Source organism: Macaca mulatta, chromosome 14 (assembly GCF_049350105.2).
Source record: "Macaca mulatta isolate MMU2019108-1 chromosome 14, T2T-MMU8v2.0, whole genome shotgun sequence".
Lineage (NCBI taxonomy): Eukaryota > Metazoa > Chordata > Mammalia > Primates > Cercopithecidae > Macaca > Macaca mulatta.
The window spans coordinates 1,054,136-1,118,657 of record NC_133419.1 but is presented as its reverse complement, the minus strand read 5'-3'; the positions used below and the strand labels follow the sequence as shown (position 1 = coordinate 1,118,657).

General features: G+C 58.3%; 1 protein-coding gene across 1 annotated transcript; it reads right to left on the bottom strand.

The window, feature by feature from the left end:
• Nucleotides 1–4,332: 4,332 nt before the first annotated feature.
• MUC5AC (mucin 5AC, oligomeric mucus/gel-forming) lies at nt 4,333–48,057 on the bottom strand. Its single transcript, XM_077961643.1, is given in 51 exon segments — nt 4,333–4,550; nt 4,553–4,784; nt 4,786–5,032; nt 5,550–5,664; nt 5,755–5,830; nt 6,034–6,153; nt 6,349–6,447; nt 6,538–6,660; nt 7,231–7,268; nt 7,540–7,641; nt 7,903–8,074; nt 8,612–8,643; nt 8,798–8,901; nt 9,044–9,131; nt 9,497–9,675; nt 10,484–10,721; nt 11,084–11,267; nt 11,398–11,648; nt 12,091–12,265; nt 12,780–12,979; nt 13,242–25,982; nt 26,678–26,866; nt 26,955–26,998; nt 27,619–27,781; nt 28,001–28,129; nt 28,583–28,739; nt 29,173–29,412; nt 31,611–31,790; nt 31,900–32,013; nt 32,178–32,316; nt 32,579–32,730; nt 32,998–33,098; nt 34,717–34,769; nt 34,849–35,104; nt 35,381–35,507; nt 37,510–37,604; nt 38,896–39,060; nt 39,143–39,280; nt 39,369–39,438; nt 39,934–40,044; nt 41,091–41,229; nt 41,430–41,547; nt 41,989–42,114; nt 42,202–42,415; nt 42,529–42,638; nt 43,472–43,562; nt 43,874–43,988; nt 44,362–44,623; nt 44,962–45,021; nt 45,883–45,960; nt 47,902–48,057. Coding segments are annotated over 51 exon segments (19,584 nt in total). The 5' UTR covers nt 47,975–48,057; the 3' UTR covers nt 4,333–4,491.
• Between the last annotated feature and the right edge of the window lie 16,465 nt (nt 48,058–64,522).

Sequence of the window (64,522 nt, the reverse complement as noted above, 5' to 3'; positions counted from 1 at the left end):
GTCACCCTGCTGCCCGGAGCTCAGAGCTGCTGCCTGGGATGCCCCAGGACGTGGCCGACCGCAGGGACCCACCCTGCTGCCCGGAGCTCAGAGCTGCTGCCTGGGACGCCCCAGGACATGGCCGACCACGGGTATCCGGTTCCCGAGGAGCCCTGTGTGCCGCCATGCTGGGGAGAGCTGGGAGGAGGCTGAGAGCACGGCCTACCCTCCGTGGTCACGGGCCCCTGAGCCCTGCCTCTCTGTCCATCTTGCTCCTCATGGCCGGGAGCCTCCCAGGTCCCCTCACCTGGGCAGAAGCCGGCCCCAGTATGGGCCCGGATATGGACCCCTGGACACATGGTGGGACACCACTTCTCCATCAGCCTGGGGGAAGTTTTGGCTCCTGGAGGGGGGCCCAGAGTCATGAGCATCCAGCCTTCACATGACGCCTCCGCTAAGGCCATACTCCAGGTGGCCTCCTGGCACAGGAGCATGGGGGGCGGGGCAGGGGCCACCCAGGCCAGCCCTGGCCTCTTCCCGCTTACGTCCAGGAGTGGGGAGCAAGGGCAGGCTGGCAGCTGCCAAGGTGTTGGGGGCCACGCCCAGCTCTGTGGCTCTTTCCGGAATGGTGACTTGCATAACCAGGGCCAGGGGCTGTGGCGACCGGGGCGGGGGGTGCGGCAGGGAGGCGACTGCTTTCTCCCAGGGACCTGCTATCCGGTTACCTCCGGCCACTCTGTCGTGTTCCAGGCAGGGAGGGCCAGGCGGGAAGCCGTGGGGCCAAGCTAACCCCAGGAGGTGGAGAATTAGTCAGCAGTGCCTACCCCACCCTGAGAGGAATTGGCAGCTTTCTAGGATACCTGATCCACCCTGGGCACAGTGGTGCTGGTTAGGGTGCCCTGCAGCTGTGAGGTCAGGGGGTCAGCTGAGCGCTGGATCCGATGGTTCTTGGAGCGGGAGCTCCCGGGCTGTGCTTCCTGCCTGGCCGCCAAGGGGATACGGGTCGAGGCTGGGGAGCCCCCTCTACCCCACCTGCTCACCCCAGGAGTCAGGCTTGGAGGCAGCCCCACTGCCCAGCTGTCTGGGAGCACACACTGGGCCAGGGCAGGTGGGTAGCTGGGGAACTGGACCTGGGGGGTCCTGGGCACCCCAGCCCCGAGACCTTTCAGAGTAACCCCCAGATGTGAGCCGAGGCTGGAGCCACGGAGGCCTCACTGCCTGCCATTGGGTCAAAAATCCTGGTGCAGGGACTGGGCCGGCCTTGCCCTCCGACCTCCCAGTACCTGCAGACGTGGCCCACGGGCAGGAGGGACTCTGGGACCCACCCGGCCTCTTCCCAGGGCCAGGCACAAAGTGGTGGGAGGGGCCGCGGCCCTCTGGCCCAGCCCAAGCCCTTCAGGCCGCCATGTGCCTGTAAGCCATGAGGGGTGTCCTCAGCCTCCCAGGGCCATGGGCCGGCCTTGAGGGATGTGGGCCGAGTCCCGGGACCCCCCTGGCTCTGCAGTGCCTGGAGCCTGGGCCTGAGCCGGCAGGTGCCGGGGCCGACTGTGCTGCCACCTCGTGGCGACTGTGGGGAGCACAACTGCACGCCTGAGAATGGAAGGTGGGTCGGTTCCCCAGACCCCACCCCGCCGCCGGGCCTGGAGCCTGAAACCGAGGCAGGGACAGGTTGGAGCAATGGGCGCGGCCGAAGTCCAAGGGGGCTGGGAAAAGCGCCTACCCAGACACGGACGCGAGGCCGGGCCCCTACGTCCACCTTGCTGATGGTGAACCCCCTGCCAGCCCCTCAGCCACTCCACACCACGCCCAGGGTGCACAAGTCCCTGAGGCCCTCTCTCGCCCAGAGGGACACTGAGGCCACCTGAAGCCATGGGAGGCCCAGGGAGGACCCTGAGCCCAGAAAGTCACCGCCTCCGCTCTGGGCGCAGCTTCCCACCTACCTGTCCCACCATCAGGCGTGGAGGGCTCCAGACGTTCCTGGGCCTTCCTGTGTGCGCCACAGGCCTAGCCAGGGCTGACCACAGCCCTCCCTTTCTTTCCGCCGCCCTGTGCTGGCCCTGTCTAGGCAGTGGGCTCCCCAGCCCCGCTAGGCTCAGCCTGGGCTCTTCCAGACCCCTCTGCCCACTCCTGGGATGTGGAGCCAGTGCTGCCCGCTCTCCTGGCGCGGCTGTGTGGCCGAGGCAGGGCCCAGTCAGTGTCCTGGGGGATCTGCGGGCTCCCTGGAGCCCTCCAAGGAGAGAATGCTGGGCATCAGGAACATGGAGGCTCCGGGGAGGGGTGGCGGTGGTCAGAAAGAACTAAGAGAGAGACAAGCTTCCAGGGCCCAGCCCACCCTCTGCAGAGCGTCCGGCACCCTCTGTGGGGTTGCTGACCTCCCGCTTGCCTGCAGATACACTCAGGAGTGTGCACACCCCAAGCTCAGCCCCAGTGATGGCACGTCTAGGAACTGCGCAGAGATGGAACCCCCCATCCCAGAATGCCTCCATCAGCAGGGGCAGCCTTCCCGTGTCAGAGGCCCTCGCCTGGGCCATGAGGTGCCCTGGATGCCCGGGCTGGCCCCATTCCCTGCTGACTCCCTCCCTTATGCATTCATTCATCACTCATTCACTCACTCATTCATTCGCTCACTGATTCACTCATTAACTCACTCATTCACTCATTAACTCACTAATTCCCTTATTCACTCACTAATTCACTCACTCCCTTTCACTCATTCACTCACTCATTCACTCCTTCATTCATTCACTTATTCATTCACTCACTCATTCACTCATTCATTCACTCACTCATTCACTCACTCATTCACTCATTCATTCACTCATTCACTCATTCATTCACTAATTCCCTTATTCACTCACTAATTCACTCACTCCCTCATTCACTCACTAATTCACTCACTCCCTCATTCACTCACTCATTCACTCACTCATTCACTCCTTCATTCACTCATTCACACACTCATTCATTCACTCACTCACTTATTCACTCATTCATTCACTCATTAACTCATTCACTCATTCATTCACTAATTCTCTTATTCACTCACTAATTCACTCACTCCCTCATTTGCTCACTCATTCATTCACTCATTCACTCACTCACTTATTCACTCATTCATTCACTCATTCACTCCCTCATTCACCCCTCATTCATTCACTCATTCACTCACTCACTCATTCACTCACTCATTCTCTCATTCACTCATTCATTCGCTCATTCATTTACTCATTCACTCACTCATGCACTCACTTATTTACTCATTCACTCATTTGCTCACTCATTCACTCATTCACTCACTCATTCACTCATCATTCACTCATTTGCTCACTCATTTGCTCGCTCACTCATTCACTCATTCATTCACTCATTTGCTCACTCACTCATTCAGTCACTCATTCACTCATTCACTCACTCCTTCACTCATTCATTCATTCACTCAGTCATTCACTCATTTGCTCACTCATCCACTCATTCACTTATTCATTCGCTCATTCACTCATTTGCTTACTCATTTGCTCATTCACTCATTCACTCATTTACTTACTCACTTATTCACTTACTCATTCACTCACTCATTTTCTCACTCATTCATTCAGTCTCTCACTCATTCACTCACATATTCATTCACTCACATTCACTCACATTCACTCATTCACTTACTCATTCACTCACTCATTCACTCACTCATTCACTCATTTGCTCACTCATTCACTCACTCATTTGCTCACTTGTTCACTCATTCATTCATTCACTTATTCACTCAGTCTCTCATTCATTCACATATTCGTTCACTCACATTCACTCACATTCACTCACTCATCCACTTATTCATTCACTCACTCATTTGCTCACTCATTCACTTACTCATTTGCTCACGCATTCACTCACTCATTCACTCATTCACTTTCTCATTCACTAACTCATTCATTCACTCATTCACTCAGTCACTCATTCAGTCACATATTCATTCACATTCACTCACTCACATTCACTCACATGCACTCACTCATTCACTCACACATTCACTCACTTATTCACTCACTCATTTATTCACTCATTCATTCTCTCATTCTCATTCACTCACTCTCTGTGTTCTGACAGATGCATCCTGGACTCTAGACTGCAGCCAAGCCCTCAATGACCTCTGCAGAGTGGTGGTCTCTTCTTGGGGCAGATCCAAGCTCTGGCCTCTCCTCTCTGAGCAGATGGACACTGTCCCACCCAGCCCACAGAGGCAGCAGGGCTGCCCAGTGCTGGGTGGTTGGCCTGAGGTGTGCACCCCCTGGAGCCCAGGTCTATCCCCACCTGTTCCTGGGTTTTATGAACAAGCTCAAAAAATGTACAGTCCACAAATTGCAAAATGCTCAAGTGTATTTATGCAACAGATTGGCCATGTCCTGAGGAGGGGAGTGCAGGCTGAGGGCTGAGGTAGGAGTGAGGCTTTTCCTCCTGCAGCCACTGGGCAGCCTATCACCACATCCAAGCATCATTGCTGAGACCCTCAGGTGATACTCAAGTCCCGAGAACAGCAGACTGGACACATGGCCAGAGGAGCCCCACCAGCCCTGGGCTGGTCCTGAGAGGTGGCTGCAGGCGGGGCGGGTAAGGGCCCCTCCTCCAGGCAGTGGGTGACCCACAGCCCACACCCTCCACAAGAAAGCGGGCGTGGACAGTGTGTTCAAAGCTGTTGCCGCCTGGATGAGGGCACAAGTTCCACTGGCCTTGGAAGCCGAACTCGGAGGACATATGGGAGGTTCTCCTTGGGGGTCAGGAGGGCGGCGGTGCTGGTCAGTGGACGGGGGACACCCGGGTGCCTCTCTCCCAGCTCCCACTCCCCGCCTCCTGGCTCTGGTCGGGTCCCATCTCCTCCGAGTGCTGGGTGTCGCCCGGCGCGGGGCACCGCCGGCCCATGCAGCCGCACTGTTCCACCTCGGTGAAGCTGAAGGTCCGGCTGGAGCCGTCGGCGCAGTGCAGGGTCACATTCCTCAGCGAGGTCCGCAGCTCCTGGCAGCACTGGCACCTGTGCTCCACCATGTTGCCCTCGAACGAGTACCTGTGGGCAGGGACTGCTCAGCACCTCCTGCTGAAGCTGGCACCGTGCGGAGCTCTGGGCGGTCCCACCAGCTGCTGTGCCAGGACCATCCCAGCCTCGTGCTGCAAGCTGGCACTGTGCGGAGCTCCGGGCGGCCCCATCGTGTTCCCTACTCCTGGAGGTGTGCTGCCAGTGTCTGACAACCAGCTCTCATTTGCCAGTTCCCCAGGCGCCAACAGTCCACCAGGGCCGACTCCAGCTCCGTGCTGATGGGAGGGAGGGAGACTCGGGGCAGCTGCAGCAAGTTACCGACGGAGCTCAGTAAACAGAGGCGCGTGATGCCGACACAGGCTCTGGGACTGTGGTCGCCCCAGCCCCACCCTCGCCATCTCAGGACCCTTTTCCCACCTCACCCTCAGAGCCCTTTCCCTGGCCCCTCATGGTCCTGCCCCTCATCTCTCTGGTACCCAGAGCCCCGGGGGCCTCGACTGCACCCCACAGTCAATTGCGTCTCCCTGCCCACTGCCCAGGCACGTACATGGAAGAGCTGTCCCCACAGTTCCCCCGGCAGTAAGCCAGGCGCACGGGCTCCGAGGAGTTGCAGCCCTGCTGCTGGATGATCTGGCTCCTATGGTACACAGCACAGGTCGACTCTGGGGAGGAACACAGGGTTTAGGACCAGCCCAGCTGCTCCTGGACTTCTGAGGGTGGAGCCCACCCTGCCCAGCAGGCTCGGCACTTACGGTTCTGGTACTGGGGTGGGAGCGGGGGCGGCGGGCAGAAGCGACAGCAGCCGTCCTTGCTCATGCGGGCCTCGTCCTGTGCCAACAGAAGGGTGCCCTCAGTGTCGAGGCGCTCGGCGGCCCCCGCAGAAGTGGGGGACAGGGACATGGGGCCAGGCTCGGGAGTGGACAGCCCCAAGCAGGAGAGAGTGTCTGCTGGCGCTGCAGCGATGATCACAGCCCCCCAAACCCATCTGGGGCTGAAGCCGCCTTGGCTGGGGCAGGGGTCCTGGACCTCACCAGAGAACAGCTGAGCGGGGGGCACGCCTTCTTCGTGGTGACCACCACGAGCCCGTCCAAGTGCTTCTCACACTCATAGGTGACACAGTGGTTCCCGGGGTCTGACCAGGTCTCGCCGGGCTGGAGGGAGGCCAGGCCCTGGGGTGAGTGACCCTCCCTCCATCTGTCTGTCTATCTGCACCCCAGCCTGTGGGCTTCCAGAGGGTCCCCAGCCTCTGCCAGACACATGCCTGGCTCCGGGGGGTAACGACAGGTCTCCAAATGCCTCAGTACTCCCAGACCCTGCCCTTCTTCTTTGTGGCAGCCGCTACTCACATAGAAGAGGTGGGCGGAGCTCCCGCTGGTGTTGGTGACACAGGCGACCTGCACACAAGTGCCACAGCACTGCCCGCTCTGCTCCTGGTACTCAAAGCCCTGTGGGAGGGATGGGCATGTGGCCGGAGTCCAGAGGACCACTGCCCTCCAGGGGCCGGGAGGGGGTAGGGGCAGGGCAGGGGCACTCACCACAGGGCAGTGTGAGTTGCAGATCTGGGTCTCACAACTGACCACAAACGTGTCCGACAGGGGGCCGCCAGGCAGCTCACACCTGCAGGTTTCGCACAGGCTGGAGGAGACCACGGCGCCGGGCTGGGAAGAGCCAGGGCAGCAGACACTCTGCTGAGGGCCCATGAGCTTGGGCCCTGAGGAGACCCGCCCCCTGCCTCCTCACTGGTTTGCTGCCCCCACCTTCCCAGACATCCGCCTCCAGGCCGCTTCCTATCAGGCTGACTTGCACCCCTGGGGTGACTCTTGGTGGCACCTCCTGGTACAGAGGCCACAGCCCAGGGTCCCCATCCCTAGGGCAGAGCCCCACGTTGCACCCCCATGGATGGGGGCCACATGCTCAGCCGGCTCAGGACAGAGCCATGGGATCCAAGGCTGGCTGTGCTGTGGTGCCAGGAGAGGCAAAGACCCCCGGAGCCCCCGGAGCCCCCCGGAGCCCCGGGAGCCAGGCATCCCAGGGTGTAGACGTCCACACTTCCGGGGCCTGGGACCGACCTCAGGCCTCAGCCACACTTAATAGTGGACTGTGTCCGCAGAGACTAAAGTCCCTGGCCCCAGCGGGGGTTGGCAGGTGCTCCGAAGTCTACCTGGGCCCTAGGGTCAGCAGGAAGCTCCGTCCCTGTGGCTGCGGGGTCTGGGCTCTGCGGCTCTTACCTGGTACAAGGTCCCGTTGATGCTGCACTCTGTCCAGTCTGCCCAGGAGAAGACAAGCAGCTGCACCCCCTGCCACCCGTCCTCCCCTCACCCTCGGCATGCCCGCCCCTGCAGCCTCCTGGGCGCCTCATTCCCAGGCTCGCCACTGGGGTTTGTCCAGCCTTGTCCCTGTGGAAGGCTCAGTCCGGAGCCACAGACTGGCAGTGGACAAGCCGCAGCGGCATCTGGTTATCTGGTTATGGCCCCCCAAAATCCCGGGTGGAGACCCCAGCCCACGGCCCACGACAAGGTCTGGTCCAGGATACTCACTGCACTTTTGGACCGGGCAGCAGTCCCCCTCCTCGTAGGTCGGGATCGCACGGGCACCCTCGGGACAGTCCACGGGTGCAGGGCAGTGGCTGGTGTTGCAGGCTGCGGGGGCGGAGGGAGGCAATTGGGAGTCTGTCCCCTGCCCCCACCCAAAGGCCCACCCCCGGGGTCTCCAGGATTGCGGACTGCCCAGACAGCCCGCTGGGGGGTCTCCAGATGAGGCTGTTGCAGGAGCGGAGAAGGGGGCACCCTCATAGGCACTGCCCCCAGGTGCGTGCCCCAAGGCAGCAGCAAAGGCCGGGCCGAGTGGGCTCCGGGTCACCTGCCTGCCACGCCGTGCCCCCCACCCAGCAAAGGGCTTACCGCAGTTGTACTGGGGGCAGCACTGGCCGGCCTGTGGGGCTGCAGGCACAGGCACGAAGCCGGGCAGGGGGCAGGCAGGGGGCAGCGGGCAGAGCTTGGGTTGGCAGCTCAGCGTCCACGTGGCCGCCTCACACGTGCACTCCTGGCAGTCCCTGCCGACGGTGTGGCCCACCTGTGAGGAAGAGGCCTGAGGTCCAGCATCCACAGTGGCTCCACCCAGGGGCGCAGCAGCCAGGCCGGCTCATGCAGTGTGGAGGCCGTGCGGCCTGCAGCTGAGGACCCCGCAGGAGTAGAGCTTCTAAAGTGCAGGGTGGGCCAAGCATGGGCAGGAAGCTCTGCAAGGTGGGCAGGCTGTGGGGTGATTGGCCTGTGCCCCCCACCTCACACTGCCTCAGTCTCGGCCGGGCAGAAGGGGGTCCCAAGGAAGGGAAGAGTATGGCCAGCCTTGGGGCCGGCACCCACACAGCAACACCAGGACAGAGGCCCCGGCACGGTCCCCAGTGCGGACAGAGTGGGTACCTGGGAAGGGAGATCCCCAAGTCTTTCGGGGAGCCTGGTCCTCCCACGGCCCTTTCCCTGGGCCTCTGGCACAGAGAGGACACCCCGTCCCCTGAGCCCCCTCTGACCATTTCTGGGGCTAGTGTTTCCAGAGCCTCCCTCCTCAGGCTCTTGGACGCCAGTGCCCTCTCGGGCCACACCTCCCGCTCACCTTCACCGGCTCTCCGTGGGGCCCCAGACACCCTGGAAGGAGAGAGATCTGAGGTCACGGGGGGTCAGCCGCCACGACAGGGGCCAGGGGCAGGGTCCCGCGTTGGGGCCGGGCGGACCCCAGGACCTGGCCGACAGTCACAGGCCCAGTCCTGCCACCCCACCAGCCCCAGCCTGGGGCACGTACTGGGGCAGCCCGTGGGCACGCAGACTTGGGCGCTGGTGCTGAAGAGGGTCATGCCCTCCGGACAGAAGCAGCCTTCGGTGATGGGGCCGGCCTCCGGCAGGGCCCTGTGGAGAGCATAGGGTTGGTGGATGTCGTTTTTCCCTCCAGGTGGGAAGGGCCCCAGCCTGGGAGTGGGAGATGCAGCAGGAGGCTGGGGTCCGGGTGGCTGCAGTGGCCCACGGCAGGGCCAGGAGGGACGGCGCCTACCCGAGGCTGGCGCTGTCGTTGCCGTAGCAGTAGGAGGGGTTGCTCGGGCCGCACGGCTGGTACACCTTGTCGGCTGGGCAGGTGAATTCTGCGGGGAGGGGAAGCCACACCTGAGAGGGAGGGAGGAAGGGAGGGAGGGAGGGAGGGAGGGAGGGAGGGCACCCACCCCGAACAACGCGGGCCGCTGGGCACCAACATCTTCTCCAGAGCTGCCCGCAGCCACCCGTGGGTCTGGGCCTGGCCACGGCCTGCCACACCCTAGGGCCCCACCACGGGCTCCCCGATGTGGACGCCCTCCTTTCTCTCCAGGGAACCGGGAGCACTCTGTCCTGGGGCTGACCCCTCCTCCTCCAGGTCCCACCCTGACTGCCCGAGCCCACCCTGAGGGTCTGCCTGGCGTACCTGTGCCCCTCACAAGCGACTTGGGACCCTGAGGACAGTGGGGGCACTCACGGCACATGTGGTTGGTCCGGCCTCTCCAGTCGATGCAGATGTCTTGGGACGCGCAGAGCGCCGCGTACAGCTCCAGGCTGGAGCACACCGTGTCCAGGTCGGTGTTGTGGCACTGGTCGAAAGTGCAGCCCTCATAGAATGGCAGTGGGGGGATCACGGCGTGGCACGGCTCAAAGACCCTGTAGGAGGGATGCGTGGAGTGCTGGGTGCAGCCTCTCCGGCCACCTGCTGTTCCATGTCAGGCTCCCAGGCTTCAGGGCAGTCCCCAGGCGAGGTGAGTCCCTGAGCAGCCGCTGGTGTGCGGCCGCCCTCCTGTCTGTGCCCGGAAAGCCTCGTTCCACATATTCTGTGGGCTTGGGGGCTGGGGTTGGGGTTCCGGATGGCATCATACACTTATTTCTGCAAGTTCTTCTTCCTGGGCCCCCCACTGCCGCCCTGCAAACCTGGGAGCTGCCTGGGGGTGGTGACCGATGCCCCCGTCCATACGCCTAAGCCAGCAGGGAGCCTCAGAGACCGCTTGGCCCAGCCAGCCCTTGGCAGCATTCCAGCCATGACCACCCCTCCCTGGCACCCACCCCTCCCAGTACTTGCCCCCCTCCCCAGCACCCACCCCTCCCCAGCACCCTCTCCTCCCCAGCACCCACCCCTCCCCAGCACCCACTCCTCCCCAGCACCCACCCCTCCCCAGCACCCACCCCTCCCCGGCACCCGCCCCTCCCCGGCACCCGCCCCTCCCCGGCACCCGCCCCTCCCCGGCACCCACTCCTCCCCGGCACCCGCCCCTCCCCGGCACCCGCCCCTCCCCGGCACCCACTCCTCCCCGGCACCCACTCCTCCCCAGCACCTGCCCCTCCTTGGCCTGTGGCACCAGCAGCTCTTGTTTCCTCTCAGGAGGCCCCTGAAAACGTACCTCTTCCCCGCCAGCCCTTGGAAGGGTGGGGTTGGGGCGGCCACGCTGACCCTCCCTCCCTTGCACCCAAGTCTCACTTGCTCAGAATCAGCCGGCAGATGGACGATGGCGGGCACGGAGCAGGCGGGGTGGTAGGCCCGAACGTGGTGGACCCAACTGTCGTGGGCCCGACCGTGGTGGGCAGCGGGCGAGGCCCGTGGCAGGCTGGCTGGTTGGGGATGCTGACGTTCCAGAGGCCAGACATCTCAGAGCAGGAAGCGACCACCGTGCCCCCAGGCGTGCGGCACTCATCCTTCAGGTCGTTGGTGCAAGTGCCTGGACAGATGCGGTGGGGGTCAGGCTGCTGGACAGCAGAGCCAGGCGGCCCCAGTCCACATGGGGCTCAGCACCCCCAGCTGGGGGACAGGACCCTGGCATCTCAGGGTCACACCTTGGTGGACCGCAGTGGACCCTGCCTGTGCCTCACTGTCCCCCAAGAACAACCCTGGGGCAGTCCCCATGGCACCGGGGAGCTGCAGGTACGGGCAGGTGTAGGCCTCATGCGTGTGGCCTGCGCTCGGCAGAGCAGCCAGAAAGCAGAGACACCAGCACGCGCAGCACGTGGCGGCCTCGCCCCCTGCCCAGTACCCCCTGCCCCCGTGAATGCCAGACGATGCCTGGGAGCCCTGTGGCCTCACCGCACTGGCCCTCGGTGTTGTTGGCAAACTTGCTGAAGGGCACCTCCACCGAGAAGATGAGGCCGGAGAACATGACCTGGACGCCCAGTGCCGGGATGGTCGCGTACATCTTGATGCCGATGCGCGAGACCACGATGCCGTTTTTCCGGAAGCCGGGGCTGACTACCTTGTTGTTGAAGATGATCTGGACGCGGGGCGCAGTCGACGGGAAGATAGAAGGTGGGCGGGCGGGCGGGCGGTCAGCCACTGCTCAGGCTCTAGCCAGGAAAGCCACGTCCCCCACCCTCTACCCAGCACACCGGGCGCACCCCCACCTCATTGGTCATCGCCCCGTGGACTGACTTGCGGGTCAGCACCACGCGGTCCTGCTGGTACTCCAGGATGATGGACTTCGGGCAGGAAAGCCCATCCTCCGCGCCACAGAAGTCGTTGTCCACCAGCACGCGGAAGTGGCCGTACACGGGCACGATCTGCTGCACCAGCACGTACGTGCAGTTGTCCAGGAAGGTGTAGTAGGTGCCGTCAAAGGTGATGTAGTGGGGATCACCCCAGCCGCTGCACACACCTGCCAGGCCCCAGGGGCAGCCTTATGGGATGGTGGCACCATGGCCCCGGGGTTTTCTCACAACAGGTCACATCTGTCCCTGACCCCCCACCGTCTCCCCTCACAGGGCGCACGAGACCCTCCACATCATCAGAACACACGTGACCAGCGACTGCACAGAACTCCATCCAGCGGACGCTTGACAAGGCTGGAGCAAGGCAGGGACAGACCCCTCCACCTTCTCCAGCCAGGCTGCTCCGAGGCTCACAGGGATTCACTCCGCACCCCTAAGTGGGGAGGCTCGGCCCCGTGCATCCCCACCTCGATGATGGGAAATCCTTCCTGCTGTCCCACCTGATTCCTTTCTGCTTCAGCCAAGCCCCCTCCTCTGCCCCACCCCTTTCCACCTGGGTGGGGAGTGGCTGCCCCGGCTGCCCCGGCTCCCGCCCGGTGCTCCACTCACACTGGCACTGGTAGTGATAGCAGCAGCCGTCCTGGTCGGCCACCTTCAGGGCCGGGTAGCCATTGGCACAGGTGGGTTTCTCCACCCTTGGGCACGTTCGCGGGCGCAGGGAGATGATGTTGTTGCCCTCACAGGTGGCCTCGGAGCAGTTGGGCGTGGCCCAGGTCTCACCTTTCTGCAGAAGCACAGAGAGCTGCAGGTCCGGCCTCTCCCGCTCTCCAGGGCACCCCTTGGTTCTTGAGGTCACAGTCCCGAGAGTCCCATGTGGGGACAGGGGAGGGTGGCTGTGCCCCAGTCTCCTTCCTGCCCCTTCCTCAGCACCCACCCCAGACACCGAGCTGGCCCGGGGCAGGGGTCTCTGGTGTGAGAGTTGCTCCTCCCTGGCTCTGCCACACTTCCTGGCTGTGCAGCCGCGGCCACAGCCTCATCCCGCTGCTCTGGCCCTGGCTGGCCTCAGCACAGCCTCAGCCTTGGGCCCCACACACCCAGTGCCTAGAAATCACGTGTCTGGGAAGTCCAGGGGGATCAGAGACCCTGGGCTATAGCACAGCCCTCTCCTGATGGCCAGGCTGCCTCCACTAGGGCCAGTGACCTTCTCAAGACCTTGCAGCTGAAGCCTAATTGCAAAGACATTCAAGTTCCCTGCAGTGGCCCCTGAGCCTTCAGAAGGGTGAGAAGCAGGGGGTTACCTTTCTGGGGGGAACTGCATTTGGGCATCCCAGCTCAGTGACGGGCTCAGAGGTGGATGTCCAAGGGGACGTGGCTGGGGCAGGAGGCAGCGTGGTGGATGGACAGTCACTGCCAACTCCTCTGACCACTTGGCAGTCCTGGCTGCACAGGGCATAATAGCAGTGGCCGGCAAGGTCTCTGTGGCGGTATATGGTGGATCCTACAGGAGGAAGGGACACGATAGCCTTTAGTGGAGCCCTGCTCAAAGAAGAGGCACAAACCCCTCTGTGGGCCAGAGGGGCACTATCTACCACCTGTGTAATGGGAACAAACTTCAGAGAATGCCAGCAGCCACTCTGTGACAATGAGCCTGTGCCACAAAGAGCAGAGACTCCTCTCATCTCCATCACAGCTTGGCATTCCTGGATGAAAAACTGACCAGGGTGAGCTCAGAAACAATTGCACCAGAAACACTCACGAACCCATGGGGTAGAGCCGGCCAGTTACGTTGCAGAAGCAGGTTGGGGTGGAGTAAGCCACAGAGCTGGAGGCCACAGAGCTGGATGCCACGGAGCTGGATGCCACAGAGGTGGATGCCACGGAGGTAGACAGGGAAGGATACAGGGTATTGGTAGAAGTCCCATATGGGGTCACAGCAGTCACTGGGCAGCCTTTGGGGATCTCGCAGCAGAGCACGCGCACCTCGTAGTTGAGGCACATCTTGAAGGGTCCCTGCTGGTCCTGGTTCCGGCACACCAGGCCCTCTTCGCGGCTGCACTGCACCACCTGGCCCAGGTGTTCAATGCTCACCTCCGGGTGGCTTGCGGCTCGGCACTGGAGCCTGGTGATCTCCTCAGGTTGGCGGCAGATTTTTTCCCCACTCCTGATGATGTTGTTGTAGGTTTCCTCATCTCCGCCGTGGGGTCCGGGGGACGGGAAGTCCACGTCGAACCACTTGGTCCAGGTGCACTGGGGATGACAGTCACTGGTAACTGGTTGAGGGTGGGTTGTCTTGGATACAGAAACATGGCTTGTGCTGGTCTTTGAAACAGAGGTTGTGCTGGTGGTGGGAACAGGGCTGGGAATAGTTCCAGGACTGGAGGGTGTGCTGGTTGTAGGAGCAGAGGTTGTGCTGGTTGTAAGAGCAGAGGTTGTGCTGATTATAGGAGCGGAGGTTGTGCTGCTCTGTGCAGTGGAGGTTGTGCTGCTTGTAGGGGCAGAGGTTGTGCTGGTTGTAGGAGCAGAGGTTGTGCTGGTTGTAGGAGCCGAGGTTGTGCTGCTTGTAGGGGCAGAGGTTGTGCTGGTTGTAGGAGCAGAGGTTGTGCTGGTTGTAGGAGCGGAGGTTGTGCTGGTTGTAGGAGCCGAGGTTGTGCTGCTTGTAGGGGCAGAAGTAGTGCTGCTTGTAGGGGCAGAGGTTGTGCTGGTTGTAGGAGCGGAGGTTGTGCTGCTTGTAGGAGCCAAGGTTGTGCTGCTTGTAGGGGCAGAAGTAGTGCTGGTTATAGGAGCTGAGGATGTGGTGGTTGTAGGAGCCGAGGTAGTGGTGGTTGTAGGAACAGAGGTTGTGCTGGTTGTAGGGGTAAAGGTTCTGCTGGTTGTAGGAGCAGAGGTTGTGCTGATTGTAGGGGCAGAGGTTGTGCTGCTTGCAGTGGCAGAGGATGTGCTGGTCTGTGGAGTGGAGGTTGTGCTGGTTGTAGGGGAAGAAGTTGTGCTGGTTGTAGGAGCTGAGGATGTGCTCATTGTAGGAGCTGAGGTTGTGCTGGTTGTAGGAGCAGAGATAGTGCTGGTGGTAGGAACAGGGCTGGGAGTAGTTCCAGGACCAGAGGTTGTGCTGGTTGTAGAAGCAGAGGTTGTACTGGTAGTAGGAACAGGGCTGGGAGTAGTTTCAGGACCAGAGGTTGTGCTGGTTGTAGCAGCAGAGGTTTTGCTGCTTGTAGGGGCAGAGGTTGTGCTGGTTGTAGGGGCAGAGGTTGTGCTAATGGTGAAAACAGAGCTTTGGGTACTTCCAGGACCAGAAGTTGTGCTGGTTGTAGGAACAGAGGTTATGCTGGTATGTGGAGTGGAGGTTGTGCTGCTTGTAAGGGCAGAGGTTGGGCTAGTTGTAATAGCAGAGGTTGTGCTGGTTGTAGGAGCAGAGGTCGTGCTGGTGGTGGGAACAGGGCTGGGAGTCGTTCCAGGACCAGAGGTTGTGCTGTTTGTAGTGGCAGAGGTTGTGCTGGTTGTAGGAGCAGAGTTTGTGCTGGTGGTGGGAACAGGGCTGGGAGTCGTTCCAGGACCAGAGGTTGTGCTGCTGGTAGAAGCAGAAGTTGTGCTGGTGGTAGGAAGAGGGCTGGGAGTAGTTTCAGGACCAGAGGATGTGCTGGTAGTAGAAGCAGAGGTTGTGCTGGTGGTAGGCACAGGGCTGGGAGTAGTTCCAGGACCAAAGGTTCTGCTGGTTGTAGAAGCAGAGGTTTTGCTGGTTGTAGGAGCAGAGGTTGTGCTGGTGGTGGGAACAGGGCTGGGAGTAGTTTCAGGAGCAGAGGTTGTGCTGGTTGCAGCAGCTGAGGTTGTGCTGCTTGTAGGGGCAGAGGTTGTTCTGGTTGTAGGGGCAGAGATTGTGCTGGTGGTGGGAACAGGGCTTTGGGTAGTTCCAGGACCAGAAGTTGTACTGGTTGTACGAGGTGAGATTGTTCTGACTCTAGGGGCAGAGATTGTGCTGGTTGCAGTAGCAGAGATTGTGCTGGTTGGAGGAGCAGAGGTTGTGCTGGTTGGAGGAGCAGAGGTTGTGCTGGTGGTAAGAACTGGGCTGGGAGTAGTTCCAGGACCAGAGGTTGTGCTGGTTGTAGAAGCAGAGGTTGTACTGGTAGTAGGAACAGGGCTGGGAGTAGTTTCAGGAGCAGAGGTTGTGCTGGTTGCAGCAGCTGAGGTTGTGCTGCTTGTAGGGGCAGAGGTTGTTCTGGTTGTAGGGGCAGAGATTGTGCTGGTGGTGGGAACAGGGCTTTGGGTAGTTCCAGGACCAGAAGTTGTACTGGTTGTATGAGGTGAGATTGTTCTGACTCTAGGGGCAGAGATTGTGCTGGTTGCAGTAGCAGAGGTTGTGCTGGTTGGAGGAGCAGAGGTTGTGCTGGTTGGAGGAGCAGAGGTTGTGCTGGTGGTAAGAACTGGGCTGGGAGTAGTTCCAGGACCAGAGGTTGTGCTGGTTGTAGAAGCAGAGGTTGTACTGGTAGTAGGAACAGGGCTGGGAGTAGTTTCAGGACCAGAGGTTGTGCTGGTTGTAGCAGCAGAGGTTTTGCTGCTTGTAGGGGCAGAGGTTGTGCTGGTTGTAGGGGCAGAGGTTGTGCTAATGGTGAAAACAGAGCTTTGGGTACTTCCAGGACCAGAAGTTGTGCTGGTTGTAGGAACAGAGGTTATGCTGGTATGTGGAGTGGAGGTTGTGCTGCTTGTAAGGGCAGAGGTTGGGCTAGTTGTAATAGCAGAGGTTGTGCTGGTTGTAGGAGCAGAGGTCATGCTGGTGGTGGGAACAGGGCTGGGAGTCGTTCCAGGACCAGAGGTTGTGCTGTTTGTAGTGGCAGAGGTTGTGCTGGTTGTAGGAGCAGAGTTTGTGCTGGTGGTGGGAACAGGGCTGGGAGTCGTTCCAGGACCAGAGGTTGTGCTGCTGGTAGAAGCAGAAGTTGTGCTGGTGGTAGGAAGAGGGCTGGGAGTAGTTTCAGGACCAGAGGATGTGCTGGTAGTAGAAGCAGAGGTTGTGCTGGTGGTAGGCACAGGGCTGGGAGTAGTTCCAGGACCAAAGGTTCTGCTGGTTATAGAAGCAGACGTTTTGCTGGTTGTAGGAGCAGAGGTTGTGCTGGTGGCGGGAACAGGGCTGGGAGTAGTTTCAGGAGTAGAGGTTGTGCTGGTTGCAGCAGCTGAGGTTGTGCTGCTTGTAGGGGCAGAGGTTGTTCTGGTTGTAGGGGCAGAGATTGTGCTGGTGGTGGGAACAGGGCTTTGGGTAGTTCCAGGACCAGAAGTTGTACTGGTTGTACGAGGTGAGATTGTTCTGACTCTAGGGGCAGAGATTGTGCTGGTTGCAGTAGCAGAGGTTGTGCTGGTTGGAGGAGCAGAGGTTGTGCTGGTTGGAGGAGCAGAGGTTGTGCTGGTGGTAAGAACTGGGCTGGGAGTAGTTCCAGGACCAGAGGTTGTGCTGGTTGTAGAAGCAGAGGTTGTACTGGTAGTAGGAACAGGGCTGGGAGTAGTTTCAGGAGCAGAGGTTGTGCTGGTTGCAGCAGCTGAGGTTGTGCTGCTTGTAGGGGCAGAAGTTGTTCTGGTTGTAGGGGCAGAGATTGTGCTGGTGGTGGGAACAGGGCTTTGGGTAGTTCCAGGACCAGAAGTTGTACTGGTTGTACGAGGTGAGATTGTTCTGACTCTAGGGGCAGAGATTGTGCTGGTTGCAGTAGCAGAGGTTGTGCTGGTTGGAGGAGCAGAGGTTGTGCTGGTTGGAGGAGCAGAGGTTGTGCTGGTGGTAAGAACTGGGCTGGGAGTAGTTCCAGGACCAGAGGTTGTGCTGGTTGTAGAAGCAGAGGTTGTACTGGTAGTAGGAACAGGGCTGGGAGTAGTTTCAGGACCAGAGGTTGTGCTGGTTGTAGCAGCAGAGGTTTTGCTGCTTGTAGGGGCAGAGGTTGTGCTGGTTGTAGGGGCAGAAGTTGTGCTAATGGTAAAAACAGAGCTTTGGGTACTTCCAGGACCAGAACTTGTGCTGGTTGTAGGAACAGAGATTATGCTGGTCTGTGGAGTGGAGGTTGTGCTGCTTGTAGGGGCAGAGGTTGGGCTAGTTGTAATAGCAGAGGTTGTGCTGGTTGTAGGAACAGAGGTCGTGCTGGTGGTGGGAACAGGGCTGGGAGTCGTTCCAGGACCAGAGGTTGTGCTGGTTGTAGTGGCAGAGGTTGTGCTGGTTGTAGGAGCAGAGTTTGTGCTGGTGGTGGGAACAGGGCTGGGAGTCGTTCCAGGACCAGAGGTTGTGCTGCTGGTAGAAGCAGAAGTTGTGCTGGTGGTAGGAAGAGGGCTGGGAGTAGTTTCAGGACCAGAGGATGTGCTGGTAGTAGAAGCAGAGATTGTGCTGCTGGTAGGCACAGGGCTGGGAGTAGTTCCAGGACCAAAGGTTCTGCTGGTTGTAGAAGCAGAGGTTTTGCTGGTTGTAGGAACAGAGGTTGTGCTGGTGGTAGGAACAGGGTTGGGAGTAGTTTCAGGACCAGAGATTGTGCTGGTTGCAGTGGCTGAGGTTGTGCTGCTTGTAGGGGCAGAGGTTGTTCTGGTTGTAGGGGCAGAGATTGTGCTGGTGGTGGGAACAGGGCCTTGGGTAGTTCCAGGACCAGAAGTTGTACTGGTTGTACGAGGTGAGATTGTTCTGACTCTAGGGGCAGAGATTGTGCTGGTTGTAGTAGCAGAGATTGTGCTGGTTGGAGGAGCAGAGGTTGTGCTGGTTGGAGGAGCAGAGGTTGTGCTGGTGGTAGGAGCAGAGGTTGTGCTGGTGGTGGGAACAGGGTTGGGAATAGTTCCAGGACTGGAGGTTGTGCTGGTTGGAGGAGCAGAGGTTGTGCTGGTGGTAGGAACTGGGCTGGGAGTAGTTCCAGGACCAGAGGTTGTGCTGGTTGTAGAAGCAGAGGTTGTACTGGTAGTAGGAACAGGGCTGGGAGTAGTTTCAGGACCAGAGGTTGTGCTGGTTGTAGCAGCAGAGGTTTTGCTGCTTGTAGGGGCAGAGGTTGTGCTGGTTGTAGGGGCAGAGGTTGTGCTAATGGTGAAAACAGAGCTTTGGGTACTTCCAGGACCAGAAGTTGTGCTGGTTGTAGGAACAGAGATTATGCTGGTCTGTGGAGTGGAGGTTGTGCTGCTTGTACGGGAAGAGGTTGGGCTAGTTGTAATAGCAGAGGTTGTGCTGGTTGTAGGAGCAGAGGTCATGCTGGTGGTGGGAACAGGGCTGGGAGTCGTTCCAGGACCAGAGGTTGTGCTGGTTTTAGTGGCAGAGGTTGTGCTGGTTGTAGGAGCAGAGTTTGTGCTGGTGGTGGGAACAGGGCTGGGAGTCGTTCCAGGACCAGAGGTTGTGCTGCTGGTAGAAGCAGAAGTTGTGCTGGTGGTAGGAAGAGGGCTGGGAGTAGTTTCAGGACCAGAGGATGTGCTGGTAGTAGAAGCAGAGGTTGTGCTGCTGGTAGGCACAGGGCTGGGAGTAGTTCCAGGACCAAAGGTTCTGCTGGTTGTAGAAGCAGAGGTTTTGCTGGTTGTAGGAGCAGAGGTTGTGCTGGTGGTGGGAACAGGGCTGGGAGTAGTTTCAGGAGCAGAGGTTGTGCTGGTTGCAGCAGCTGAGGTTGTGCTGCTTGTAGGGGCAGAGGTTGTTCTGGTTGTAGGGGCAGAGATTGTGCTGGTGGTGGGAACAGGGCTTTGGGTAGTTCCAGGACCAGAAGTTGTACTGGTTGTACGAGGTGAGATTGTTCTGACTCTAGGGGCAGAGATTGTGCTGGTTGTAGTAGCAGAGGTTGTGCTGGTTGGAGGAGCAGAGGTTTTGTTGGTGGTAGGAACAGGGCTTGGGGTAGTTCCAGGACCGGAGGTTGTGCTGGTTGTAGAAGCAGGGGTTGTGCTGGTAGTAGGAGCAGAGGTCGTGCTGGTGGTGGGAACAGGGCTGGGAATAGTTCCAGGACTGGAGGTTGTGCTGGTCATAGGAGCAGAGCTGGTGCTGGTTGTAGGAGCAGAGATTGTGCTGGTGGTGGGAACAGGGCTGGGAATAGTTCCAGGACTGGAGGTTGTGCTGGTCGTAGGAGCAGAGCTGGTGCTGGTTGTAGGAGCAGAGGTTGTGCTGGTGGTAGGAACTGGGCTGGGAGTAGTTCCAGGACCAGAGGTTGTGCTGGTTGTAGAAGCAGAGGTTTTGCTGAAGGTAGGAACAGGGCTGGGAGTCGTTTCAGGACCAGAGGTTGTGCTGGTTGTAGCAGTAGATGTTGTGCTGCTTGTAGGGGCAGAGGTTGCTCTGCTTGTAGGAGCAGAGGTTGTGCTGGTGGTGGGAACAGGGCTGGGAGTACTTCTAGGAATAGAGGTTCTGCTGGTTGTAGGAGCAGAACTGGTGCTAGTTGTAGGAGGTGAGCTGGTGCTGGTTCTAGGAGCAGAGGTTGTTCTGGTGGTAGGAACTGGGCTGGAAGTATTTCCGGGACCCGAGGTTGTGCTAGTTGTAGAAGCAGAGGTTGTGCTGGTGGTAAGAACAGGGCTGGGAGTAGTTTCAGGACCAGAGGTTGTGCTGGTTGTAGCGGCAGATGTTGTGCTACTTGTAGGGGCAGAGGTTGTTCTGGTTGTAGGAGCAGAAGTTGTGCTGGTGGTGGGAACAAGGCTGGGAGTAGTTCCAGGACTAGAGGTTGTGCTGGTTGTAGGAGCAGAACTAGTGCTGGTTGTAGGAGCAGAGCTGGTGGTGCTGGTTGTAGGAGCAGAGGTTGTGCTGGAGGTAGGAACAGGGCTGGGAGTAGTTTCAGGACCCGAGGTTGTGCTGGTTATAGCGACAGAGGTTGTGCTGCTTGTAGGGGCAGAAGTTGTTCTGGTTGTAGGAGCAGAAGTTGTGCTGGTGGTGGGAACAGGGCTGGGAGTAGTTCCAGGACCGGGGGTTGTGCTGCTTGTAGGGGCAGAGGTTGCACTGGTGGTAGGAACAGGGCTGGGAGTAGTTCCAGCACCAGAGGTTGTGCTAGTTGTAGAAGCAGAGGTTGTTCTGGTTGTAGGAGCAGAGGTTGCGCTCGTGGTGGGAACAGGGCTGGGAATAGTGCCAGGACTAGAGGTTGTGCTGGTTGTAGGAGCAGAACTGGTGCTGGTTGTAGGAGCAGAGCTGGTGGTGCTGGTTGTAGGAGCAGAGCTGATGGTGCTGGTGGTAGGAACAGGGCTGGCAGTAGTTCCAGGACCAGAGGTTGTGCTGGTTGTAGAAGCAGAGGTTGTGCTGGTGGTAGGAACAGGGCTGGGAGTAGTTTCAGGACCAGAGGTTGTGCTGGTTATAGCGGCAGAGGTTGTGCTGCTTGTAGGGGTAGAGGTTGTTCTGGTTGTAGGCACAGAGGTTATGCTGGTGGTGGGAAGAGGGCTGGGAGTAGTTCCAGGACTAGAGGTTGTAGGAGCAGAACTGGTGCTGGTTGTAGGAGCAGAGCTGGTGGTGCTGATTGTAGGAACAGAGCTGGTGGTGGTGGTGGTGGGAACAGGGCTGGGAGTAGTTCCAGGACTAGAGGTTGTGCTGGTTGTAGTAGCAGAGGTTGTGCTGGTGGTAGGAATAGGGCTGTGAGTAGTTTCAGGACCAGAGGTTGTACTGGTTGTAGAAGCGGAGGTTGTGCTTGTTGTAGGAATAGGGCTGGGAGTATTTTCAGGACCAGAGGTTGTGCTGGTTATAGTGGCAGAGGTTGTGCTGCTTGTAGGGGCAGAGGTTGTGCTGGTTGTAGGAACAGAAGTTGTGCTGGTGGTGGGAACAGGGCTGGGAGTAGTTCCAGGACTGGAGGTTGTGCTGGTTGTAGGAGCAGAGCTGGTGCTGGTTGTAGGAGCAGAGATTGTGCTAGTGGTAGGAACAGGGCTGGGAGTAGTTCCAGGAATAGAGGTTGTGCTGGTTGTAGGAGCAGAGGTGGTGCTGGTTGTAGGAGCAGAGGTTGTGCTAGTGGTAGGAACAGGGCTGGGAGGAGTTCCAGGAATAGAGGTTGTGCTGGTTGTAGGAGCAGAGCTGGTGCTGGTTGTAGGAGCAGAGGTTGTGCTGGTGGTAGGAACAGGGCTGGGAGGAGTTCCAGCACCAGAGGTTGTGCTGGTTGTAGAAGCAGAGGTTTTTCTGGTTGTAGGAGCAGAGGTTGTGCTGATGGTGGGAACAGGGCTGGGAGTACTTCCAGGACTAGAGGTTGTGCTGGTTGTAGGAGCAGAGGTTGTGCTGGTGGTAGGAACAGGGCTGGGAGTAGTCTCAGGACCAGAGGTTGTGCTGATTGTAGTGGCAGAGGTTGTGCTGCTTGTAGGGGCAGAGGTTGTTCTGGTTGTAGGAGCAGAGGTTGTGCTGATGGTGGGAACAGGGCTGGGAGTAGTTCCAGGAATAGAGGTTGTGCTGGTTGTAGGAGCAGAACTGGTGCTGGTTGGAGGAGCAGAGGTTGTGCTGGTGGTAGGAAGAGGGCTGGGAGTAGTCTCAGGACCAGAGGTTGTGCTGGTAGTAGAAGCAGAGGTTGTGCTGGTGGTAGGAACAGGGCTGGGAGTAGTCTCAGGACCAGAGGTTGTGCTGGTTATAGTGGCAGAGGTGGTGCTCCTTGTATGGGCAGAGGTTGTGCTGGTTGTAGGAGCAGAAGTTGTGCTGGTGATGGGAACAAGGCTGGGAGAACTTCCAGGACTAGAGGTTGTGCTGGTTGTAGGAGCAGAACTGGTGCTGGTTGTAGGAGCAGAGCTGGTGCTGGTTGTAGGAGCAGAGGTTGTGCTGGTGGTAGGAACTGGGCTGGGAGTAGTTCCAGGACTAGAGGTTGTGCTGGTTGTAGAAGCAGAGGTTTTGCTGGTTGTAGGAGCAGAGGTTGTGCTGGTGGTAGGAACAGGGCTGGGAGTAGTCTCAGGACCAGAGGTTGTGCTGGTTGTAGCAGCAGAGGTTGTGCTAATTGTAGAAGCAGAGGTTTTTCTGGTTGTAGGAGCAGAGTTTGTGCTGGTGGTGGGAACAGGGCTTGGAGTAGTTCCAGGACTAGAGGTTGTGCTGGTTGTAGGAGCAGAACTGGTGCTGGTTGTAGGAGCAGAGCTGGTGGTGCTGGTGGTGGGAACAGGGCTGGGAGTAGTTCCAGGACTAGAGGTTGTGCTGGTTGTAGAAGTAGAGGTTGTGCTGGTGGTAGGAATAGGGCTGTGAGTAGTTTCAGGACCAGAGGTTGTGCTGGTTGTAGAAGCAGAGGTTGTGCTGGTTGTAGGAATAGGGCTGGGAGCAGTTTCAGGACCAGAGGTTGTGCTGGTTATAGCGGCAGAGGTTGTGCTGCTTGTAAGGGCAGAGGTTGTTCTGGTTGTAGGAGCAGTAGTTGTGCTGATGGTGGGAACAGGGCTGGGAATAGTTGCAGGACCAGAGGTTGTGCTGCTTCTAGGAGCAGAGCTGGTGCTGGTTGTAGGAGCAGAGGTTGTGCTGGTGGTAGGAACAGGGCTGGAAGGAGTTCCAGCACCAGAGGTTGTGCTGGTTGTAGAAGCAGAGGTTTTTCTGGTTGTAGGACCAGAGGTTATGCTGGTGGTGAGAACAGGGCTGAGAGTAGTTCCAGGACTAGAGGTTGTGCTGGTTGTAGGAGCAGAGGTTGTGCTGGTGGTAGGAACAGGGCTGGCAGTAGTCTCAGGACCAGAGGCTATGCTGGTTGTAGCGGCAGAGGTTGTGCTGCTTGTAGGGGCAGAGGTTGTTCTGGTTGTAGGAGCAGAGGTTGTGCTGATTGTGGGAACAGGGCTGAGAGTAGTTCCAGGACTAGAGGTTGTGCTGGTTGTAGGAGCAGAACTGGTGCTGGTTGTAGGAGCAGAGCTGGTGCTGGTTGTAGGAGCAGAGGTTGTGCTGGTGGTTGGAACTGGGCTGGGAGTAGTTCCAGGACCAGAGGTTGTGCTGGTTGTAGAAGCAGAGGTTGTGCTGGTAGTAGGAACAGGGCTGGGAGCAGTTTCAGGACCAGAAGTTGTGCTGCTTGTAAGGGCAGAGGTTGTTCTGGTTGTAGGAGCAGTAGTTGTGCTGGTGGTGGGAACAGGGCTGGGAATAGTTGCAGGACCAGAGGTTGTGCTGCCTGTAGGAACAGAGCTGGTGCTGGTTGTAGGAGCAGAGATTGTGCTGGTGGTAAGAACAGGGGTGGGAGTATTTCCAGGACCAATGGTTGTGCTGGTTGTAGAGGCAGAAGTTGTGCTGGTTATAGGAGTTGAGATTGTGCTGGTTGTAGGGGCAGAGGTTGTGCTAGTTGTAGGAGCAGAGGTTGTTGTAGTCTGTCGAGTGAAAGTTGTGCTTTTTGTAGGAGCAGAGGTTGTTGTGGGTGGAGGAGCAGAGGTCGTGCTGGTTGTAGGAGCAGAAGTCGTGCTGGTTATAGGGGCAGAGGTTGTTCTGGTCTTTCGAATGCACTTGGTGCTTTTTGTAGGAGCAGATGTTCTGGGTGTATGAGCAGAGGTCATGCTGGTTGTAGGAGCAGAGGTCGTGCTGGTTTTAGGGGTAGAGGTTGTGCTGGTCTTTCGAGTGCAGGTTGTGCTTTTTGTAGGAGCAGATGTTCTGGGTGTAGGAGCAGAGGTCGTGCTGGTTTTAGGGGTAGAGGTTGTGCTGGTCTTCCGAGTGTAGGTTGTACTTTTTGTAGGAGCAGAGATTGCTCTGGGTATAGGAGCAGAGGTCGTGCTGGTTGTAGAGGCAGAGGTCTTGCTGGTTGTAGGGGCAGAGGTTGTGCTGGTCTTTCGAGTGCAGGTTGTGCTTTTTGTCGGAGCAGAGGTTGTTCTGGGTGTAGGAGCAGAGGTTGTGTTGGTTGTAGGGGCAGAATTTGTGCTGGTTGTAGGAGCCGAGGATGTGCTAGTTGTAGGAGCTGAGGTTGTGCTGGTTGTCAGAGCAGAGATTGTTCTGGGTGTAGAAGCAGAGGTCATGCTGGTTGTAGGGGTAGAGATTGTACTGGTCTGTGGAGTGGAGGTTGTGCTAATTGTCACCAAAGTGGTTGTCCTGGGTTTCTGCCAAGAGGAGGTGCTCTGAGTTGGACTGGTGGCTCTCCCACTTGGGGTGCTAGGAGCTGTGACAGGTGTGGACATCACAGGGCAGCCTTTGGGGGTCTCACAGCAGAGCACGCGCACCTCGTAGTTGAGGCACATCTTGAAGGGTCCCTGCTGGTCCTGGTTCCGGCACACCAGGCCCTCTTCGCGGCTGCACTGCACCACCTGGCCCAGGTGTTCGATGCTCACCTCCGGGTGGCTTGTGGCTCGGCACTGGAGCCTGGTGATCTCCTCAGGTTGGCGGCAGATTTTTTCCCCACTTCTGATGATGTTGTTGTAGGTTTCCTCATCTCCGCCGTGGGGTCCAGGGGACGGGAAGTCCACGTCGAACCACTTGGTCCAGGTGCACTGGGGATGACAATCTCTGGTGACCGATCTGTTGTGGGTGTCCTGTGTGACGCTGGTTGCTGTGGACCCGCCCCTGGAGGTGGCTGTGGGTTGCTCCGTGGAGGCCGAGGGCACGTGTGTGGTGAAGGTGGTCTGGGTCTGAGCTCCAGCTGGGTGTGGAGTCGGCCGTGTCGTTGTGATGGTCTTCAGCGTTCCGGTGCCGTCTCTGCACTTGTTCACCGTCTTGCAACACTGGATGCGGATCTCGTAGTTGTAGCAGATGGGTGGGAGCTGATTCTTGTTCAGGCAAATCAGCCCCTCCGTGCGGCTACAGATGACGTCCTGCCCCAGGTCTGCCAGCGGCGTGTTGGGGAAGCCCACTGCCCGGCACTCCACGCTTCGAGGATTTTCACAGAATTTGTACCCTTCGTCTCTCAAATTTTGAAAAGTGTCAAAATCTCCGCCATTTATTCCGGGATCAGGGTAGCTGCCGTCAATCCACTCGGTCCAGGTGCAAAGCTCGTGTACACAGGAGGGTGTGATGGACTCGGTGTGGCTGGGCTTGCTGGAGACCACAGAGGTCCCCGGGGCCGTGGTCGACACGGACGATGTTGATGTTGCTGGCACTGGCGGAGGGCTGGGAGTTGAGAAAGTTCTTTTGACAGATGTAGCGGTACCTGGGGCAGGTGTTTTCCTGGATGTAGAGAGAGACACGGGGCCAGGTGTGCTGCTGGGGACTGAGGAGGCTGAGGCCCGGGTTTCAGTGGTCTTGGAGGTTGTTGGAGGAGTGGTCTGGGTTGAACTGCTAGAGGTGGAGCAGGCTAGGGGCGTGCAACACAGGACCCTGATCTGGTAGTTGTAGCAGAGCCCCGATGCCTGCTCCCTGTTACGACAGGTCAGCCCCATGTCCGGGCTGCACTGCACACGCTGCCCCAGGGCTCGGAGCGGCACTCGGGGGGCGTCCTCGGCTCGGCACTCCACCGACCTGGGTGATTCGCACACCAGGTACCCATGGGCGCGGAGGTTCTTCAGCGTGTCAAAGTCACCGCTGTCCATGCCCTGTCCAGGGCGGCTAACGTCCATCCAAGGTGACCACAGACACTCTTCCCCACAGACCGGCGGCAGCGAGGCAGAGGCTGTGGGCGGCCTCGTCCTGGGAGAAGTGCCTGCTGTGGTGGGCCAGGCGCTGCTTGGAGGGCCTGTGTGCGCGCTGCTCGGGACAGGGCTGGAGGCGTGCGTGGAGCTCACGACTGTGGGCAGAAGATAAGGCAGCTGAGCACGAGGGGCTGGCACTGGGGGCTGCCCCCACCCCTCCCTGCGGCCCTGTCAGCGATCCGAGGCTGCACCAGCAGGCCTGTCTGCTTGTCCCCACCCACGGTCCCTGCTCAGAACCCACATGAGTGGCACAGCTGCTGAAGAGCCAGGCCAACTGACTGAGTTTTAGGGAAGTGGCTCCCAGGCCATGCCCTGAGCGGCGTCCACACATCTGTGCCCCAGAACACCAGAGTTCCAGAGCTTTCTACTCTCAGAGAAGCTCAGTTGATGCCTTGGGGCCCTGAGACATCCCCCAGGAGAGAGCAAGGACACGGGGGTACCTGAACCCTGAGCAGTGTGAGGCAAGTGATAGCCGTGCATCCCCAGGGCCAGGCTGGGCTTCCAGACCCCCGACACTCCCATGAGGCCAGGCCCGGGGGCTGCTGAGGGCAGGACTTGGACGCCAGGCCTGCCGGGGTGACTTGGAGGCTGGGCCCTCCCCACTGCAGATGGCTGGCGGGAAAACAGCAGGTCATCCCTAAGCCCAATACCCTGCTCCTCGGTCCCTTCCTGATCCTCAGGGGCTGCCGCCCATGCCCAGAGCTGCTGTGACCTCAGCGTCCAGCAAGGGCAGCTGTGCCGGGCAGTGGGAGGGGCTCACCCTGGGGCTCCTCGGCCGCATTTGCCTTACCGAGTGGGGGCGTGGAGAAGGAGAAGGTGGTTGGGGGGACGGGGGTGGTGGGGCTGCAGGGGTAGACCCTCCTCTCAATGGTGCCGTTGGCCCCACAGCGGGCAGAGATGCAGCCACCCGTGCCGTCCGTCGTGTGGTAGATGACGTCCCCTGGGTGGAAGCTCTGTCCGTCGTAGGTGCAGACACAGGCTGTGGGAACAGAGGGGCCGGGCCCGTCAGAGGCTGGGCGCAGGCAGAGATCCCCGGATCCCAGCCCCAGGGGCTGCCGGCCGCTCACCCTCAGCTTCGTAGGTACACTCCACGCCGCGCTCAGTGCATAGGCTGGAGACAAGGAAGAAGGGCAGGCTGGTGCATGGGGGCGGCTGCGTGCCTTCCACGGGCATCCCATGCTACCAAGGGCAGGGAGCAGCTCCAACAGGGGTGAAGTTCCCTGGGCACCGCACTGCACCCCCGGACTGGGGAACAGGGAGGCCAGCCCCACCCGGGCCCCAGCAGTTGTCCCTCCAGGGTCAGCCCAAGGTCCCTCCCTTGTGGGGCCCCTCCAGTCAGGGGCCAGGGGAGGTGGGTGCTAGAGTGGAGCCATTACTCCCCAGGGGTGATTTTAACGGGCGTCCTTCCCGTGGGGACCCTCGGGCTCCATCTTGGCCCAGCTTCCCGCTGCCGCCCCCTGAGCCCCTCGAGCCTGCTCCCCAGAGGCTGTGCTGGTTTTCTGCCCAAAGGAGCCCTACACCCAGCCCTGCCTCTGGGACTCAGGACACGGGGGTGCTGGCCCCTGAGAAGCTTATGTCACAGTCGCCTGGGCCAGGATGGGACCCACAGCTTCAACTCCAGTAACGGGAGAGTCCCCAGCCCTGCTGCCCCCAGCCGCACCCAGAGCCCAGGCCGTGGCCACATCTCCCTGCGTGCTGCAGGCTCCCCATTCCTCCTGCCAAAGGACTCACCAGGAGTGGCAGTTCTTGTCTGAGGGCACCACTGCGCCTGGCCGGTAGGACTTCCCATGGACGTGGCACGGTGGTGGCGGAGGTGGGGTTGGGCAGGTGGCCACACACTGCATCTTGTCCTCATCAAAGATGGGAGCCTCTGGTGGGCACTTGGGGTAGCAGCCTGTGGGCCAGAGAGGCCAGAGTCACAACCAGACCCAGCGTCAGGCGCCTCGCCCTGGAGGGCTCCGCCCAGCCCCCAAGCAGTGGGCCTCGCTGACAGCACCGGAATGTGCTGGAAGCTGGGGCCACAGAGGCTCCTCGAGGGACCAGGAGAAGGGACCAGGAGAAGGCCACAGGCGGCGGAGCGCAGGCCAGCACCTCCCAGCCAGCCCCAGCCCACCTTCCAGGCCCCGGACGTCCTGCAGGCAGTCTCCGCGCGGGTTCCGGCAGGTCCGCAGGCAGGGCGCCCCGCAGGGCTGGTAGTGCCACTCGCACTGGCCTTCCGGGTTGTAGTAGTCACAGAACAGAGCTGCAGGGAGGAAGGAAGGGCTCGGTGGGGCCCCAGGCGCTCACTCGGGGAGGCCCCGCACCCTGGGGCTGCTCTAAAGCCGCTTCCCTCCCCTGCGCCTCTCAGCCATCGCAAGATGGAGACGGGGAGAGGGGGCCAGATCGGCACCCCCCAGTTATCAGGGTACCACGGAGGCTGCCAGCAGAGTGGGGGTCTCCAGCCGGAACAGCTCCAGCAGTGCCTGTTCCTGGCAAGGCTCCATGTGGGCTAGAGCTGGGCAACTCTGCTGACCCCTCTGCCCAGAACGTTCTACCACACCAGCGACCCCTCCGTCAGCCACACCCTCCTCTCTGGGCCCAGGTGTTACTGTTTCTTTGGAAACCTTCCCCGTCTCCCCACCCATCAGTGGTGAGGGTGGTGGGGCACACCCTGCTGGCACTTCCTGTTCTGCCCCGGGCGCCCGCTCGCACTCACGGCAGATGCTCGGGGTCCGCCAGGACACACACAGGCCTGCTTCATGGCAGGCCTGGGCATAGGCGGCCACAGCCGTGCAGAAACACTCGCAGTCACCCCCTGAGTCGCAGGCACATGCGTCGTTCACACAGGCCTCGTAGTACCTGGCTGGCTCCACCTGAGGGAGACGGGGCTTCAGGTTCCAGGGACCCCCCGACCCTCCCCGCAGGCTCTTGGGGACCGGGCCCACACTGACATATTGACCGGGACCGAGTTCCAGTGGAGCTCAGGGAGGGCGAATGTCCATCCCCAAGTGGCCAGCTGGGCCCATCTGGATATCCACAGGGCCCGGGGCTTCCTTGGCAGCCCTCGGGGTTAACACCCCCCAGGGCCCCGAAACCACAGCTGACAGGTGTCAGAGCTGGACGCCCAGCCCCTCTAGGGGAGTCCACACCAGCGCCAGCGCCAGCGCCAGTGCCAGCGTCAGCCCCAGCAGCCCACACCCTTGGTTGGCAGCTGTCCCCCAGCCCCCATTCCCTTCGCCCTTCTGGGGCCTCCTTGGGTCTCCATGACCCCCTTGGGCCCTGAGAAACGCCCCCCAGCCAGCATACGTGTGCGTGGCAGGCGGCAAAGGTGGGGCCGTGGAGGATGCTGCACTGCTTCTGGGCCCAGGACTTGCGGAAGGGGTTGGCCGTGCAGGGGTCCTTGGCCGCCAGGGCATCCGGGCAGGACGGGGAGAGCTTCCAGCTGTTCCCGAACTCCAGCACGTCCCCCACCACAGACTGGCTCCGTGTGGCAAAGTCGTTGGCGGCAATGTCGTCGAAGTTCCCGCACAGGCCGCAGACCCTGCTCTGCAGAGGCGCCGGGAGAGGTGGAGGTGGTGCAGCAAACCCAGAAGGCCAGGGCCCCCCTGCCCCTCGGCCGCCTCCTCCCACCCAGGGCCCCCCTGCCCCTCGGCCGCCTCCTCCCACCCAGGGCCCCCCTGCCCCTCGGCCGCCTCCTCCCACCAAGGGCCCCCCTGCACCTCGGCCGCCTCCTCCCACCCAGGGACCCCTGCCCCTCGGCCGCCTCCTCCCACCCAGGGACCCCGGCCCCTCGGCCGCCTCCTCCCACCCAGGGACCCCTGCCCCTCGGCCGCCTCCTCCCACCAAGGGCCCCCCTGCACCTCGGCCGCCTCCTCCCACCCAGGGACCCCTGCCCCTCGGCCGCCTCCTCCCACCAAGGGCCCCCCTGCACCTCGGCCGCCTCCTCCCACCCAGGGACCCCTGCCCCTCGGCCGCCTCCTCCCACCCAGGGCCCCCCTGCACCTCGGCCGCCTCCTCCCACCCAGGGCCCCCCTGCCCCTCGGCCGCCTCCTCCCACCCAGGGCCCCCTGCCCTGCAGCCGCCACCTCCCACCCAGGCGGCTGACAGCGACCACAGGCACTGCTTCCTCTTTCCCACCTCCAACTACACCTGGGGAGGCCCCGGGCAGTGCAGCTGAGCACTGAGGGCCGGGGCCAGACACAAGCCCCTCCTGGAGAAAAAGGAGCTGATGTGGCCTCGAAGGACCTGCCTAAGTCCTGATCCCGGTGCCTGTGCATGGCACCTCACTGGGAGATGGGATCTTGCAGGTTGAGGTAATGACTGGGTCCTGAATCCAATGCCTGGTGTCCTTATAAAAGCAAAACTTAGACCCAGTCACAGGGAGGAGGCCGCATGAAGACAGGGGCGGTGATCCGAGCGGTGTGGCCACAGTCGAGGAGTGCTGGGGTCCCCAGCAGATGCAAGGGGCCAAAAGGAGCCCCCCAGAGCCTTCTGAAAGAACTCGGCCCAGTGGATGCCCTGCTGGACTTCCAGTGTCCAGGCTGCGGGCAAATCCGCCAGGGTGCGGGCCTTTGCTCTGGCCTCAGAACACGGACACCCAGCCAAGGAATCTCCTGACCTGCTGCCCTTGCCAAGGCTCCGTCCCCCCGACTTCCCACCCCCTTTCCATCTCTGTGTTTCTGCGTCTCTGTGCCTCTCGTCTCTGCCCACCTGTTCCATGCACCCCACCTTCGGGTTCCCACCTCCGGGTTCCCACCTCTGGGTTCCCACCTCCGGGTTCCCACCTCCGGGTTCCCACCTCCGGGTTCCCACCTTCGGGTTCCCACCTCCATGTTCCCACCTCCGGGTTTCCACCTCCGGGTTCCCACCTTCGGGTTCCCACCTCCATGTTCCCACCTCCGGGTTCCCACCTCCGGGTTCCCACCTCCGGGTTCCCACCCCCGGGTTTCCACCTCCAGGTTCCCACCTCCGGGTTCCCACCCCCGGGTTTCCACCTCCGGGTTCCCACCTCCGGGTTCCCACCTCCGGGTTTCCACCTCCATGTTCCCACCTCCGGGTTCCCACCCCCGGGTTTCCACCTCCAGGTTCCCACCTCCGGGTTCCCACCCCCGGGTTTCCACCTCCATGTTCCCACCTCCGGGTTCCCACCCCCGGGTTCCCACCTCCGGGTTCCCACCTCCGGGTTCCCACCCCCGGGTTTCCACCTCCGGGTTCCCACCCCCGGGTTTCCACCTCCGGGTTCCCACCTCCGGGTTTCCACCTCCAGGTTCCCACCTCCGGGTTCCCACCTCCGGGTTTCCACCTCCATGTTCCCACCTCCGGGTTCCCACCCCCGGGTTTCCACCTCCGGGTTCCCACCTCCGGGTTCCCACCTCCGGGTTCCCACCCCCGGGTTTCCACCTCCGGGTTTCCACCTCCATGTTCCCACCTCCGGGTTCCCACCTCCGGGTTTCCACCCCCGGGTTCCCACCTCCGGGTTCCCACCTCCGGGTTCCCACCTCCGGGTTCCCACCCCCGGGTTTCCACCTCCAGGTTCCCACCTCCGGGTTCCCACCTCCGGGTTCCCACCTCCGGGTTCCCACCCCCGGGTTTCCACCTCCGGGTTTCCACCTCCATGTTCCCACCTCCGGGTTCCCACCCCCGGGTTCCCACCTCCGGGTTCCCACCTCCGGGTTCCCACCTCCGGGTTCCCACCTCCGGGTTTCCAGCTGGCCCTGGCCTGGATGAGGGGCGTAGAATCTCACCTTGAACTCGGGGCTGAGGTTGATGAAGATGCTGGTCTTCTTGTCCCACAGCAGAACCAGGCCGATGTCGGTGTCCACCACCAGGTAGATGCCCATCTGCCGGATGGTGTATGGCACCTCCTGGCTCTCGTTCGTCCCAGTCACCTCCACCTTCCCGTGGCTCAGCTTCAGCTCGGAGCCCTGCACGGCAAGGGGTCGCTCAGGGCCCCCAGCGAGAACCCCAGCCCACCTGGCCAGGCGCTGCCAGGGGAGCCTCCCGGAGGGCATGCAACCGCCCGGCCTCACTCACCCCCAGGAAGATCTTGATGGCCTTGGAGCAGGTGGTCCCCGTGGTGCCACAGGGGACGTTCTCAGTGACAACACGGAAGGAGTCCTGCACGCTGCCTTTCCCGCCACAGTGGCTCTGGGGAAACAGAGGCCATCAAGGACCAGGCCGGCCCCGCCCTCCTTTCCGCAAGGAGGATGGGGCCGAGACAACCTGTGTGCACCCTGGGGCAACTGCAGACAGGCAGTGAGCAGCTGCGGGTCGCGGGGACCGCCGTGAAGACCCCAAACGCGCCGGCTCACCTGCACCAGCATGTACTCGCAGTCTCCGTTGAAGCTGTAGCTCTGCCCGTCGAAGGTGAGGTAGTGGCCATCCCCGTACACAGCACAGGTGGCCAGGCAGGGGTCATCTGTACACCGCCACATCCTGCTGTCACAAGTGCTGGGGGACATCTGGGGGTCAGGCTAGAGCACCCACAGGGTGCCTGCCTGGCTGGGTGCAGCCTTCCTACCCCCAGGGGGACCTAGCACCACAGACACGCACCCACTGGGCCTCCCTGCCTGGGGCTGCTGGGAGCATCCAGCCCTGAGTCTGTGCCCTGCGTTTTCCCGGGATCCCTGTGCTGGGGGCTCGCCTGTCTCTAAGGAGGGCCTCTGGTACCCTGAACCTGACACGCCCCATGGGCTTTGAGCCCCCCGCATACCAGGTATTGCAGCCAACCCGGATGGTCTGGCCGGCCCGGTAGCTGGCCTCGTTGTGCACGCAGGGGCAGTCCTCCACAGTGATGCAGTTGCCCTCGCCGTCTGCCACCAGCCCATCGGGGCACACGCAGCCAGGCACACACTGGGGGCTGTACTGCAGGGCCAGCAGATGCCGCTAAGTGATGGGGCAGGGCACGGGACCTGCCAGGTCCTCCCAGGGACAGCTCACCCATGCTACAGTGGAGGGGCCACAGGACCAGAGAGTCCGGGAGCCCATGGGTCAGGGTCCTCTGGGACGTGGGGCAGCCCATGGCATGGCCTCATGTATCAGAGGCTCACCACTGCCCACCCTGGGAGCAGGCACCCTTAGCAGGCAGCGGCGGATGGAGGGTCTGTCATCGGGGAGTCCTCAGGGGCTTACACAGGTCATGTCCAGGGTGTGGCAGCTCTTCTGACAGCCGGCCCCCGTGTCCCCGGGCGTGGCATTGCGGCAGTCGAAGAACACCATGGGCGCAGCACACACTGGGGAGGGAAGGGCCGTCAGGGGGCCCAGCCACAGGCTGCTGCAGTGCCTCAACTATGTGTTCAGGGAGGACGTGTCTGTGCCGTGTGCGTGTGCATGAGTGGGTGTGTGTGCATGAGTGGGAGTAAGTGCGTGTGCATGAGTGGGTGTGTGTGCATGAGTGGGTGTGTGTATACATGAGTGGGTGAGCATGTCCATGAGTGGGTGTGTGAGCACTGCATAAGTGGGTGTGAGTGCTTGTCCATGAGTGGGTGCGTGTGCGTGAGTGGGTGTAAGTGCGTGTGCATGAGTGGGTGTGAGTGTGTGCATGAGTGGGTGTGAGTGCGTATGCAAGAGTGGGTGTGTGAGCGTGTCCATGGGTGAGTGTGTGAGCGTGTCCATGAGTGGGTGTATGAGCATTGCATAAGTGGGTGTGTGTGCATTAGTGGGTGTGTGTGCATGAGTGGGTATGAGTGCGTATGCATGAGTGGGTGTGACAGCATGTGCATGAGTATGAGTGTGTGTGCATAAATGGGTGTGTGCATGAGTGGGTGTGAGTGCATGCATGAGAGGGTGTGTGTGTGCATGAGTGGGGGTGACTGCGTATTCACGAGTGGGTGTGTGTGCATGAGTGGATGCGTGTGCATGAGTGGGTGTGGATGCATGAGTGGGTGGGTGTGCATGAGTGTGTGAGTGTGCATGAGTGGGTGTGACAGCATATGCATGAGTATGAGTGTGTGTGCATGAATGTGTGTGCATGAGTGGGTGTGTGCACGAGTGGGTGAGTGCATGCATGAGAGGGTGTGAATGCATGTGCATGAGTGAGTGTGAGTGTGCATGAGTGGGTGTGAGTGCGTATTCATGAGTGGGTGCGTGTGTATGAGTGGGTGCGGATGCATGAGTGGGTGTGAGTGTGCATGAGTGGGTGTGAGTGCATATTCATGAGTGCGTATTCATGAGTGGGTGCGTGTGCATGAGTGGGTGTGTGTGCATGAGTGTGTGAGTGTGCATGAGTGGGTGTGAGTGCATATGCATGAGTGGGTAAGCGTGTCCATGAGTGGGTGTGTGAGCATTGTATAAGTGGCTGTGAGTGCGTGTGCATGAGTGGGTGCGTGTGCATGAGTGGGTGTGTGTGCATGAGTGGGTGTGTGAGTGTGTGCGTATGTGTGCATCAATGGGTGTGTGTGCATAAGTGGGTGTGAGTGCATGTGCATAAGTGGGTGTGTACATGAGTGGGTGCGAGTGTGTGTGTGAGTGGGTTTGTGAGTGTTGCATAAGTGGGTGTGCATGTGCATGAGGGTGTGAGGGGGTGTGCATGATTGGGTGTGTGAACATGTGCATGAGTGTGTGTGTGCATGAATGGGTGTGTGTGCATGAGTGGGTGTGAGTGCGTGTGCATGAGTGGATGTGTGAGCATGTGCATGAGTGGGCGTGAGTGGGTGTGTCATGTGTGCGCCCACACCCTCCTTTCTTCCCCCTTGCTGCCCAGAGGGCACAAACCATGCCTGACGCCGAGCAGCTGATCGACAACCACCAGCCCCGTTGACTTGCGGTGGGACTAACCCTGAAGCCATTTTTCAGGATTTCTTATGGAGATGATGAGGCTGGGGTCCCCAGTGCCTCCTTTCTGGCACTCACCTGGGGTGGGGGCTTGGCCTCCGATGCAGCTCAGCTTCCCATGCGTGCAGGTGCTGTGAGGAGACGGTGGTCAGAGCCTCATCCTGGGCCACCAGGTGCCAGGGACCCCCAGTCCACAGCGGGAGCTCTTACCAGACAGCCCCACTGTCGTGCACCGACTCCCCATTGGGGATCACGGAGCCCCTGTGATAGCAGGGACAGTTGCTGGCCTGCACACACTTGCCCGTGTCGTCCAGGAAGGTGCCCTCGGGACAGATGCAGCCATCCACGGGGATAAAGCCAACACTGCAGGTGATGTCCCCCTCACTCAGAGAGCGGCAGGTGGGCTGGCAGGTGCTGACATGGTAGTGGTAGGTCATCGACTTGGGGCAAGTGGTCATGGGCTTCGCTGCAGGATGCCAGGAAGAGGGAATTCTCAGGACACAAAGCCCAGCGGTGGGCAGCCAGCAGCGAGGGAGCCCAGCCCTCTCAGCTACCCTCCCCTCCCCTCCTCGGCCGGGTCCAAGGCCACACTGACCTGGGCGCTCCTTGCCCTCAAGCCCAGCACAGAGGACGGGGGCCCTTAGAGCACCTGTGCACACCGGGGGCATCCCAAGACCCGAGGGCACCCCAATATCCGCGGCCACCCAGTGTGGGAAAAGGGCTGGGCTTGGCGGGCACTCACTGCAGACGCCGTTCCTCCAGCCACTGAGCTGCACACCCTTGGCGGCACAGGCATGCACATAGGAGGACAGCACGGCGCACAGGCAGTCCTCGCTCCGCTCACAGTTGCAGGTGTCAAACATGCAGTTCTGTGGGGAAGGGGGGCATCAGGGCATCAGAGACCCCAGCCCACACCTGGTGGCCCCCCATGCCCTGCAGGCCACACATCCAGCAGCCAGGGTCCTCCCGTCCCGGGTCTTCCTGCCTCCAGGACCCCTCCCTGAGTCCTCACAGGCATCCCACCCCCTCAGCAGAACCGCTTGGCATGTCATGCAGCAGAACCACCGTGCAAAGCAGGGGTTGTTGGGAGGGCCAGGTCCTTCATCTCTGTGACCCAACAGGTCCAGCCATGCCCAATTTCCCTCAGACACAGCGCATCAGCTCAGCCTTGGCCTAACTTCCATTTGGCCCCTGGGGCCAGGGGGGCAACAAACCCCTGAAGTTTAGCCCCTGTGCCTAGTGTAGGGCTGGAGGTGCAAGAAAAACACCATAAACGTGGTTAATGAATGAGTGAGTGAAGGGATGAATGAAGGAATAAGTGAGAGGATGAGTGAGTGAATAAGTGAGTGAATGAGTGAGTGGGTGAGTGAGTGGATGTGTGAGTGAGTGGATGAGTGAGTGGATCAGTGAGTGGATGAGTGAGTGAGTGAATGAGTGAGTGGATGAGTGAGTGAGTGAATGAGTGAGTGAATGAGTGAGTGAGTGGATGAGTGAGTGGATGAGTGAATGAGTGGATGAGTGAGTGAGTGGATGAGTGAGTGAGTGGATGAGTGAGTGGATGAGTGAATGAGTGGATGAGTGAGTGAGTGTATGCATGAGTGGATGAGTGAGTGAGTGAGTGGATGAGTGAATGAGTGTATGAGTGAGTGAGTGGATGAGAGTGAGTGGATGAGTGAGTGAGTGAATGAGTGAGTGGATGAGTGAGTGAGTGGATGAGTGAGTGGATGAGTGAGTGAGTGAGTGAGTGGGTGGATGAGTGAGTGGATGAGTGAGTGAGTGAATGACTGAGTGGATGAGTGAGTGAGTGAATGACTGAGTGGATGAGTGAGTGAGTGAATGACTGAGTGGATGAGTGGGTGAGTGAATGAGTGAATGGATGAGTGAGTGGATGGGTGAGTGAGTGAGTGGATGAGTGAGTGAGTGGATGAGTGAGTGAGTGAATGACTGAGTGGGTGAGTGAGTGAATGAGTAAGTGAGTAGATGAGTGAGTGAGTGGATGAGTGAGTGAGTGGATGAGTGAATGAGTGGATGAGTGAGTGGATGACTGAGTAGATGAGTGGGTGAGTGAGTGAGTGAATGAGTAGGCGAAGGAATCAGTGAGTAAATGAGTGAATGAGTGAGTGAAGAAATTCGTGAATGAGTGAGTGAGTAAGCGGATGAGTGAATGAGTGAGTGAAGAAATTCGTGAATGAGTAAGTAAATGAGTGAGCGGATGAGTGAATGAGTAAGTAGATGAGTAGGTGAAGGAATTAGTGAGTGGGTAAATGAGTGAATGAGTCAGTGAAGAAACGAATGAATGAGTGAGTGAAAAAGCGAGTAAGTGAATGAGTGAGTGAATGGGTGAGTGGATGAATGAGTGAATGGGTGAGTGAGTGAATGGGTTAGTGGGTGAATGAGTGAATGGGTGAGTGGGTGAGTGAGTGAATGGGTGAGTGGGTGAGTGAGTGAATGGGTTGGTGAGTGAGTGAATGGGTTAGTGGGTGAGTGAGTGAATGGGTGAGTGGGTGAGTGAGTGAATGGGTGAGTGGGTGAGTGAGTGAATGGGTGAGTGGGTGAGTGTGTGAATGGGTGAGTGGGTAAATGGATGAATGGGTGAGTGAGTGGATGGGTGAACAGGTGAACGGGTGAGTGAGTGGGTGAATGGGTGGGTGAGTGGGTGAGTGGTGAACGTGTGAATGAGTGAATGGGGGGCTGGGGACGTGGGGAATGGAGCTGGACAGACAGGCTGGGTCCCAGCCCCTGGTGCCCATCACAGCCTAGAAAGGTTGGTACTGACTGCCGAGCCCCCCCAGTGCCCTCCCAGCCCTCCTGGAGGCAGCTGTGAGGCTCAGTGGCCGGAGCCCCACTGGGCCAAGAGGCGGCAGATGCTACCGAGTAGTAGGTGTCCGGCTTCACGGCAGCGTGGCACCGGCTGAAGGGGCCGTTGGCATCGGTCAGCTGCGAGCACCAGTGCTGAGCATACTTCTCTGTGGACAGAGGAGGGTTAGGGTTAGGATTAGGATCAGGCAGCACACTCATCCCACCCAGCTTGGCCCCTGGTGTGGGGTTTGGGGCGCCAGCTTCTCTGGGCAGTCTGGCGTTGGGCCCTACATCCTGCTACACACTCAGCCCGGGTGGTGCGGCGCCCTCCCTGAGGGAAAGCTCCCCCAAGTGCAGGGTACGACACCCAGAGCTGAGGCTTCTCTCGTTTTCCTGCATGTCCCACCCAGCCCCTCACAGCCTCTCATGGTGCCGCCTTCCAGGGAAGCTAGTGACCCCCACTCTGGACAGACAAACTGAGGTCCTTCTGGCCCCTCCACTGGGCTCACTGGACCCAGGCTTCCCAGGCTGCAGGAAGCAGGTAAGAGCCCGCGAGATAGGATCCCACCTCCCCACGGCTGGCGCCCGAGCTCCGAAGGCGGAGTGAATGACTGAGTGAGTGAGTGAGCGAGTAAGTGAGCGGATGAGTGAGTGGATGAGTGAGTAAGTGAGTGGGTGAATGGGTGAGTGAATGGTTGAGTGGGTGAATGGGTGAGTGAGTGGGTGAGTGGGTGACTGGGTGAATGGGTGAGTGGGTGAGTGAATGAGTGAATGGTTGAGTGCATGAGTAGGTGAGTGAGTGGGTGAGTGAGTGACTGGGTGAGTGGGTGAGTGGGTGAGTGGGTGAATGAGTGAGTGGGTGAGAGGGTGAATGGGTGAGTGAGTGAATGGTTGAGTGGGTGAATGGGTGAGTGAGTGGGTGAGTGAGTGAGTGGGTGACTGGGTGAATGGGTGAATGGGTGAGTGAATGAGTGAATGGTTGAGTGGGTAAGTGAGTGAGTGGATGAGTGAGTGAGTAGGTGAGTGGGTGAGTGGGTGAATGAGTGAGTGGGTGAGTGAGTGGGTGAATGGGTGAGTGAATGGGTGAATGGGTGGGTGAGTGGGTGAGTGGGTGAGTGGGTGAGTGAATGGGTGAATGGGTGGGTGAGTGGGTGAATCCATTCCCCACGTCCCCACCACCCCACCCCGTGCAGGGGTAGGCAGTCAGGGCCGATATCGACCAACAGAGACTCGCACCCTTTCTTTGACCCTGAAGCAGGTGCCCCACATTCCTGAAGCTCCATATAAGCCGGGCGAGGCGCCCACCATGAGCCTGTCCTTGGGCCCCTTCGTGAGCCACCCCACCTGGCTCACAGGCACACGTAGGGCCGGCCTCCACGCTGCCTGCAGTGCCAAATGGAAGCGGGAGAACCAGCGCCAGGCGCCCAGCACAAAGGCGAGCTGAACAGACACACATACCGTTCTCCACACTCAGGGAGCAAGGGTCTTCGAAGCTGTTCCTGATGTTGGGACAGGCGGCCTGGGTCTTGAAGGTGTTGAAGAAGGCCGCGGCCGTGGCCTCCACCACCCCACTGAGGGTCCGGAAGTCATCGGCCTGGATGCTGTTGAAGTTCCCACAGAGACCTGGGGGTGGGTTAGGCAGGGTGAGGGCCATGTGCCCCGGCCAGAGTGGGTGGGCTCCAGACCCCGAAGGCAGCCCTCTTACCGCAGGTCTGCCCTCGGAGCTTGGGCGCCAGCCGCACGAACAGCTGCATGGTGGGTACCAGCTGCAGGTCCAGCTGCAGGCCCAGGCTGGTCTGGGCGATGACGAAGAAGGTCGAAGGTCTGAAGATGGTGACGTTGGCTGGGGACACAAAGGACAAGGGTTTTGCTGGGGGTGTGGGGCGGGACCCCAGGCAGCCCGGGGGTGGGGAGGAGGCCGCCACCCTCACCTGCAGAGATGGGCAGCTGGGTGTATATCTGGTTCAGGAACACTTCCCCGCTGGCCTTGATCACCACCACCTGAGGGCCGCCAGACAGACGTGTGAGAGCGGGGCAGGCTCGCCGCACTCAGCCCCGCGGAGGCTGTGAAATGTGCCTGCAGGTGCCTGGGAGGCCTTTGCCTGTGGCTGTGGGTCCTACAAGGTGGTTTTGTGCTCGCCCTGATTTTCTGAGTTTTCTGTGAGTACCATGCTTTTTATTCTTTAGTAAAAACCAAAGTTATTCACTAAACGTAAACTGACTTCAGCGGAGAAGCCAAGCTGGCCGCAGATGCACCCAGTCCCTCCTTCCCGGGGCCCCTCGGGTCGGGTATGGCGGCCCGGGCGGCCCAGCCCTGAGCTGCTCCTTTAGGGACAGTCACGTGGACCCATAAGTAATGGATGCAGCCAGTGTTGCCGGAGGATCCCCGCCTCTCGCTGTTCACGCCGAGGACGAAGGGCTTGGGCAGAGGTGACTTGTAGAAGAGACAGGCCCCTTCCCCCCTTCCCAGGGTTTGCCCTGCCAGGCTCCACTCACCGTCTGCGCCCCATCCAGGCTCAGTGTCACGCTCTTCAGGCAGGTCTCGCTGTCCGTCAGCCCACACCTGCGCAGCTCAGCCAGTACAGTGAAGGCACTGCTGTCACAGGGCTGCAGAACCGGACACACCAGGGGTCCTCACACTCCGCCCAGCGCCCAGCCCGCCTGGCCCTGCCCCTCCACCCGGCTGTGCTCCTCTCCCTCACTAGAAACCCCCACTCCAACATCCCAGCCCCCGAGGGGGAGGTGTGCTAGGAGGCCGCCAGGTGTGGACACCGAGGCACACAGAGAAATCTGCATGCACCGTGGGGAGGCCACACTCTGCGACGCCAACTACAGGACCCTCTGGGAAGGACAGCTCTCAGAAGGCACAAATGCCAGTGGATGGCAGGGGCTGGGTGAGGGAGGGGTGAGGAGGCTGAGCTCCAAGGGGTTTGAGGGCAGTGGAGCCGACTGCGTGAAACTGCCTGGCAGGAACAGGACACTGCACATCTGTCCGAAGCTGCGGAATTTCACCACCACAAGAGGCCCCGATGTCAACCGTGACCTGGGAGGTGAGGGCGCCAGTGACCTGGGAGGTGAGGGCGCGCCAGTGACCTGGGAGGTGAGGGCGCCAGTGACCTGGGAGGTGAGGGAGCCAGTGACCTGGGAGGTGAGGGCACCAGTGCAGGCTCTACCCCAAGGCAGGGTCTCATCTTGGGGAGACTGTGTACTGGGTGCTGGGTATCATCTGGGGAGACTTTGTGTTGGAGCGGGAGTACTTTGGGCTCAATTTCTTTGTAAACCTGAAACTATTCTCAACAGTAAAGTCTTAGATAAATAGCCCAAGGTGTGGAGGGCCCAGTGCTGGGTGGGACTGGAGGCTCTGGTCTGCAGCCTTCATGCCCCTGTGGGGCCCAGCCCTGGGTGTGGGCTGCAGCCTTCGTGCCCCTGTGGGGACCAGCGCTGGGTGGGGCTGGAGGCTCCGGTCTGCAGCCTTTGTGCCCCTGTGGGGCCCAGTGCTGGGGAGCTGGGGTGCTTCCTTGAGGTCTCACCATCAGTGACCCCCAAGGGTCACCCCGGGGCAGCAGTGACATGCAGCCAAGCTGCAGGAGCCTGTGGGAGGCTGGCCGTGGGCCCCGTCTGTCCGGCGAGCACCCCAGGCAGCCAGTGCCTACCTTGGTCAACACATAGCTGCAGTCCCCGTGCACCGTGTAGTGCCTCTCGTCAAATGTCGAGAAGTGGGCACCTCCAAGCACAGAGCAGGTACCCGGGCATGGAACCTCCTGGCAGCTCCACCGGCCTCCGGAGCAGGTGCTGAGAGCAAGAGATGGTGCCGTGTGGTTGCTGGTCCCAGGAGACCAGCCTCCAGCCTCCGTGTCAGAGGCTGACCGGGTCTCACCCAGGCCTGCCTACATCACAGCCCGGATGAGGGACGCCTGCCAGCCTGGGTCACAGCCCCCAGCGGGTCCGTCCCATAGCACATCCTGGGGGCCTGGAGGGGGGCCGGGACCTACCAGTTGGTGCAGTCTGTGGAGTAGGTGGCCCCCGGGGCATAGGCAGTGCCGTTGTAGACGCAGGCACACTGTGACACAGGGACACAGCCGGTCTGGCCGACGTCATCGAGCACCGTCCCTGCATGGGTCAGGCAGGCCTGTGATGGGCTCCTGCTATCTCCATGTGGTGGGTGGTGCAGGGGAACAACATGGCAGCCCTACAGCAAGCTGAGGCCTCAGCCAGCCTCAGGGGCCCGGGACATCTCGGACTAGGGGTCTCAGCCAGCCTCAGGGGCCTGGGACAGGGGTCTCAGCCAGCCTCAGGGGCCCGGGACAGAGGCCTCAGCCAGCCTCAGGGGCCCAGGACACCTTGGGCCGGGGACCTCAGCCAGCCTCAGGGGCCCGGGACATCTCGGGCTAGGGGTCTCAGCCAGCCTCAGGGGCCCGGGACAGGGGCCTCAGCCAGCCTCAGGGGCCCGGGACACTAGGACTGGGATCCTTCTTTTGAGGCTTGGCCATGGGAGCACAGCCCCCTAGTTCCAGGGTGCATCTGTGTTTCCCAGGGGCGGGGGAGCCTCACCCTCAGGGCAAAAGCAGCCGGCCACACAGTGGTCCTCGCAGGCCCGGGAGTGCTCCTGGTTGGAGCAGGTGTCTGTGCAGGGGGAGCGGCACTCGTGGTACTGCATGTTGCTGGGGCACGTCTGGGCTGCGGGAGGCAGAGACACGGCTCACGTCCGCCCGCCCCGGCCCTCCCTGCCAGAGGGGTTGGGGGACAGGGCGCCAGGACACTCACGGCAGAGGTCAGGGCCCCGCCAGTCCTGGGGCTGCCCCCCGGCGTGGGCGCACTGCCGGGAGTACTCCGCGAGGGTGTGGCAGACGCAGCTGAGCAGGTCGGTGCCCCCGCAGAAGCAGAGGTCTTGCCTGCAGGCCTCCAGGTAGCTGCCGACGTCCACCAGGGCCACACAGCTGGAGAACAGCTGACCATTCAGGAGCTCCTCGCAGATGCCCTAGAACAAAGGCCATAGCCCGACTGAGTCCTCAGTGGGGAATCTGGACCGGTTCCCAGGCTCACAACCCCTCCTCCTCACCGTGCCGGGCCCCTGTTCCCTCCAGGGCTTACAGAGCCAGTGGAGCAGTTCCTCGGGGGTTCAGGGACAGGGTCCTCACACTGCTCCGTGGGGTCGTCCATCTTCTGCAGGTTCCCAAACTCCATGGGAGTCAGCTTGATGTCTGCGGGAAGCACGGAGGTGGGCTCTGCCTGCAGGTCCCAGTACCCCTCAGCCCAGCACCCAAGCAGCAGAGCCCCCACGGCCGGGTCCCTGGGGTGGGGTTAGAAGGGCCATCGGTGGCTCCTGTCCCCTCTGGATGCCTGAGTTGTCCTGGCTGCGCCTGCTTGGCCGCCCCATGCATGCTGCAGGACCCTCGGGGGTCTGGAATGATGGAGAGAAACAGCCCAGGAGGTTGGTGTCCAAGTCACTGGGGGCTGCTGGCTGAGTCCTCAACTGACCCAGGACCCTGGTCTCCTCCTGCCAGGCTGGCGGGAACCTGAGCACCTCCCAGTCCACAGAACCCAGCCAACCCAGCGCTGGGCCTGCCTTGCCAAGGGCTGCTGGACACCCAGGCAGACTCAGTTCCCCACAGAGGGACATCCTGTACTCGGGGCTTGTATGGGGCTTCACAGGCCTGGCGGGGAGAGGTGGGGAGTGGGGCCTTGGCTGGTGCAGGTCACATTTGCAAGGCCACAGCCTGACGGCAAAGACTCAAAGACCAAGAAGGAGGCAGGTCTGTCATTTCAGGAGAGGGCGTGCGGTCACGGGTCACCACCCAGAGCAGCCACACAGAGCAAGGGGCTCAACGGGCGATTTGCTCCCAGCCTGCACCCCTGAGACAGGCCAGCGTTTCCGGATCGCGTGTGTACAGGTGTGTGCTGTGCTGGGAGGGAGGGCAGCTGCCTCCATGCATCTGTGCATGTGTGTGCCAGAGCGTCGGAGGGTGTGTGTGCACACAACACTGAGCCCCCAGGGGACGCTGAGGAAGGGGCTGATGGCGCCATGGGGTCTTACTGTGGGAGAGGAGCTCGCTGACCACGGGCATCCCATTGAAGTCTCCACAGAGCCCACAGGTCTCGTTGGCATATTTGGCGTCCAACTCCAGCTGCAACGAAGGAGACATCAGACACCCGTCCCCACCAAGGGCGGATGGACAGATGAGGCTCAAGCCTGAGATTTCCAAGGAGGGGCCGAGGCCCACGGAGGAGACACCCCCAAAAGCAGTCTCCATCCTGGGGGCACAGACCCCGGGACAGCATTGGTGTCTGGGCACCTGTTCTTGCCTGCTGTGTGGGGTGGGGTCTGACCCTGACTGGGCCCAGGGCACCTTTTACCCTCTCTGGAGAGGCTGTGGGAGCGGGCCAGCCCTCGAGGGCTGGAGGTGGACACCGGGACACCCCCACCCCCCAGCCTCACCAGCAGGCTGTCATCGTGGTTCCACATGAGGACAAGGCCCAGTCTGGCCTCCACCTTGGTGTAGCTGCTGCTCTGCTGAATGAAGACCCCAGACTGGCTGAAGGGCAGCAGGACCCTGCGGAGGGAGGCAGGGCTGAGGGGCTGGGAGCACGGTGAGGAGAGATCCCAGGCAGGGCAGATGCCTGTGGTCGCAAATGGGACACGGTCATCGTGACCATGAAGTCACATCTGGGATGGGGACAGTGACTTCTGGAGCTCTGGGGTCACAAGAAGCTAGGAAGGGGCAGAATAAGAACCTGGGGATCCCAGGAGGGGATCCAGCTCGGTGGGCCAGCTCAGGGGACCAGGGAGGACCCATGTCCAGCTCCGCTCTCAGGGGCTTGCCAAGAAGTACACATCCTCCCCAGGACTGCCATGCCCCCGTGACCCCCCAGAAATGCCGTCCCCACACACCGCGTGGCACCCACCATCCGAGAGCCCAGACTCACGGGTGGCCGTTGACCAGGACAGAGCCGTTGGTCAGCTGGATGACCACGCCATCCACCTTCATGAGGACCCTGCTCAGCGTGGGGGCTGCTGACTCCTGGCTGCGGCGCAGCTGGACGTTGAAGTCCTCGTAGGCGGCGCCGCAGTGCTCGGAGAACACGTAGTTGCAGAGGCCGGGGAAGCGGAAGACGTCGCCGTCGAAGGTCTTGTAGTGGAAATCACCCCAGGTGCTGCACACCCGCCCGTTGTGTGCCGGGTTGGAGGCTATGGTGGAAGCAGCATTGCGTTTGGGAGCGTCGCCCTCACCCTCGCCCTGCACCCCTGCCCCTGCCCTGCACCCCTGCCCCTGCCCTGCACCCCCTGCCCCACCCCAGCGTCCTGCAGGAGGTGCTGCTGCCCTGGACGGGGCACCCAGGGGTCCTTCCTGTGTCTGAGAAGTCCCAGAAACGTGTGCAGGGAGGTGCTAGGCCCTCTGGTTCCAATACCTACCCAGTGGCCACCTGGAAAGCTGGGGCCCCTCTCCACCAGGCACCTCCAGGCCTGAGCGGGGAGCTCAGCAAAGCTAGGCCCCTTCCCCACCCAGGCCTCGGGGCTCCACTCACCTCGTACCACGGGGATGGTCCTCAGAGGCGGGAAGAGAGTCACCCCACGGGGCGGGACCCCTGCGGAGACAGGGACTGGTAGGATGCACACACGGCCAGAGATGTTCCAGCGTCTGTGGGTCCCGGCTCCTGGCTCTGAAACCAACTCTGGATTCTGCCGCGTGTTGCCCCCCCGCCCCACCTACCATCTGCTCCTTGTGTGTTTGCAGCTGCACACCCTGAGTTCCATCTGCACCTTGTGTGTTTGCGGCTGCGCACCCTGAGCCGCACACCCTGAGTTCAGTGTGACTTTCTGCTTCCTCCCGGCTGTCACCAGGAAGAAGCCCTCAGGGGCTGCCAGCTCTCTCACACCCATGGGCCTCAGAACCTGAGTCTGCATCAGCGGCTCAAGACAGTCTCTTGGGTGCTGAGATTAGGCACATCTGGCCCGATTTGGAGAAACGCAATCTGAGAGTTTGCCAGAAGCCCCCGACTCTGGCTGCCCTCGCCTGCCCCGCCTCTGCCAGGGCTGCTGGGCCCCCACGGGCTCCCGCTAGCACAATCCACACCGGGACGGCCGGTGCCAAGGGAGATACCTGTGTTGCTGAAGTGCCAGGAGGTGAACAGGGGGGACACTGAGGCAGGACCCAGCTCCAGATCCCTGGAGGGTGGCCGGCACCCACAGGACATGGGCACAGCCAGCCTGCCCCGCCCTGCAACTCCTTCAGAGCCTGAGTGCTGCAGGGGGCTGGCCCAAGGACAGGCAGGTAGTGTGACCGACCAGGGTCATGGATGTGGGGTGTCCTCCTGTCCCCCCAGGTTTGGTCCTCAGCGGTGGCCAGCTGGGGAGCCTCCCTAAAACCAGTGCCCCTGGGAGCCGTGCCACTCAGTGGAGGGTGGAATCTGACAGGCTTAGGGTGGGGGCCGGACGCTCAGACTCACCACCAGGTCCCTGGGCGATGGGAGAGAGGGCAGGGTGGTGCTCGTAGCTGGATTCGGAGGAGCCGTCCTGGGCATGGCCTGCAGAAAGAGGAGGGGGGCTGAGCCCAGATGCGGGGTGGCTGAGGGGGCTCAGGCTGCGACCACAGATGCAGCGCGGACACCAGAGGATCAGGAGGCCATGGTGTGTGCAGGTGGCCTGTGGCGAGGGCTCTCTCTGTGCTGGGTTGGAGGTCCTAGGGGGCCTCTGTCCATGTGAGTCGGAAGTCTGAGCCCAGACCCTCCAGGAGCATCCCCTCAACCTGGCCCCATGGAGCAGGTGGTGTCGGGACCCTTTGCCCCAATCTGGCATCCCCATCTATTCATTCCCACTCACTGCAGAGCATGCCAGGCCCTGGCCTCCACACTCAGGACCCCCGCCCACTACAGTGATCCCACTGAGGGGCTGGAGCAGTCAAATGCATGGGAGGGGTCGGCCCCAAGACCGCCTGGAGGACCTTGCCTCCCTACAAGCAGCAGATCTTGCAGGAGGTTGATCTCCAGGTTCCATGGAGACTGTGCAGAATGTCACCAGATCCCAGCCCAGCCCCGCACAGCCCCACACATCCCTGCACAGAACCAGCATGGTGGGACCAGCCCCCAGCCCCGCACAGCCTCGCACAACCCCACACAGTGCCAGCATGGTGGGGGGGGCGCCCGGCCCAGCCCAGGACCCTGCAGAGAGGGGGTCTTGGGGAAAGCTGTGATTCGCCTGCATCCCAGCCCCAGCTTCCCAGTTCCCGCGCCTGACATAGGGGTCCTCAGGCCAGGCTGGGAGACCCCCCTCACCCCCATACCCTCTGCCCCCAGTGGGGCCCAGCGCATCAAATAAGTCAGTGGGTAGAGGGGCCCTTAGCATCTGCAAGCCCCATTGGAGAGACAGAGACAGTGGCCTGAGCCTCACTTACCCCGTCCTGGCCCAGGCCTGCCCCCACCTTCTGAGCCCCGCAGGCCCAGCCCCAGCCCTGCCCTCTCCTGGGAGCAGCCCTGGGAGAGAATTCCTGCTTCTGAGATGAGAGTGGTACAGACGAGGGATGGGGGGGGCAGAGTCAGGCTGGGCCACAGCCAAGGGCAGCACGGAGACACCGGAGACGGTTCTTCTTGCTCTGGGACTGCCTGGCAGAGGGCCAGAGGCTGGGGACAGGGCTGGGCGAGGGACCTGGGTGTGCCATGTGGCCGTCTCAGCAGTGCTGAGGTCCCTGCCCTGCTGTTCCAGGAGCCCAGGAGCACCCACTCCCCCAACCCAACCCCAGGCATTCCCCTGACAGGGGCACATGGTCACCAGCAGACCCAGGCCCAGGTGTCCCCTAGAAGCAGAGGCAGGGACTTACTGGTCCAGCGAGGGGCCGTTCAGATCACAGGGCCTGGAGCCTCCCGCATCACCCTCTTAGCCCCCATCACCCTCTTAGCCCCCATCACCCTCTTAGCCCCCATCACCCTCTTAGCCCCCATCACCCTCTTAGCCTTAGGCCGGGGGTGAAACAGTTCCCCTGTGGACCTCACCATTACATCCTCGCTCAGAGGCTGAGACACCCCCAGGAGACCCCCATCGAGGCCCAGACAGGGAACATGAGCTGGTAAACTGGGCACGTGTGGGGTGTGCAAGGGCAGGTGCCTGGGGCTGATGCCCTGACCAGGCCCAGCGGGGGCCGTGAGCCGCTGGAGATACTGTGGGCCAGGCACTGTCGGCCGCCGGGGATAAGTGCAGGGATCCAGGCGGGGAGGGGAAGCCGGAGACCTGAGCTCCTGCTTCCCTGCCTCAGGGAATGGCCCAGCCTCAGAGGTCCCTGAAGCCCGGAGATCCCTTAGCAACCCCACTAAGTGGAAATTGCTCGTTGGTGGCCAGGGCCACAGGCAGGGGCTCTGCTGCTGGGCGCCGTTCATGGCACATGCTCGGAACCCAGGGCAAAGACTGAGCTGCCCGAGGCCCACTCAGTACCGCACCACCCAAGACTAGTAGAGCGGCCAGGGACCGAGCCGTACCTGTGTGCCGGGTGCAGGCCAGAGCAAGAGCCAGGGTCCAGAGTGGGGCCAGCTTCCTCTGGCCGACACCCATCGTGTGGACGGCGGGGAAGAGTGCTCTGTCCCTCGGCAGCCTCTGAGGAGGGACCCAAGGTTGCAGGAGCCTTTTGTAGCCCCAGAGCTGGCTCCGGCCCCGAGCTTCACATGGGTGGGCGGGGCAGGGCCTGTGGTTCCCCCTCACCCGAGTAAACAGTGGGTGCTCACTGCGGGCTGGCCCGCGGCCGGTGGCAGGCAGAGATGGGTGTGTCTGCCAGTTTCCGAGGGCTCCCCCAAGCCCTGGCCTGCAGGGGTTCTCCCCACATACCCCACTCTAGACTCTTCCTGGGCACCGTGCCATGCCCAGCAACCTGTGAGTTCCCGGTGCCCAGAAGTGAGTGCTCAGAACAGCCTGGAGGCACCTCTTTGACACTAAACTCTCTGCAGCAGGACGGGGGGCCCAGCCCAGCCTCTCCCTTTCCTGCCATTCCTCACATGGCAGACCTTCTGGTTGGACCCTCCATGTGGGCAGTGGAGCTGCCGACTTTGGCTGGGGAATGTGTGGCTGCCTGGGAGGGAGAGGCCAGCCCCAGCCCAGTCCGAAGCTCCTTATGGTCACCTACGTCTCCCTTTCTGTGCCTTTTCTTCCCCATGTCTGTCTTAGCCCAGGTGCCTGGAGAGAGAGCACTTCATATGCGACAGGAGTGTGGGGAAAGGGAAAATGATTGAGTGAGTGAATGAATGAGTGAATGAGCCAAGGCGTCCCTCAAGGCAGCCACATGCTGCCACTGAAGTGGTGCCAGCCAGCCTCACCCTCCCTAGAGAGAGGCTCCTGGCAGCAGCCTCCAGGCAAGTGACAGAACCCCTCCCTCACCATGCAGCCCCTCCCAGCATTGCCCAGGAGTCCACCTGTGCTTCAGTCTCCCGGTCCCAGGTGGGCGGGGCCAGTTCCATTTACATGATGGTCTCGGGCCACCCAGATCCAGAAATGCTCAGTACCCTCCGGACAGGAAGCTGTTGACTGGTCCCAGCAGTCCCAGTACGGAAAGGTCCTAGTGAGTCTTCGGCCTGAAGGGCTCCGGCTGAAAAAGTGCTGTTGTGTGATGAACACTTGCCCAGATCACAGGTGTGTGGTAGGACACTGGGGTTGGACTCTCCCTCGCAGGCAGCCACATACTCCCCAGCCAAGGTCAGCAGCTCCACTGCCCACATGGAGGGTCCAACCAGGAAGTCTCCCATGGGAGGAACGGCAGGAAAGGGAGAGGCTGGGCTGGGCGATCTGCCCTGCTGCAGAGGGATTAGGATTGAAGAGGTGCCTCCAGGCTGTTCTGAGCACTTGCTTCCAGCTCTCCAAGGACCCATCCCAAGCTCCTTATGATCACCTACGTCTCCATTTCTGTGCCTTTCCTTCCCCAGGTCCTGTCTTAGCCCAGGTTCCTGGAAAAAGAGCACTTCATATGTGGCAGGAGTGTGGGGAAAGGGAAAATGATTGAGTGAGTGAATGAATGAGTTAGTGAGTGAGTGAATGAATGAGTGAATGAGTGATTGAGTGAATGGGTGAATGAATGAGTAAATGAGTAAGTGAATGAGGGAATGAGTGAGTGAATGAGTCAATGAGTCAGTGAGTGAATGAATGGGTGAATGAATGAGTAAATAAGTGAGTGAGTGAATGAGTAAGTGAATGGATGAATGAGTGAGTGAAGGAGTCAATGAGTCAGTGAGTGAGTGAGTGAATGAGTGAGTGAATGGGTGAATGAATGAGTAAATGAGTGAGTAAGTGAATGAGGGAATGAGTGAGTGAATGAGTGAATGAGTGGATGCGTGAGTGAATGAGTGAGTGAGTGAGTCAATAAGTGAGTATATGGGTGAGTGAATGTGTGAATGAGTGAGTGATTGAGTCAATGAGTGAGTGAGTGAATGAGTGTATGAGTCTATGAGTAAGTGAGTGAGTGAATGGGTGAATGAATGAGCGAGTGAGTGAGTGAGTAAATGAGTGAATGAGTGAGTGAGTGAATAAGTGAGTAAATGGGTGAATGAGTGAATGAATGAATGAATGAGTGAATGAGTGTATGAGTGAATAAGTGAGTGAGTGAATGACTGCGTGAATGGGTGAATTAATGAATGAGTGAGTGAGTGAATAAGTGAGTGAATGAATGGGTGAATAAGTGAGTAAGTGAGTGAGTGGGTGAGTGAGTGAGTGAATGGGTGAGTGAGTGAATGAGTGAGTGAATGGGTGAATAAGTGAGTGGATGAGTGAGTGAGTGAGTGGTTGAGTGAATAAGTGAGTGAGTGAATGGGTGAATGAATGAATGAGTGAGTGAATAAGTGAGTGAGTGAATACGTGAGTGGGTGAATGAATGAATGAATGAATGAGTGAGTGAATAGGTGAGTGAGTGAATAAGTGAGTAAGTGAATGGGTGAGTGAGTGAGTGAGTGGGTAAGTGAGTGGGTGAGTGAGTGGGTGAGTGTGAGTGAGTGGGTGAGTGAGTGAATGAGTGGGTGAGTGAGTGAATGAGCGAGTGAGTGGGTGAGTGAGTGAGTGGGTGAGTAAGTCAGTGGGTGAGTAAGTGAGCGGGTGAGTGAGCGGGTGAGTGAGTGAGTGAGTGGATGAGTGAGTGGGTGAGTGAGTGAATGGGTGAATAAGTGAGTGAATGAGTGAGTGAGTGGGTGGGTGAGTGAGTGAGTGGGTGAGTGAGTGAGTGGGTGGGTGAGTGAGCGAGTGGGTGAGTGAGTAAGTGAGTGGGTGAGTGAGTGAGTGAATGGGTGAAAAATTGAGTGAATGAGTGAGTGAGTGAATGAGTGGGTGGGTGAGTGAGTGAGTGGGTGAGTGAGTGAGTGAATGGGTGAGTGAGTGGGTGAGTGAGTGAGTGGATGAGTAAGTGAGTGGGTGAGTGAGTGAGTGAATGGGTGAAAAATTGAGTGAATGAGTGAGTGAGTGAATGAGTGGGTGGGTGAGTGAGTGAGTGGGTGAGTGAGTGAGTGAATGGGTGAGTGAGTGGGTGAGTGAGTGAGTGAGTGGATGAGTGAGTGAGTAGGTGAGTGAGTGGATGACTGACTGAGCGAGTGATCACACTGGAAGCTGAGTGGCTGACAGGGTTAGGTGGACCACCCCAGCCACTGGTGCTTCAGGAGGTCTGACCTGACCAGGTATAGCCAGGGTTCCCCTGAGTCACTGGCCCAGTTCATACCATGACCTCTGAACAGTCTGAGTCACCAGCCTGGCCCTCAGAGGGGAGTGCCCCCTGCGTGTCTAAGGCTGGGCCAAGCCCCAGGGCACCTGGCCAACTGGCCACCCAGGCCTTGCAGCCCCAGCCCCAGCTTTCTCCTCCCTCAACCAGATGTCACCCAGGGCCGCTACTGTGGTCCAGGCTGAGGGTGACTTCCCCCCGCCAGTGTTGGTGACCCCTGGCTGTGCTGGGCTTCCTCTTGGGACCTTGGTTCAGGCACCCAAACCTCTGGGCATGGGCCACAGGCTGACCGCCTGGTCCCATGAAAACCCCACCAGGCCAAGGCCTCAGGAAGCCTTAAGCCAGTGCCTACAGTTCCAGAGCCTACAGCCCCAAGCTCCACACACCCAGAACTTTCCAGAAAACCCACTGGGCCTTGTTTCCGAGCCCTGTAGGGGTTTCCGTCTGTCCCCAGGGACAGTGAGGTCCCGGCCACGCCACCAGCTTCAGAGGGGAATCTAAGGGTCACTGCAGGCTTCCTGGGACCTCTCAGAAGGTGCAGGCAGGGTCGGCCGAGCCCCGGCGCGCTGCCTGGCTCCTGAGAACCCTCCCTGAGGCCTAAAGCTCTCAGCATATGCCCAGGAGTCCCACGCACCGGAGGGCTCCACGCCCCTTCAGCTCCCAGCCCCCCAGCCTGCACAGTAACTCCTGCTGCCTCCCAGCAGGGGCCCTGGCCAGGCCGGCTGGATACCTTCCCCCAGTCTGGGGCCAGTGTCAGCTCTGAGACCAGCAGCCAGGACAGGTGTAAGGCCAGTGACTTGGTCTCAAAATCAGGATCACTCTTCCCCCATGAGTTCCCGACCTCCCGAGGTAGCCGAGCATGGCACTTGCATCTCGGAACCCTGATGCCCCGGGCACCCTGCCCGCAGCACCGACCACTTAGCAGGCATGGCTGCATGTGCGGTCCGGGTGGGGCTGCAGCAGGGGCCTGGGGGCCGGCGATCTGAAAAGCAGGTGCATCCCTTAAAGCAGACCCTGCCTCAGCCCCTGAGAGCGGTGATGACCCCACGGGGCAGGAGTCCACCCTCCTGACTTGAGCCTGCATGCTCAGGTGAGAGGCACCTTCAGGGAAGGTGTGTGCCCGGGACCAGCAGCTGCCTGTCATCTGGAAAGTGCTTGCAGGAGGAGGGTCGCCAGAGCGGGGACAGTGCCGGGCGGTGGGAGCTTGCTTCTGTGGGATGTGCAGGAGGAAGTCTGTGCATGGTGGCGGCACGTGGGCTCCGCTGGGACCGCAGCCCACAAACCCTCCCTCTGCACTCTGGTGCCAGAGGCCCCACAGCTCTGGTCCTCGGTGGCCGCCAGTGCCCTCTCTCCCCGGGATCTGACAGGTGAATGCAGACAAGAGGGCACTGGAGAAAGGGCGGGGGTCACGGCCCCGATAGGAGCTCCCAGCCAGGTGTTGCCACAGAGACAACAGGATAAGGAGCGGAGGGAGGCCCGGCCACATCCCAGGACGGCGCTGTCTCCTGCCACCAGGTGCTGGCCCCACCTCCAGCCCCCCGGACTTGGGAGGAATTGCATCAGACAGTTTGTCCTGGGTGACTAACTCATGTGAGATTAACCCCAGCCCGCACCACATCCACACCACATCCAGTGGGGAAAGCCCCCTGGGGATGGCTTCGACCCCACAGAGCTGGGGAAACAGCCTGGGGTGCCCCGGGGCCACCTCCCCTGGAGGAGGGAGTGAAGAGGGTCCTGCTTCCAAGGACTCCCCAGGAACCCCAGAATTCCCTGGGAGCCTCTCAAAGACTCCCACAGGTGTGTATGTTCCAGGTTCCTCAGCCCCACTAGGCCCAGCGCACACTGTTAGGGGCACCTGGCCCAGTCTGCCTTCCAGCAGCATCAGGAGAGGCCCCCAGCCCAGCCTGAGCCCAGCCCAGTGGTTACTGGCCAGGTGAGCAGGGGAGGGAATCACTGGTTTCAACATCGCAAGCCCTGGGCTGGGCTCACACCCTGCCCCTAGCCTGTCACTTCCATCCCAGTTTCTGGGCGCAGCCCCCAGGAGGTCACCTGCAGGGCCACTGAGGTCAGCCTGGCTCTGGCTGGCAGGACCCGGGGAGGCCACACCCGCGCTAAGGCACCCAGAGTGGAGGGTGGGGGTCTGTCCTGGGGAGACCAGGGGAGGGCAGCTCCACACACCCTGCCCACAGGGGACCCCAGGGCTCTGTGGAGCAGACATCTCCCCCTCCAGGTGGGGGGGTGACATTGGACAACACCCGCTGTGGGGCCCTGAGCCCGCCATTACCCTCCTGTACTAGCTGTAAAATGGCTCATTTAGAGCCCACTGCTCAATGCCCTGCTGCCCTAGGAGGAACCCAGCCATGCACCCCCACAGCGCCCAGGCATGCTGGGTCCAGAGGGGAGCTCGGTGCCAGCCCTCCCCACCCTCCTCCTAGACTTGGGGCCACTGGGGGCCTGCAAAGCGCCTGTGTCCTCATCCACAAAACGGGTGGAGCCACCACGTTCGGCCGTTTCTGCCACTTCCACGCTCTGAACGTAGCCTCTCTCGTGCCTGGTGATTCAGAAAACGGTAACTTAGCACCTGTGACCCTCAGTCTCGCTGAGGCCAGGGCGGGCCGTGGGGTCCAGGACAGCCCCCGGCCGGGCCTCTGACAGTCCGTGTTCTGGGGGATGTGGCAGAATCAGGAAGCCTGATCAGGCTTCATGTGGGAACTGGAGAATGATTTCGCAGAAAGACAACAGAGTTTCTCAGCGCTGGGACCGGGGTAGCTCTGGCTTTGGAAGGGGAGGTGCCCCAGGCGGGGCTGGGAAACTGACACAGGAATTATCTAAGGTTGTTGACAGGAAGAGCAGGCGGATTTTTACCAAGCCAGGAACTTACACAATAAGGAGGAAGGAGTCTTAAATTTCTTCCTGGCTTTCCCAGGGGGCCCGAGGGAGAGCCGTGGCGGCCATGCCCACGGCAGGGTTAGGTGGCCCTTGCCCGGAGGGAGCTGAGACCCCGCTGGGCCCTCTGGGCGGGGAAGGGGCAGAGTAAATTTGATTTTGTGGCGGGGCTGCGTGATCTGGAGCCTTCCTACGTTTATTTATTTTCTCTGAATCACTGGACAAACAGAATTCCTCCCAAGATCTGGCCGGGGCTGCTGAAGCTCTGGTCCCCAAGGCCCATGGTTCTGGCCAAAGCGTCAGTTCCCTGCACTCGTGTCCACAGCAAGGGCCACACTGACCCCCGGGAGTGGCCGTCGGCTCCGTGGGCCTCCCATGTGGCAGAGCCGCTCATCTGCACCTGCACGGGCGGGTGATGCTCCGTGCTGGGGGCCCTCCTGTGCCTGGGTCCAGCTTGGCTCCTGGGAGCGCCTCATCCCCCTCCCCCACTCCTCAGCCCCATGCCTCTGGCTCCCCCGTTGCCCTCACACCTCCTGGACCCCAGGCACCTTCAGCAGGGCTCCTGAGTGCACACACACCCGTGAGTAATTTGGGGCTGGGGGCTGGGGGGAATCACAGATTCTGGGGTAGATCTGTGGACCCCAAATCCCCCTCAGTCCATTACCCAGCCAGTTTCCTGGATCCTGCCACTCCCCTGACTCCGGTAGCCCCAAAGGCCCATGAGAGTCAGGGGACACTGCCAGCAAGTCCCCCCCTCAACTCCACCGTGCACACACTGCCGCTCCTGGGTGGGGGGCCCTGCCAGGCTGTGTGTACCATGGATTCCCATCCTGGTCGGCCTCGGGGATAGGACCAGCCAGAGCATGCTGCCCTCGCTGCAGTTTCCAGGGGCCCAGATCAACCAGGGCACTGGGGCACAGGTTAGCACCTTTGACCCCTGGGAGGACAGAGGGGCATCGACACAGGGTGGGGCGTCATCCACCAAATGCATGCACAGGGTGGGGCGTCGTCCACCAAATGCGTGCGCACGGTGGGGTGCCGTCCACCAAATGCGTGCGCACGGTGGGGTGCTGTCCACCAAATGCTGACAATGCATTTAAAAGATATTTTTCTCAGTGCAAAATCACAAAGAATTGAGAGCAGGGTCCACAGTCATGTTGACAGGAGCCAAGAGGCGGAAGCAGCCCAGTGTCTGTCCACAGATCTGCGGGAAAACAAGGCGAGGCCCGTCATGCCAGGGAGCACCAGGCAGCCACCAAAAGGAAGGAGACCCTGGCATGGGCGGCAGCGCGGGCAGACCCGAGGACATTGGCTCGGAGAGACAAGCCAGCCACAGAAGGGCCAATGCCCCTCGGTTCCACCACACCAGGTGCTGGGGCCACCAAATCCACAGACACAGAAAGCAGACGGAGGCTGCCAGGGTTGGGCAGGGTCTGGGGCTGCCGAATCCATAGACACCGAATGCAGATGGTGGCCACCGTGGCTGGGCAGGGGCTGGGCACGGGGGGTGCGGACCTGGTGTTTAACAAGACAGAGCTTCAGTTCTGCAAGACGAAGATGATCTGGAGACGGTGGTTCTGCGGGCTGCACGGCAGTGTGAATGTCCTGACAGCACTGCCCTGTGCACCCAGCAGTGGCAAAGATGGTCAACTTTATGTTATGTGTTTTTTACAACAACAAAAAATTGGAACAAAATTTGAAGCGAAAATCGCCCCCCGTATCTTGAGAAAACACCCACTAATATTTTGATGGAGTCTTTTCATATCTTCTGTGGACACACTTGCTCCTCTTGTAAGGAAGCATTGGGTGCCCTTCTTGCTGGAGGCCCTGGGGAACTTGAGCTCAGCCCGACCCCTTGCCCAAGGGGGCCTCCTCAGGTCCAGCCTTCTGGGTTCATATAAAATACAAATACACTGGCCATGTCTCCAGGGATGTTCTCGAAAGTATTGCCTGAGGGGAGCTGAGCCGCGAGGTCTGGGCTGGGCCCAGCGTCCCCAAAATGCCCAGCGGGAGGCTGAGTTTTCCCAGGGCCGGTGCGAGCCCAGCTCCAGGAGCAGACAGGCCCAGGGACACCCACTGTTCACAGCCTCATGCTCACACCTGGACTGTTTGAAGAATGTGCAGGTGAATAAGCCCTGTGTCCACCTGCCCTGAGACATACCCCTAGGCCAGGTGGGTTCGGGCCACGGGGCCAGCCAAGCTCCATCACCCTCAAAGGGCTCTGCTCGCCTCACCTCCCTTTGGCAGGCCTGGCCCACCCACCTGCATCTCAGAGCCCCCACAGTGCGCCCCAGGTGCCTGTCCCAGAGTCTGAGGAGAGGGAGTAAGTAGGACCAGGGACACAGGATTAAAGGCCCTGGCACCTGAACGTGGTCCTGGGAGAAAAAGGGTGGTGCCCGTGCCAGGCTGAACGGTGCAAGAAGGCCCCACACTCACCCCACACACGGCCTGGCACCCAAGGAAACCACAATAGTCCCTTTAGCTCTGCGGACAGGACCGTATGATCACAACACACAAACCCATTGAACTGTGACATGGCAGCAGTAGCAGTCCACAAATACACACCATGCAAACACACACACAAGCACATACAACCTGCATACACACACACAAATGCACACATACAACCATGCAAACACAAGCACACAAGCACATACAACCTGCATATACACACATGCAAATGCACACATAAACCATGCAAACACAAGCACAAGCACATACAACCACACGCATACACACACATGCAAATGTACACACAAAACCATGCAGACACACAAGCACATACCCACAACCTGCATACATACACACACACGCAGCCATGCAATCACACACACACACAACCATGCAAACACACACACACAAGGACATCCCCACAACCTGCGTACATACACATGCAAATGCACACACACGGCCATACAAACACAAAAACACACAAGCAAATACAACCTGCATACACACACACGCACATACTCACAACCTGCATACACACACATGCAAACTCACACACACAACTATGGCAACACACACAAGCACATACAACCTGCATACACACATGCAAACACACACACACAACCATGCAAACACAAACACAACCATGCAGTTTCACACACACAAACCATGCAAACACACAGACACACACACAAGCACATATTCACAACCTGCGTACACACACATGCAAACGCACATACAACCATGCAAACACACAAACACACAAGCACATACTCACAATCTGCATACACACATATGCAAGCACACACACACAACCCTGCAAGCACACACATGCAAATACACACAACCCTATGAACACATACACCCATGTAAACACACATGCAAACAGGCACGCATACAACACACATAACCATGCAAACACACAAGCCCATACACACCTGCACACAATCACATGCAAACACACACAGAAACTTGCAAACAAGCAAACATGGAAACACACATACACAACTCTGCAAACACACACATGCAAACACACACACATGCAAACAGACCCACAACCCTGCAAACACACACACAAACAAGCAGATGTGCAAACACATACAGAACCCTGCAAACACATGCACATGCAAACACATGCAACCATGCAAACACACAAACACGCAAGCACATACTCACAACCTGTATATACATGCATGCAAACACACATAGAACCCTGCAAACACACAAACACAGAAACACATACACAAGCCTACAAATACATACACATGTAAACATACATGCAAACAGACATACAACCCTGTGAACACCCCCCCTCCCCCCCACACACACACACACTGGCCCTCTTGGTTTTCCTCGGTGTGTTTGCCCGGTACAGGTGACAGCCTATTCCTGTGCTCTCAGTTTGTCTCGTTAATCCAAATGTCTACGTTTATATCAATGTCACTCTGTCTCGACTAACAGAGCTTTATTCTAAGTCTTGGAAATTGTTTTCTGCTTCATCAAGATCGTCATGGCTATCCCAGGTCTTTTCCATGGCCATGGAAATTTTAGAATGCACTTGTCAATGTCCTCCCACAAAGTAACTAGACTTTTTATTGGGATTGAATTTACAGATCAGTTTGGGGGAAAATGACGTTTTAACAATATTGAGTCTTCAACTCTGTTACTACATCTCCATATATTTTGGTCTTTTTGGATTTCTGCAGTTCTTTGCAGTTTTTAGTGTAAAGGTCATGGGGATATTTTGTTAAATTTATTTCTACACAGTAGAAGCTTTTTGGTGCTCTTTTCTACTAGTTTGTTGCTAGCATATAGAAATGCAGTTTTTAATATACTGACAGCATTCGTCTGAATAATGGCCCCAGAGATGCCCATGTTCTAAACCCTGGAACCTGGAACCATGGTAGAAGGGACCTGGTGGACAGAGGGACGGGCCGTGGGTGGGGAGGTTGTCCTGGATTATCTGGGTGGGCCCGAAGGAATCACAAGGGCTCTTGTGAAAGAGGCAAGAGGGTCAGAGAAAGAGGTCGTGCAGAGACAGTGGGAGGAGAGGGAAGCAGAGTCGGGGAGAGCAGAGGCTCCCGATGGTGCCGCAGGTAGAGGACGGTCCACCGGCGAAGAGACGTGGCCTCCAGAGCGGGAAGAGGCAAGGACGTGGAGCCTCCCCTGGAGCCTCCAGACGGAACGCAGTCTGGTGAGCTCCCTGGAGACTTCGCACATCCGGACCGCACGGCAGTGAGCGTGCTGCGCTCAGCCACAGAGCTGTGACCCTTTGCCACGGCAGCAGCGAGGCTCCACGCAGCCAGGACGGTCTTGGTCGCGACTGGGGACCACACATGACTGTAACGGGTTTACCACTCTGCACCTTAACGGCAGCTTAAACACGTAGCATCCCTCAGGGAATACCTAAGTGGCAAACACTTATGCAAAGTAACATCTCTTAAGGGGTCCTGGATCCGCATACACGGTTTGAGCAAACTGGCGTTTCCCAGAAAGTGCCCATGGCCCATTTTGCAGACTAAGGAGGGGCCGGGGAGGGGAGAGGAGAGGAGAGGCCAGAGACAGCCCTGCCGGGTCCACCCCCAGTCACTTAGGCTCTTTCGTCTTATTCACATGTTTGTTACCAATTTTCAGTTGTATTTGGTGAGAGACCATAGCCACAAAAATTAATCTCATGTTAGGCCCCAGAGAAAACTGCAGCCGATTCGGTAGACAACAAATTGGACAGAACTATATGCTAACAAGAGTGAATTTTACTGTATGCAAATTATACCTTGAAAATGAAAAATACATGTAAAAAAGATTAATTTTTGTAACCATTCTATGGATGCCTAAGATGAAGGAGTTTTATTTGTATTAGAGAACAAAGTTTGAAATAAATGCGTAAATAAATCTTATTAATTACATAATTCAAATCTTCTCTCCACATCTTGCCTACTGTATCTGTCATGGAGTGAGATACTATAACTGAGCTTTTTACAATTTCTCTGCACTTTTTCCTACCTCAATTTTACATATATTTTTCATTTTTTATTAAGACGTAATTTGCATACAGTAAGATCCACTCCTGTTAGGGTTACAGTTCTCGGAGCTTTGATGAGCACACAGTCAGGTAACCATCACCACACCCAGAGACAATCGCTCTGTCACCCCACGAGGTCCCCCGTGCCCTGTGCAGCCGACTCCATCCCCTCTCCCAGTCTCCGACCACCACATATCTGTTTTGCACTCTACAGGTTTGCCTGCTCTGTGATTTTATATATATATATATATATATATATAGAGAGAGAGAGAGAGAGAGAGAGAGAGAGAGAGAGAGATGTGTATATATAGATATATGTATATGTATATATAGAGATGGAATACTATATATATATATGATGGAATACTAGTCAGTCATAAAATGGAATGAATTAACAGCTTTTGCAGTGATCTGGATGAAATTGGAGACGATTATTCTAAGTGAAGTCACTCAGGAATGGAAAACCAAACATCGTGTGTTCTCACTGATAAGTGGAAGCTAAGCTGTGAGGACGCAAAGGCATAAGAATGATATAATGGACTTTGGGGACTTGGAGGGAAGAATGGGAGGAGACGAGGGATAAAAGACAACAAATAGGGTGCAGTGTGTACTGCTCAGGTAATGGATGCACCAAAATCTCACAAATCACTGCTAAAGAACGTACTCATGTATCCAAATGCCACCCGGTAACTTATGGAAAAATAAAATAAAAATAACAAAATTATTTAAGAAAAAAAAAAAGGAAAAAGGAAAATCAATGGGTTTGTTTTCCATTCGTGGTAAACCATTTGCCAATTCTAATATTTTTCAGAAGTATTTGTGGGAATAAAAATGGATTCTAAATGAAAAAAAGAAAGATTCATTTCATCAATGTTTTGTAGTTTTTGGCCCACAAGTCCTCCACATATTCAGTTAGATTAACGTCTACATGTTTCATGTGATTTGCATGATTGAGAATAGTAGTATATTTTTAAAGTCAATGAAGTCATGGTCATTGCTAGTAAATAGAAATGCTATTCATTGTTGTATGTTTATCTTGTATCCTTTGACCTTTCTGCACAGACATTAGTCTTGGATTTTTTTTTTTTTTTTTTTCGGTATCTTTGGAATTTTCTATGTAGACAACCATGTCACTTAAAAATAGGAATGGCTTTGTTTCTTCCGAACAAATTGCCTTTTATTTCTTTTCCTTGGTTTACTGCACTGGCCAGAACTCCCAGCAGTATGTTGAATGAGAGTGATGAGAGGGGACACCCTCACCATGCTCCCAGTGTCAGGCAGGAAGAACTCAGCCTTCACCATTAAGCAGAATGTTAGCAGGGGTGGTTTTCGGTTTCCCTTTTTTTGTGCTGTTCTCTATCTCATTGAGGACATTCCCTGTGTTCTGATTTTTTGAGAATTTATAAGAATGAGTGTTGAGTCTCTTCAAATGTTTCTGCTCCTCTGATTGATATGCCTGTGTGGTTTTTCTTCTCTGGCCTGTTAATATGGTGGGTTGCATTAATTTTTTAAATATTGACCCAGCCACTTTGCATTTCTGGAATAGATAGATCCCTCTTGGTTAGGATGGAGAATGTTCTTCATATAGCACTGAACTCTCTGTTGTTATTTTGTTAAGAGTCTGTATCCATCTTCATGATGGGTGTTGGTCTATAGCTCTGGTTTGGGTTTGCTTTGTTTTTGTCCTGCCTGTACGATTTTAGTATCTGGGTCATATTGACACCCCCTCTTCTACATTCTGGAGGAATTACGTATGATTGGCGTTAATTCTTCTTTAAAGTTTTGACAGAATTCACCACTGAACTCATCTGAGGCTGGAATTTCTTCTTTTGGAGTTTAAAATTATAAATTCAATATTCTCAACCATTTATTGGGCTGCCCGGTCATCTGCTTGTGTTAGCTGAGTTGTGATCATTTGTGCTTCTTGAGGAACTGGTGTATTTCATCTCAGGTGCCAAAGTTCTGTGTGCAGAGTTGTGTGCCATAGCCCCTTGTCACCCTCTCGATATCTGTAGGGTCTGTAGTGATTGCTCCTGTTTTAGTCCTGACCTTGGTCATTTGTGTCTTTGCTCTTGTTTCTTGCTGTAATGCTAGAGGCTTGTCCGTGTTATTGGTGTTTTTCTTTCTGTCACTGTCTCCCTGCTTTCCATTTCACTGACGTCTTTACTCTTTCCTTCCTTCAGTTTGCTCTGTATGCAACCGGTGCTTCTTTTTCTTATTTCTTCAGTGGGCGGCATAGATTACTGACTTGACTTGTCCTCTTTTCTAGTGTGTTCCGTGACTGCATTACTGCTACAAATTTCCCCCAGCACTGCTTTAGCTGTATCCCTCAAGTTTTTTCTATTTTTTTTTTTTTTGAGACACAGGGTCTTGCTAAGCTGCCCCGGCTAGACTCAAACTCCTGGCTCAAGTGATCCTCCTGCCTCAACCTCCTGAGAAGCTGGGACCCCAGGTGCGTGTCTCCATGCCTGGCTATGTCCCTCAATTTTTGATACATTGCATTTTATTTTTCATTGAGTTCAATGTTATTGTTTTTTGAAATTTCCCTTGAGACTTCCTCGTTGGCCCACAGATTATTTAGAGGTCTGTTCTTTAGTTTCTGAATGTTTGGAGATTTTCTTCTTAACTTTCTCTTGTTCATTTCTAATTTGACGTCATTGTTGTCCGATGACGTGCTGGAGTGTGATGTCAGTATCTTAAATGTGCTAAAGTTTGTGTTTAGGCCCAGGACACAGCCTATCCTGGAATGTGCTCTGCAGACATTTGAGAAGAATGTGTGCTCTGTGGTTGGGTGGAGTGCTCTACAAATGTTAGTCCTGTTGGTTGATGGTGTTAAGTTTTTCCACTTCCTTGTTGATTTTCTGCCTAGTTGTTCTATTACCTGTTTAGAGAAGGGTGTTGATGTCTCTAGCTACAATTAGAAATGGGTGCATTTCTCCTTTCACTTTTATCAGATTTGGTTCAACTATTTTGAAGCTTTCAGCGTACATCTTCTGGTGGAAATTTCTCTTACTTTTCCTTCATCTGAAAATGCCTTAACTTCCACTTCCTTCTTCAGGGATACTTTCACTGAATATAACATTCTTGGCTGACAGTTCTTTTCTGTCAGCATTTGAAAAACGCTGCACTCTTTTCGGCCTTTGGGGTTTCTGATGAGGAATCCACTGCTGTTCAAACTGTCTTTCCCTTATATGTAAAATGTTGTTTCTCTCCTGCTACTTCCAAAATTTTTTGTTTTTATAGTTTTCAAAAGTTTGACTACAAGATGTCTTGCTGTGGATTTCCTTGGGTTTATCCTGTGAGGGGTTCATACAGCTTCTTGAATCTGTGGGTGTTTTGGCAAATTGGGGAGTTTTCAACCTTATGTCTTTGAGCTCTTTTCCATCCCCATCCTCTTTCTCTCCTCCCATGACCCCGACACCTGGAATGTTGGGTCTCTTGTTCTAGCCCTGTGGTTCCTGAGGCTCTGCGCGTGTTTCTCTCACCCAGTTCCATCTGTTTTCTCTTCACCGATGGGTCTGATAACGTCTGTTATTGTACTTCCCTGCTCACTGTTTCTTCCTCTCGCTGGACTCTCCCTCTCTTCTGTGTTGAGACCATCCATTGAAATCTTGTTTTTGTTTTTTATCCCTTCAATTATTGTAATTTTCAGTTCTACCATTTCCATTCAGTTCATCTTTGTGTGTTCTGTGTCTGTGCTGGGATTTTCTATTATCTTTTGAGACTTTCTATTTTTAAATTTGTTTCAATTTGTTCACAAATGGAGCACCTTATGGGCTGCTCAAACACCCTTTCCAGATCATTCTAACACCTCTTCGTCTCAGGGTCAGCCTCTGCTGATTGTCCCTTTGAATTCAGTCTGAGATTTTGCTGGGTCTTGGGATGATAAGCAATTTTTTATTGAAACTGGGCCTTTTGGATATTGCTACGAGACTCTGGATCTTATTTAAACCTTTCTCCGTGACTTCCTCTGGCACAGATTCATCAAGGGAAGGGACAGTGAGTGCTGTGGAAGTGTTCATTCCCCACCGGCCCTCTCTTAACACCCCAGGGGTTCTGCCCATGCCTGCCGGGCATGGTGGAGCCCTCACCAATGCCTTCTGGCTGGGAGAGGCAGGGCGTCTCATTGCTGCTCCCATTCCCTCCACAAGCATGACGGACGGGTCTCTGTTACACTGAGCAGTGGTCAAAGTCCTGACTTTCCACCCAGCCTCCTCTGGCACTCCTCACGGGGCCTTGAAGTCTGCTTTGTCTGATACTGATGTAACCACTCTAGCTTTACTATCATTACTGCTTGCATGACAGACATTTTTCCATTCTTTCTCTTTTAACCTTATCTGTATCGACAGTCACAACATGTCTCTTGTAAGCAGCATATCTTTGGGTCTTGCTCATTGATTCAGTCTAAAAGTCTGTCTTTTAATTGGAGGGTATAGTCCACTTACATGTAGTTTAAATTTTGATATGACTGCATTTATATCTACCATTTTATCATTTGTTCCCTCTGTGTGCTATGTCTTTTTCTTTCTGGATGCTTTAAAGATTTTCTTTTACCTTTTATTTTCAGTAGTTTGACTATTACATACATAAGTGTAGTTTTATTCATATTTATTGCACTGAAGGTTTGCTTCTTGGAATTCAGAGTTGATGTTTTTAGTCCAATTTAAAAACATTTGGCTATTTTTTTCTTTAATATTTTTTACCCCCTTTTCTCTTTCTTCTCCTTCTTCAGACAACTTAATATCATCCCACCAGTCACTGAGACTTTTTCAAAAAACTGTTTTCTCTTTTCTTCACTGTGAATTGTTTCTATCGACCTCCCTTCAAGTTTCTTGATCTTTTCCTCTGTAGTTTCCCATCTTCTGTTAAGCCCATTCAATGACTATCTCATTTCAGATATTTGGTTGTGTTTGTTTTCAGTTTCAAGATTTTCATTTGGTTCTGTTTTAGAGTTTCCATATCTCTCCTGACATTTCCTGCCTCTTCTCCATTATACGCATTTTCCAATGTAAGTTATGTCATATATTTATGGTGGTTAATTTAAAATACTTATCTCCTAATT